General features: G+C 40.8%; 6 protein-coding genes across 8 annotated transcripts; 5 read left to right on the forward strand and 1 right to left on the reverse strand.

Moving 5' to 3' along the window:
• Positions 1 to 3812: 3812 nt before the first annotated feature.
• On the forward strand, positions 3813 to 4670 carry LOC120289162 (UPF0481 protein At3g47200-like). The gene is made up of 2 exons (XM_039303688.1): positions 3813 to 4211; positions 4368 to 4670. The coding sequence occupies exons 1-2, from the start codon at positions 3813 to 3815 to the stop codon at positions 4668 to 4670; spliced, it is 702 nt and encodes a 233-aa protein (XP_039159622.1).
• A 3755-nt stretch (positions 4671 to 8425) lies between these two features.
• LOC120289002 (UPF0481 protein At3g47200-like) lies at positions 8426 to 14262 on the forward strand. Of its 3 annotated transcripts, XM_039303388.1 has the most exons (4): positions 8426 to 8813; positions 8930 to 9075; positions 12645 to 13823; positions 13898 to 14262. In XM_039303388.1, the coding sequence occupies exons 3-4, from the start codon at positions 12649 to 12651 to the stop codon at positions 14214 to 14216; spliced, it is 1494 nt and encodes a 497-aa protein (XP_039159322.1). In that variant the 5' UTR covers positions 8426 to 8813; positions 8930 to 9075; positions 12645 to 12648; the 3' UTR covers positions 14217 to 14262. The 3 variants fall into 3 exon arrangements, 1 of the variants encoding a protein (XP_039159322.1); XR_005546938.1 differs by lacking the exons at positions 12645 to 13823; positions 13898 to 14262 and adding an exon at positions 12536 to 12638 and having other exon boundaries at positions 8429 to 8813; XR_005546937.1 differs by lacking the exons at positions 12645 to 13823; positions 13898 to 14262 and adding an exon at positions 10130 to 10398 and having other exon boundaries at positions 8431 to 8813.
• Positions 14263 to 28687: 14425 nt separating this feature from the next.
• On the forward strand, positions 28688 to 29530 carry LOC120289163. Its single transcript, XM_039303689.1, has one exon. The coding sequence runs from the start codon at positions 28688 to 28690 to the stop codon at positions 29528 to 29530; it is 843 nt and encodes a 280-aa protein (XP_039159623.1).
• Positions 29531 to 31678: 2148 nt separating this feature from the next.
• Positions 31679 to 36408, reverse strand: LOC104421269 (tRNA dimethylallyltransferase 2). The gene is made up of 10 exons (XM_010033165.3): positions 36127 to 36408; positions 35966 to 36045; positions 35804 to 35872; positions 35308 to 35380; positions 35117 to 35238; positions 34219 to 34293; positions 33007 to 33396; positions 32493 to 32568; positions 32242 to 32405; positions 31679 to 32121 (listed from the first exon to the last, which is right to left on the reverse strand). The coding sequence occupies exons 1-10, from the start codon at positions 36269 to 36271 to the stop codon at positions 31981 to 31983; spliced, it is 1335 nt and encodes a 444-aa protein (XP_010031467.2). The 5' UTR covers positions 36272 to 36408; the 3' UTR covers positions 31679 to 31980.
• Positions 36409 to 36744: 336 nt separating this feature from the next.
• On the forward strand, positions 36745 to 38470 carry LOC120289014 (UDP-glucosyltransferase 29-like). The gene is made up of 2 exons (XM_039303421.1): positions 36745 to 37278; positions 37603 to 38470. The coding sequence occupies exons 1-2, from the start codon at positions 36855 to 36857 to the stop codon at positions 37950 to 37952; spliced, it is 774 nt and encodes a 257-aa protein (XP_039159355.1). The 5' UTR covers positions 36745 to 36854; the 3' UTR covers positions 37953 to 38470.
• A 5030-nt stretch (positions 38471 to 43500) lies between these two features.
• LOC120289164 (flavanone 7-O-glucoside 2''-O-beta-L-rhamnosyltransferase-like) lies at positions 43501 to 44832 on the forward strand. The gene is made up of 2 exons (XM_039303691.1): positions 43501 to 44220; positions 44497 to 44832. The coding sequence occupies exons 1-2, from the start codon at positions 43501 to 43503 to the stop codon at positions 44830 to 44832; spliced, it is 1056 nt and encodes a 351-aa protein (XP_039159625.1).
• Positions 44833 to 71019: the final 26187 nt, after the last annotated feature.

Here is a 71019-nt window from a genome sequence, read left to right on the forward strand (position 1 = left end):
TATTTCTCCAATACCCTTGGAAATGATAGGGTCTTTGGCTATTTAAAATAACAAGATATGGCAATATCAATTATAATCAATTAGGACCAATGAAAATTTTGTAAACTGCCCTTCTGCGAAATTTACTTGTTTATGGATGAGATTGAATGCCCACAGTTCGATGATGGTTGATCCCTGAATAAGATCTCTATATTTGCGGCACAATCACACAGTGCAATTTCTCCTCTCTTCTTTTGTGAGACTTAACGTGAGTCTGATTAGATTTTTGTCGTGTGATTGGTAATTTGGTGTAATTCGTCAGATCAGACCTATCCAATCACTTTTGGACAAATAAATTATTCCTCTAGCGGAATGCTGCTACTTTTTTCCAATAATTGCTCAATACGCAGGTTGAGGATTGGGTGAGTTAGAGACAAAATTGAGATGCCATGCATGAGCAAACTAGAGCTAACTACCCGGCCTTTGTCCGTTTCTCATGGAGATTTTTTCTTCACTTATTTTATGTTTTGAATAATTCAGAAAGGGTATATATAAATCAGTGGGCATAATGCCAAATGAAGATATATTTTTACTCTCTTTTCCTTTAGTCTTATGCTAGTATATAGATTCAGCAAATAAGAAAGACCTATGCCCACTAAATGATATTTTGATGGTTATAAAAACATGTACTAATCTACATTTATTTATATTTAATTAGAGTTGCACAGAAGTGGCATTCGTAACTTCAACCCACAAATCAAAGACACAATTGAAGGAGCGAGGAATGGAGGAATGTAACGCCTTTCTTGTGCATAACGAACTTTAACCCGTGAATATATTTCCCTTTTTGTGTCCTCCATTTCACAATAAGCAAAAATGAGTTCATATAGAGTGATGATGACTCGGTGATGCCCAAGGATGGATGAGTGCTCCAGGATCGAGTGCGTTCCTGAAGAAATTCCCATCAACGGCACCTTGCTCGTTGCCCCAAAATATAGTCTGCATACTTGAATGAAGCACGATCTCCTCGTCGATTTTTTATCTACTCGAACAACGACTCTTCAAGCAAAAACGAAAGCAACTTTCAACATCCTGTACTCTGATGAGAAGACTGCTAAATTTTTCAGTGGACAATAGATCATTTTTTGTGGAATTCGGAAGGACGAAGGTCCACGTTATAGTAATGGAAAGATGGGCGGCACGGTGGACTTTGGATAGATCTTATATCTTCAGTCAAGTGAGTGAAAAGAAGAAGGGTGGAGATTTAATGAAGAGTCGCATGATTTGAGTAGCTTATTTGGGTGTTCTTATACGGAATCTCTGCATCGATCCCAGGAAGATGGACATGGGATTGATCCATCCTCCCCGGAGTAGTGCTTTGCACAGATGGACGCACGTGGCAGAGTGAAAGAGTGATCGCCGGGATTTGACGTCTCTTTCTTTCTCTGTTTTTTTTTTTTTTTTTGGTCGAACGGGACTTGACGTTTCAATGGACGAAAAGTTGTGTCTACAAGCACACGGCCCTAGTCCCTCCATTGAGGTCACTAGCTGGGGCACAAGACAACTTGATTTACCAAAGAGGTAATCGAGAGGAACCGGAGAAAAAGAAGGAACCTTGGGAAACCAAAAGGCGACAATTTAGGCAATCGAAAGAACATAATTGAAAGAACCCGCTCGGACACCCTCCACCACACATATCCATGACCCAGCAAAGGAGGACACCTAGGATAAACCATGGCAATAAGTGTAAACAAAATTTTAAAACTTATTGTAAAAGTACCGTTGAATTATAAAACTTTCAAAAAGCATGATCAAGTCCAAAAACTCATCTAATATTATAGAATTCCTCCATTAATTCCATATAATTTGATTACAGAAAATTTTGGCGTGCCATCTTTTAATAATTTTTTTAATACACATGGTATAGGTTGCAACTAACAAGTGGATCAAATTAATGCTCGCCTTTGGCAAAAACAACAAATAAATAAATAAATGGTGATCGCCCTCTCCTAATGGATATAATACTGGAGTCGGGGGTGAATTACAAACAAAGTCATAAATCTATTACAATTTTATTAATTTAGTCATAAACCATTTTCACATTATACAAATTGAATTTTAAACATTTACATGTTTCACCAATTGAGTTCATCCGACCTATTTTGGCAAATGACATAAATGCCGATTATCCAACGTAACATAACCAGCTTTAATGTTGAGAATTTTTAATAATAATAATATTTTTACTTTTCTTTTTTTTTTTACTTTTTATATTGCAATTGGCCAGGACATCACGGCCCTTGCTAGCCATAGTTAAAAAAAAAAAAAAAAGGAAAAGAAAAAGGAAAATAAAAATAAAATTAAAAAAACATTAAAAAATTTTAAAAAATGTTCATGTTAGTGCTGATTGTGCTACTTACAATAGCTAGCATGGGCCAAAATTGGTTAGATGGATTTAATTGGTACAATATGAAAATATTTGAGATTGAATTGATAAAATGTAAAAGGTTTTAAATTTTTTTGATAATTTTCCTAGTGTGGACCATAACAAACAAGTTAATGAACCTAAGGTTTGTGATCAATTCTCAGTTCTTTATATTCTATTAGGGTGCGTTTCGTAACCTTTTTGTCCGAGAATGTTCAGAAATAGTTTTTTTCACATCTATTTCTAGGAACAAAAAAATAATTTTCTTGTACATTCTATTTACATTCTAAATCTATTCTCTAACCACTTTTTTATTTTGAGGAATAGAAAAATTAACTGAGGTTACCGGACGGATTTATGTTATTTTTATGTTTTCGGGAAAATAAAAGAATAGATAAAAGATTAATATGGTTATCAAATAAGCCTTTAAAGGTCCGGGCGTGGTGTCGTGTGGGTTTGCACAACCACCATTTTATCGAAGAAAAAAATAACAAACCGTCGGATAATTAACACCCGCTCTCACTATCGGCCGAAACATTTTCGAATGTCAGCGGTGTTGAATCCATAATTTCTCGTGGAGGCCCCCCGGCACATTCAGGCCACTTTCTTTTCAGCTGATATTCTCCCCAGATTTTAAGCCCATTCAAGGCCGGGCAGTGCCTTTGCTTTTCTTGCTTTCTTGGAAAGAGGAGTGTCCTGTTGCACGAGGTGACATACGACGTCGTTTTCGGCTTTCCGCTGAAGCAAACGTTCCGGACCGGAATGGAGGTGCAAACGACCGGAGGAGGAAGCCAAGACCAGAGCAGTGGAGGAACGGACCGCCATGTGTTCAGCGGGGCACGCGAGTGATCATCGTCAATGGAGGTGTGGTTCAAGGAACCACCCACTTTTTTTTTTTTTTTTTTTGGTGACCGGGAATCGCCATATAGCCGGCAGCCAGCGACGTAAACCCGGGGCAGTACCACAAGGGCCCACCTCTCATGACGTCACAGGTAAGGCGCGCAATGCGCATGTCGGGACTCGAACCTCCCTCCTTTCGCAATTAGAGGGGGAAAGGCCCAAGCGCGCCCACAAGTGGTCAGATCAACGAGAAGGCTTACGAGCTGCTGATCGTCTCCATCGGTCCGTACCACCACGGCAAGGAACGGCTGGATATGGTCGAGCAGCACGAACCTCGATTCTTTTCCGCTCTCCTCGAACGAACCAAGGATATTGGCGTAGCCCTCGACCAATATTTCAATGTCATTGCGTCAAAGGAGAACAAAATTCGAGGTTGCTACTCGTCAGAGCTTTCTTGGGGAAGCTCGGCTCTAGTCAAGATGATGGTCCTCGATGCCTGTTTCATCGTCGAGATGTTCCGCATCTTTGGTCCGTAGTCGAGCATGATCACAACGATCCTTTCTTCAGGATGCAATGGATCTTCACCTTCATGATAAGGGACGTTCTTCAGATCGAAAGCCAGATCCCTTTCTTTGTCCTTCAAGAGGTCTTCGACTTAGCGAAGGGCAACACGGCGGAAGAAGCTGCCAAGGGCTCCCTCAGTGAGCTTGCGCTAAGATTCTTCAATTTTACTGCTGATAGGCCAGAGGAACATTTGAAGAAGTTCAATGGTCTTCCCAATGTCAAACACTTGCTGGACTTCTTCCGATTGAGTTTCATCGGCCAGAAGATGGAACAAACTAGACATGTCGATGACGAACACTTTCAGTTGATCCCCTCAGCCAAGCAACTTCTTCTTTCTGGGATTAAATTCAAGCAGAGGGAAGGCAGCAAGTCGAACTTAATCGAAATCCAATTCGATCATGGAGTAAATGAAATCCCTACTTTGACTCTAGACCATATCATAAGCTGCTTCTTACTCAACTGCGTTGCCTTCAAGCAGTGTCACCGCTCCACTCCCAACCACATCACCAGTTTCATTACCTTCATGAGATGTCTCGTGAGCACAGAAATGGATGCATAGCTCTTATCTGAGAAGCGAATAATAGCGAACTATTTGGGATCGAGTGCAGAGGTCGCAAATTTCTTCAATGATCTGAATAAGGACATTGCCTTTGATAGCAGTACAAGCTATTTGGCCGAGCTATTTGGGCAAGTGAACGGATACCACAAAAAGAAATGGCACGTGCGTTGGGCGGGGATCAAGCACGAGTACTTTGGGAGTCCTTGGACCTTCATTTCGGCTGTTGCTGCCTTTGTTCTGTTGGTTCTTACAATCCTTCAAGTATTCTACGCGGTCTACAGGTACCACCGTCCCCGAAAGTAACCGATGCTCTGGGACGCATTTTTGGGAAGATATGAACTTATGGCAACATGTGATCTATGTTCCTTGTCAATAATGCGCTTATTTCCCCTTGGTTTTGTAGCTCATTTGTCGGTCATCAGCCTTCCATCATCTAAGTAATTTATATGTCCTGAAGAGAGATTGTGGTCACAGCACAGATCTCTCCCCCAGGCATGAGAGTTTATCCTGTCTACACAATGTCCTACAAAAGTTTATGTGGACTTAATCCATCGTAGCCGTTTATTACGTGGGTTTTGTAGTAGAGTCAATTTTATCAACTGTCTGTATAATTTGTTCTATATGATCTTTAGCTCATGACATAATTTTCCGTCAACCATCTATGTGAAAATCAGGCGTGGTTATGTCTCCCTCCAACGCTATGCCCAACTCTACATCAACCTCTTTCCGATTCCGATTTTTGATCGCAGCAACTATGGCTGTCTTGTGCTTCTCTTTGGCCAAGCAAAAGGGAAGGAAGAGATATATTTGTCCAAAGAAGAATAAGCTTTCTCACATGTAAAAGTGGACTTGATATATATTAAGGGAGATATTCTTTCATGAAGATTAGCAGCACTTAAGCGTGGAAGATCAAGAACAAAATAGCAAATCACGATTATTTCTCTGTGGTATAAAGACAAACGGGAAAGAGAACTCGGAGAATCTTTCTGAATATTTACGCTTCTGTTTTGACGTGCAGGAGTGAACAATATAAAAGGAGACAGAGAAAAGATTCTGGAGGAGGCCACGCAAGTCAATAAGAGGCCACAATGAAAGAGAAAACTGAGAGGAAAAGACGGGAGATGCTTGAAAGCTTTTGCTGGAAAAACAACACGAGAGAGAGAGGGCTGTCTTCCTCCTGGTGTGTGCGTCCTCTGCCACATACGGTGCCACTCTTTCCTTGCGCCTTCGCACCTGAACCATCAAGTTCAGCCTTCCCCGCCGTGCAGCACTTCACCTAGATGCTTGTCGACGAATTCTAATTGGCGATTTAAAGCCCTTCTCGACCAGCCAACAGTCGCCCAGACGAATTCTAGTGACCTCCGTGGCATCCCCACATCGGAGACCCTTCACTGCTGTAGCTGTCCTCTGCTGATTCCGAGCTTGGGTTGTCATTCACTGTTGGTCCTCCTGCCGATTGCTGTTTGCTACAACAGATCACGACACCTGCAACATCGACAAACTCCCGGTTTGAAGGACCGCTCACAGACCTTCACGAATTCCCTCTCTCTTATGATCCTCATTTATCCAAATTTCTTGACGAGATTAATAGAAGTGAGGCCTTGAAGGGATCGGTCCACCATCTGGAGAGCAGCCCGCGACTTGCCTCATCTCCACGCCTCCAAGGCCTTGGTGTTATTGGTGTTAGGTGTCCATTGAAGGATCACTCAATCCAGTAGCGAGCCAGTAAGCTACCTTGTTGTTACGCACTTGTTCTGACAAGCTTTGCCTTGTCGGGATTTTTAGACGATTTCAACGACTCGCTTATGTGCCGCCTGCTAAGCCACCCGTGATGACGTCCAAGCGAGCCTTCGCCGGACACACACCAAGCCGAAGTGCTGGGTTTTCTATTTTGTAGGTAGTTTAGAATATTCGAGTCAGGACGTGTGAGTTCCGTGAACAGCCATCGCAAGTCATCGCCGGTCATCCTCACTGTGATTCTCATGATTTGTCGTCTGTCCGAATTTAGAAACAACATCCAGGCAATATCACAAATTAGGTAAGAATCTTAATTAATTCAGTTTCATCTATCTTATGCCTAATTCGTAGATTACAATAATGTTTGAATGTTTAGTTAATATTGTCATGTCCGAAAGAAATCTTTTTGAATTCTCGTGAATTAGGAAATTTTCCTAATGTCACAATGTGCATACAATCGACAATCCGATATCATGTTTGGGATACGATTCGCGATTGCAAGGAAAAATGTTCAATCCAATCTCACGCTTAAGATATGATTCGCGATTACATGAAAATTGGCCAATTTGATCTCATGCACGAAATACGATTTGTCAATTTATTTCCAAAATTAAACGAACATAGACAATATATTGCTCGATTTGTTGCCATGCTATTCTCGATGCCTTTGTTTAAATTGATTTTGCTTTCATAAAAGAAAACCCGAAAAATATATTTGAGTTTGATTTGATACATGCTAAAACATTGCCTCTTTTAGGATAGTTTGCATGTTTAGATTAGGAAATTCATTTTTTTAGAATTTTTGAAATTAAAAAAAAAAAAAAAAAAAAAACAAAAACATTAATTTAGGATGTTATATTTTCTTTTCATTAATTTAAAATGCATGTTTAATTACTAGGTAATTTCAATTTCTGAATTTTACTTAAAAGTGAAAAACATAAAAATATCATGCATGTGTCATGTAAAAAACATCATCTAATCATTGCATGTTTAGGATCATTTAAATGTGTGACATATTAGGATAGTTGCATTTAATATTTTCTTGTCATTAGATCATGTTAAATAATTAATGACGTTTGACATATAGTTTGCATGATAACTTACATGTTACATGTCATTTTAGTTAGGCATTTTGGTAGACTAAGTTTCATTTAGATAAGAGAAAACCTAAAAGAAAACTTTTGAGTGAAATTGCGTGGTAATTACAAATCACATCTAGGACTATTGATGTGACATCCAGATTTTTTAACTTATTTTCTATTGAATTAATCGGGCATTTCATTGACACGTTTATAGGGATATTCTTAGAATTGATTAGTCTTAAGATAACTAGACTGTCTGGGTAAGTAATTAAGGAATTTTAAGGCAATAAACTTGAGAATTCGACTAGGAATCGACTCATCAATCGTGCTCATCTTTAGAGGCAATTGCGGCACAGTTAAAAATCAATTTAAGATCGAGATGGTCATTCGACTGAGATGTGTGGCCGATCGTGGGTGACTCCACTAAATTAGAAAATTCTCATTGACCGACACTAATTTAATTTTACTGTCGTTTTGGTACCTTGTGTTCGTAATTAAATTCTCGAGATTTTCATGATAATCGAGAGTTGCCATTGAGTTGAGTGGGTTTATAGTGGTTTGAAGAAAATCAACCACGGGTTGTTTACCTTAAAAAGTTCTGAAAATTACCTGGTAGTCTAAGTTACGCTAAAAATGCGCCAAATGAAAATTAACCATTGATTCAAGTCTGATTTCAGAAATTAAAAGGTTCTATCATGTCACAATAAATTCTAGGATCCATGACTCGGTCTGGAAGATTTTTTCGACAACCGAAATTTTTTGGGAAAAAGTTAGTTTAGGGCCATTTTCGTTCAGCGTTGAAGCCGGTGATTAATTCGATTGTGAAATTGAGAAGCATGATGAATTCTTAGATGAGGAAAATAATTAAGTTGATATTTGAGACATCAATTAATTTTTGCGGGAGTTAATTGGGAGAAAATCAAGAGGGAATTTGGATGCATAACCGCATTTGGGGACCAAGTACTCTAATTTGAAATTTCCTTGGAAATCTATGAGCTTATTAAAAAAAAAATGGGATGACTAGGAAATTTTTTTTTGTTTAGTTTTCTTTCCATTTTAATTTTTCCTTTTTGGGCCAAACACTTCCCCCCTTTTCTTTTTGGCCGTGACTTCTCTCTCTCTCTCTTTCATTTCCCTCGTGCGAATTTGCTCTACCGAATGCCCCTTGCCGGTTCCAACTTTGCTTCTCCTTTTTCCTTTTTACTTTTTGACTTTTCACACTCTCTTATCTCTTCTCTATCTTATCTCTTCTTCTCTCTCTCGACACACTCTCTCTCTCTCTCTCTCCCTCCACTCGTTCGAACGAACCAGCGAAGCAAAAGCAGAGACAGTGGTCATCGAGAGAAGAAGACTGGAGCAGCTCGCCGTCGCCGCTGCTGCTCCGCCCTGCTCGTGCCTCACCGCTCGCCCTCCGCCTCTCCCTCACCCTGCTCAACCGCCACCAACACCTTCTTTCTCCCCTCCGCTTGTTGCTCGATGTCCCAGCAGATCTGGGAGGACGCTGGAGCAGAAGCAGCAGTCGACGTCGCTGGTCGCCCTTCCCTGCGCGCGCACGAGTGCAGCCTTGCTTGGCCGCGCCTCTCACCGCTCCGCCGTGCGTCCCCAGCCTCCAGTCGCTTCTGTCCAGGTCTGTTCGACCATCACAGACCACGTTTAAGCCGCCGCTCAGCCTCGCCGGACCACCGTTTACCTCTCCCAACCCTTCACCGCCCCCAACCATCTCATTTCCCCTCTGTTTTGCAGCTTCAACAGCAACCCAGCGCGTGGGTTTTCCAGCGGGTTCGTGGGCTGTTTTGGGCCATTTCCGGGCCCCAAACCCGAGACTTGCTTTAGGAAGAATCGGTCCTCGTGTCGTCCCGTCGGATTGATACGTTTTGCGCTAAATTCTGGTGGGTAATTTCACTAATCCATGCTTAGTTTGTTAATTATGTTTAGGGATTGATTAGTGTTAATTAAATAAGATTATGTGGTTAGATTATAATTGATTAGTGATTATTAGTAAATTATATTGCATATTAGATAGGTGGTTAGCGTAATTAGCTAGAGAATTGCCTATACTATTTATTGAATGCATCTCGGGATTTTTCTTGACCCTTATTGGGCTTCAATTAGGCAATACATGTATAAATTGGATTTTTAATATTTATTTATTAATTTTCGAAATTAATTAATTATTTATTTATTTTTCGGAAATTAAAGGCTGAGATAGGCTGATGGCCGAAATTTTGTGTTGATCGTCGTGGTGCAGTCCGTTTATTTAATTGAGCTTCGAATCATGCTGAATTGATTTAATTATGAAATTTTAGGATATATTTCTATTGGGTTAATTTTGATTATTTTGTTGAGGAATTTAATTTCAAAGTGCAATATCGTTTATCATGATTGAATGGTCGAGTGAGACCGTAAGTTATTAAATATTGAAAATGGTCGAGTGGAACCGCAAAACTATTAAATATTGAAAATGGTCGGGTGGGACCATAAAAAGCCATTAAATATGGAAAGTGTCAAATGGGACCATAAAGCCATTAAATATTGAAAGTGTCGAGTGGGATCGTAAAGCCACTAAATGTTGAAAGTTGTCGAGTGGGACCGTGTTTTCCACCTATACTTAAGTTGTGTCTTAAGGACCGTGATTCGTAATTGAGAATTGAGTTGGAATAATTGAATGATCTAGAAATGGTTCGATTGACATGTAATCGACTAGTTCGATTGATCAATAATTTCATCCGATTGTTGTGAATTGATTGATTGTTTGATGCAATATATATACATACATGAAGCATCTGTATATGACATCGAATTGCAGGTTAGAACTGAGGCCAAGGTAAGCCCTATGACTTTTGTGTGTTTAGGCAGCCCATAGTGTATTGGTTTACTAATCCGGTCTTAGTGGGTAGAACTTGCTAAGACGTAGTCTCAATGGTTATTGTATAACCATTTCAGGCCCTTAAGTTGAAGATTTCGAAGAGGAGGAACTCAGAAAGAGCCTAGCGAAGAGTTAGAGGAGGGTCTAGAGGATGATCCTAAGTACGGCCTGAAGAAGGATTGAGACCTCCCTCAAATTTTGAAAACCCTCTAAATATTTGGATATTTGTTAAATCATACTTTGGCGAATAGTACAGTGAAGTACAATGAAAGCTTGTTGTGATATGTATAAAAGTGTGGTTATAAATTTTCAATATAAAAAATATGGCCTTACTTTTCTATTACATTATTTTATTGTTTGGATATTTATAACTGCTTCCGCATGTGCTTAATAAATTAAAGGGTCGGCGATACATAATCTTGGGATATCACATTGTAAAATCGACAAAGTATAAGGATGTGTGCGTGCCTGAGGATCGGGGTGTGACAATTGATGTGAATTTTGAGCTAATATTGCAGATGTTTTAATTGTTATGAAATAATTCATGCAATTTATTCATCATTTTATTGGATATTAAATTGATGGATTGCGTACACGCATGATCATCCCATATGTTATCTCATATGTTAGAGAGTAATAAAATGAATTCAAGCTGTCTGATAAATATTTTTTCATGAACAGAATGGTACTAAAATGGCATTAAAGAAATTTAGTGTAATCAAATCATCATACCCAAATTCTCGTATTTGTATAAATAAAATAACTCTCAAATTATTTTACTTAAGTATCTAATCAACTTACTATAAACTAATTAATGGCGATTTCTAAATAAAAATTTGAACCTAAGTAGCGAATTAGTATGGGCTTAAGAGAACTTGAGCTAAATCTAAGTTTAGTAATCCATTTAATAACTTATTAATTTAAGTGGTTCATCCGAAGTTAGGTCTCGATAACCGTCTTGCTTTGTGCGGTTGAAGCAAAGAAGTCTTCAAGAGTTACTGAAAAGAAGGAAAAAAGGCCCTCACCTTCTTTTTTTCCATTCTTTGATGCACGAAGACCCTCTCTCATGCAATTTATTCATCATTTTATTGGATATTAAATTGATGGATTGTGCACATGTATCGTCATCTCATATGTTATCTCATATGTTAGGGAGTAATAAAATGAATTCAAAATTTGCCCGATAAATGTTTTTTCATGAAAAGAACAGTACAAAAAAGACATTAGAGAAATTTAATGTAATCAAGTTCTCATACCCAAATTCTCTTATTTGTATAAGTAAAATAACTCTCAAGTTATTTTATTTAAGTATCTAGTTGATCTACTATAAACTGATTAGGAGCAATTTCTAAATAAAAATTTGAACTTAAGTAGCGAATTAATATAGGCTTAAGAGAACTCGAGCTAAATCTAGGTTTAGTAATCCATTTAATAATTTATTAATTTAAGTGGTTCATCCGAAGTTAGGTCTCAATAACCGTCTTGCTTTGTGCGGCTGAAGCAAATAAGTCTTCGAGAGTTACTGAAAAGAAGGAAAAATAGGCCCCCACCTTTTTTTTTCCTTTCTTTGATGCACGAAGAGCCCTCTTTCGCTCTTCATTTCTTCTCTTTTTCTTCTTTCTTGTTGTACAATCACATGGCCTTTGAGAAAGAAGACAAAAGGCAAGAAGGGGATGCAAAGTAGGCTGCCGTCTTCTTTCCATGGGCGCATGGCTTTGGAGACGGCCATCACATGCATTCTTTTAATGCATGAACATAACGCTTGAAGAAATCCTTTGGCTACCATCGGAAGATTAAATAAGCATAAATGCTTGAAGCGTGCTTTTGTTTTCAATGTATTTACCTCCATGCGGAAGTGCTATCAAATCATAAAATTTTAAAAAATACAATCAAATTTAAAAATTGTCTTGTGCAATAGAATTTATCTATTATTTTCATCTAATATGATTACAAAATATCCTAACATGTCATTTTTATTTAAGTTTTCACAATTGACAAATTAGTCATTTTAATGCTCCTTGTTTTTTTTTTTTTTTTTTTTTTTGGTGGTCCCTACTCTATTCTACATTATACTCACTCTGGACTTTTGCAAAGAATTTGCCCTGCTTCTTGCGCGGGCGTGGCGATCAAAACCCACTCACGAAACTTACGTGTCCCATCCCATCCAGGAGAGTGTGGGATTTGAACCCATCACCTCTCCCTTCCATGTTGGAAGAGTGGCCACTGAGGCGAATCCCAGCTCCCTTGTTTAGTAAATAATAAATGGTGATTGCCCTATCCAATGGATAGAGGTCATAACTAACAAGTCAATACTGATCAATTATCGATTTTTATATTCTTTTGCCGGCCTTGGCACGGTGACGAGCAAACGACCATTTTATCAAAGAGGAAAAAATCACAAACCGTTGGATGATGAACACCCTCTTACTGTTGGCTTAAACATTTTCGTATGTCAGCAGTTGAACCAACGACTTCTTGTGCAGGCCCTCGCGGCACATTCAGGCGACTTTCTTTTCAGCCGAATTTTCCCTAGATTTTAAGCCTGACTTCTTGATCGGCCCGTCTCTTTGCTTTCCTTGCTTTCTTGAAAAGAGAAATGAGCACATGGTCATCTTCCATGGAGCAGCGGTTCAAGGAACAGCCGACTCTTCTGACACCCTCCGCCGGTAACCAATCATGCTGCATTTGCAGAGCCCCACGAAGCCTAGTTCAGTTCAACGAGAAGGCTTTCCAGCCCCAGATCGTCTCTATCGGTCCATACCACCATGGCAAGGAACGGCTGAATATGGTCGAGCAGCATAAACCTCGATTTTTCTCGGCTCTCATCGAACGAACAAAGGATGGTGGCGTGGGCCTTGACCACTATTTTACTGCTGTCGCGTCGAAGGAGAACGAGATTCGGGATTGCTACTCAGAGTTTCTTCCTTGCGAAAGCAAAGCTCTAATCGAGATGATGGTCCTCGATGCCTGTTTCATTGTCGAGGTGTTCCGCATCTTCGGTCGTGTAATTTGGTCCAATTGGGATGATCCTATCTTCACAACACAATGGATCTTCCCCTTCCTCATAAAGGACCTTCTTCAGATCGAAAACCAGATCCCTTTCTCTGTCCTTCAAGTGGTCTTCGACTTATCGAAGGGCGACATAGCGGACAAAGCCACTACTCCCTCCCTCAACGAGCTTGCGCTAGGATTCTTCAACTCTGCGTTTCAAAGGCCACAGGAACAATTGGAGAAGTTCTTCAGGGTTTTCAATGTCAAACACTTGCTTGACCTGTTCCGACTGAGTTTTATTGGCCATACGGAGGTGGAACAACCTGCAAATGTCTATGTTGACTACCAACAATTAATACCCTCAGCGACGCAACTTCTTCTCTCCGGGATTAATTGCATGCCTAGGAATGACTGTAACTTGAACTTACTTGACGTCCAATTCAATCATGGAATACTTCAAATTCCTCCTTTGACTCTCGACGATTGCATGAGCTCCTTCTTACTCAACTGCGTTGCCTTCGAGCAGTCTTTCAACTACAGCTCCAGGCACCTCAGCAGTTACATCATCTTCATGAGATGTCTCGTGAGCACAGAAAAGGGTGCAGAGCTCTTATCTGAGAACCGAATACTTTTGAACTATCTGGGATCAAATGCAGAGGTCGCGACTTTCTTCAATGATCTGAGTATGGGCATTACCATCGATATCAGCACAAGCTATTTGGCGGCGATATTTGGGCAAGTGAACAGATACCACGAGATGTTTTTGCCGCGAACCAGACGGTACTTTGCTGCTTCTTGGTCCACTATTGTTTCTGTTGCTAGCTTTGTTGTGTCAGTTTTTACTTTCGTTTCAGCATTCTATACGATTTACGCGTATTATTCTCCCCGGAAGTAACTGACCCTCGGGCGACGCAATTCTGGGAAGACATGAACTGTGGCGCAGGGGGATCTACACTCAAGGTTCTAGAAGACTTGAGTACAGCTACGAGTTTTCTTGTCAATAATGCAAATGCCCTTGTTTTTCACTTTGGTTTTGTGTATCATCTGTCAGTGAGTAATTTTATGTCCTTAAAAGAGATTGTGATCACAGCACAGATCTATTGGCTAGGTACGGGCTTCGGACCTATGGATACCGTGAAAAGTTACGTAGACCAAGTCCAAATTAGCCATTGATTATGTAAGTTCCATCTTGGATTCACATGATCAAGGTCCTTATATTTTTTCCGTCAATTATTTATGTGAAAATCATGTATAGTTACATCCTCCTCCGACGCTATCTCCTACTCTTCATCATCCTCCTTTCCAAAACCGATTTTTGATAGCAACATGGTTGTCTACTACCATTGGAGGAGCTATTTCGACCTAAGACTGATCTGGCAAATAGGGGATTGGGAAAACAAACTAAAGCTTGTTCTTCTGATTGGACCACGAAGTGATCAGATTCTCCACGATCAAATATGGATAGAATGACGATTGTATTAAAAAAAGACGTGCCACCGCCTCAGAGCCAAGTGTGAAGTAAAAGTTGCTAGATTGATCTAAATGACAATAGGTGAATTGCTTGAATTTTTTTTTTCAAGGATCGGAAATTAAAGAAAACTAAAGAACAGTGTTGAAATTGGAAGAAATCAAAGATGAAGCAACGAAATCAAAGAGGCAAATTGTCCAATAAGTTCTAAATCTATTACACTTTTGCCAATTTAATTATAAATTGTTTTGCATTTTGTTAATTGAGTCTATCCGACCGATTTCGGCTAGAAACTGCTAATGTGGACCCCAACAGCCCTATTTGAGGAAAAGTGTCAAAAAGTCTTAAACTTTTTGTTTTTGTGTCAATTTAGTCATAAACCTTTTTTTTGTGCCAATTTAATTCTAAACATTTTTTTGTGCCAATTTAGTCTTAAACATTTTTATGTTGTGCCAATTCAATCATTTCCAGCCAATTTGGTTAGATTTTGTTAAGCGGACGTGGCCTAGTGACATGACCCGATCGGTCCGACGTGGACAAATTTTAATTATATTTTAATATTTTTGGATTTTTGGATTTTGGATTGTTGGATTTTTTTTTTCTTTTCCTCTTCTTCCTCTAGCCAGTTGCCGGACCTCGACGATCAGCCAGAGGCAACGATCGGCGAGGTCGAGGTCGACCTCAGCCACTGCACTTGCCAACCGAGGCACGATTCCATAGCAACACGAATGCGTAGGGGAGGAAAAAAAGCCGACTTGCGCGAGAACCATCGAAGGCGGCGCGCTTGAGGGCCTTCTTCTTGAGGATGAAGCTCGTGCCGATGAATGCGCTTGAGGCCATGGCCAGTACAAGCCCCCTGGCGTTGTCAAACATCGCCATCGGCAACTCGGCCCTTGCGGACGGTGCGCTCATGCGAATTGCCTCGAGAGCGCGTGAAGGCGCACTACTCGCTGAACTTGGAATCGCGTGAACTACACAGGTTCCTCCAATCGGGGAAGGATCGCTCCGCAGTCGATCGAGATGAAGCATCTTGCATCGTCGGAGACGTGAGGGATGCGGAGAACGAGAGGATCGCAAAGTAGAGGGAATCTCGATGGTCGTGCTAGAGAGAGAGAGAGAGAGAGAGAGAGAGAGAGAGAGAGAGAGAGAGAGAGAGAGAGAGAGAGAGAGATCTTTGACGGAACGCGGAGCTCATCGTCTTGTCAGAAGCTTCCGGCGGCCCGGCGCGAGGCCAGTTCAAGGCCGTCTCCTCGCGCTGAGCTAGCGGGGCTCACCCTCGCCGGCCATGGGTGAGGCTCGACCCTCACTAGATCCAACGAGGGCGAGCCTTGCCGCCTAGGCCTCAAGGGCGGCCTTGTGCATGGGTGGGCGAGGCTCGCCTCGGCAGATCTGGCGAGGTCAAGCCTCACCGGCCATGGGCGAGGCTTGACCTTCGCTAGATCCGTAAAGGGTGAGCCTTGTCATCCCGGCGAGGCAGCCCTCACGGCCACTAGTGAGGTGGCCGGTCATCCAACGACCTCGCCGGTCATCGCCTGCGGCCAGGTTCTTGCCGAGATCCGACAATCGCCTAGAGGAAGAAGAGGAGAAGAAAAAAAGAAAAGAAAAAGAAAAAATTTAAAAATTTAAAATTTAAAAATTTAAAAATTTAAAAATTTAAAAATTTAAAAATTTAAAAATTAAAAAATTAAAAAATTAAAAAATTAAAAAATTAAAAAATTAAAAATTTAAAAAATTTAAAAATTTAAAAAATTAAAAAAAATAAGAAAAATTAAAAAAATTAAAATATTTAAAAAAATTGTCTATGTCGCTTCAACGTTGATCGACCATGTCGGTCGGTCGGCGTTCGTAAACAAAATCCAGTCAAAATTGGCCGAAAGGATTGAATTACGCAATGTAAAAAGGTTTAGGACTAAATCGGCATAAAAAATATTTATGACTTTTTGGCACTTTTCCGTCTTATATGGCATGGCTGTATGCTAACATGGACAATACTTAAATAATATTTTAATATATTTTGAATTCTTTTATTCATTTTTTTCTTTTATTCTCTTTTCCTTCATAAATTTTTTTTTCCTTTTTTCCCCTTTTCTCTTCTTTTCTTTTTCTTTTATATTTCTTCATTCCTTTTCCCTTTTTGCCTCCACTGGCCACTGCCCCTAGCCTTAGCCTCAACTAGGCCCTTAGCTGTCAATGCCGAGCTTAACAGATGGTAGATTTATTATAACTATGTGAATTGGAGTTTTTTAATAACACAAAAATAAATTTGGGATAAGTATGACACGGGTGTACTATTTTGAAATATTTGTAGCATGAAAAATAATTTGAGGTCAATGTGATATTGGTGTACAATTTTGAGAATTTTTGTGATATAAGCCCCAAGTGAATTACTTTCCACCAATCATACATGGCAGGGGCCTTGACGATTGTGGAGCATTGAAATGAGGCATTTTTCGTAGCCCAAGATCAATGGGGACATTGTCCATTACAGAATCCTCTCAGAGCCCAGGATTAACTACTTCACCAAACCAAGAGCCATCATCCATCACCAAGCTCGAATAAATGTGCAAGAACTTGCTTTAGGGGCCCTCGAAAACGAAAGAAAGATGCACCCCAAACTCATGTTTTCAATCTTGTAGCTTAAAAGCACATTCCCACGTGCAGCTTTCATTACTGTTTCTCTTTTCTGTTGTTGATCTAGCGTCGATGGTTACACGAAAGCAATGTCCTTGTCCAGGCCCATATCAGGTCTCATCCACTCCAAATTGAGTCATCTATCTATTAATTTTAGCTTGGATTGAGCTTGCAATATGACTAGAGAGCGAAGAGCAGTCTTACGTTCAGGCACTCGACCGAAACAAATCTTGGTCAAGGTATCATAACAGGAAAGTTGCGGGCGTCCAGACAGACAGCAAATCTGCAATTTATTGTCAGTCACAGCACGATCGAAGTTATGGATGTCTTAAATCAACAGATCCATTTATTAAGCGAATGACGAGCAAAAGGGACTAGTCGATGTACAGGGACTGATTGTCGTCTGAATAGAGCGGAGCAAACGAAATAAGAACAAGCCTTGTTGAATTGAAAGGCGAAAAAAAATAAAGAATGGCAGCACAAAGAGCCATAGCTGTGGAATGAAAGGGGCGGTCCTTGCCCGGACAAGGGCCGTTCGTGCGATAAGAACACACCTTGTTGCTACAAACGTTGCATGCACGGCAGACCACAGTCGTGGCCTCGGGTTCCTTGGCGAGTCTTCCACACGGAGGGATTGCCGCAAGGGCGGGGCTTAGCAACTTCCAGCACCCACGATGCAGGAGTCAATCCATAATACTGTTAGGTGGGTTCACTCCGATATGGATAATGCCTAATGAAAAGCAAGCCCAAAATGAATTGAGTCTATATAATAAGTCATATGGAGAACTACTCATTATAGCAGTCAAGAAGTTCTTAAAGACGTAGTAATAAGAGACAAAGAGAAAACGGAAAATTTGGGTTTGGGGATTAGTCTGATTTATATCAAGCTGGCATTGAAGGTCGATTCATGGTTCGATTGAGCTGAAATTTTGTCAGCGTGTCGTGGCGCACTCTTCTTGAATCTGGATAGTTTGATTTTCATTTGAAGCTCCCTACACCAAGTTTTTTGTGAATTGATCAAAACTTGCATTTTTGGTCAAATTTATCCTTAATCTCTTGTAAAATTTAAGCGTATTGTTAAGAATGATGTTATTGAGGTCTTTGCTACTATATATGTCTAGTACATACTAGAGAAAAACTTTGTTCACCCAATTTTGTTGATAATGAAGATTTTTGGATGGACTCTGGTTCTGTGGTTTTTTGTCTCCTCACACCAATAAGATTTTCCACAAAAAAAATTGTCTTGTGTTTATGTGCTTGATATTTATTTTGCTCTACTATATCGGTTCATATTAGGTTTACACAATAGAGGAGATTATTTTATTCCGCTGCGTTAATTCAGTATTGTTGAGGTTGTTACTATTCTCCCATCAAGGACTGCATAGGCACAAAAGTGCGTTGAGGGGGAGGGCCACCTTTGAAGATCAATTTGAAAATAGCAAGGAAAAATATAGAGATGGATTTGAACGGGGATGGCACTGGTATTTTCATTGTATCTTGTGTCGCTGCACTTGGGTGAACGCAGGCTTTATATATCGTCTTCACGACTTTCCTCTTCCTCATTTTTTTTCCCTTTTCATTTCAATTAAGGCGGCTGGTATTGGCATTGACATCCATCCCTACCGTGTTTCAAAACGTGCATCGCAAGTTTAGTTGAATCAAATCAATGCTCGCCTTTGGCAAAAAAAAAAAAACAAGAAGTAAGCAAATAAATATGTTGACGGTTCACGCCTTGTCCTAGTGGGTACAAACAATACCGGTGCTGGTTACTAATAACATGTCGGTCAAACTAATGCTCGGCTTAGGCAAAAACAATAAATAAATACACAAATAAATGGTGCTCGCTCTGTCCTGTCAGATGGAGACCGGATCAGAGGTACAAATGATCAGAGGAGGAAACCAAGACCGGATCAACGAAGGAACGGACCGCCATGTGGTCATGGTGGGGGAGCAAATGGTCACATCGAAGGTAAAGACAGTGCATAATCATAAATTTAGTGATTGTCAGATAAATAAAAATTTAATGATATTAATTCAATTGGTTCCAATTATTTTGTTAATCACTACCAAACTAGTTTCTGAATTAGTAATGAAGCTAAATATAGTGTCCAAATTATTACTTTAGAACTTTATAAAAAGAATTGAGTTGATACAAGGGAAAATCTCAAACAGGTGTGCTTTGGCTATATTTAGGGAAAATCCTAAATAAAGATTTGAAGTATCTTCATTTACTCAAATAAAAACTTAAAGTGGACTTTGTTTCAAATAAGAATCTAAAGTGCTTATATTAGTATCAAAGAAGGGTTTAAAGTGATAATAACCGTTTCAAATAAGAGTCTAGCCTTACCACTGGCAAAAAATTCTGAACGATCAGGGGTTATTTTCGTCCAAATACAAATACAAATTAAATTAAATTAAATTTGATTATAAATTAAAAATTTTAAAATTTTAAAATTAAAAAGAAAAGAAAGAAAAAGAAAATTTTGAAAAATTAAAAAAACAAAATTGCCCTTCGCATTTGGTGAGTTCATGCCTTTTTTAAAATTGATATATGCACTCTATGCCCTTATTTAAAAAAATAATGACACTTCAGATTCTTATTTGAAATAATGTCAACTTCATACCTTATTTGAAAAAATGAGAATACTTCAGATCTTTGTTTGAAATTTTCCTCTATATTTATCCAAACTAATTTTCAAGTCATAAAAATATCAACATAGTACACTAGTGACAAATTTACTAAAATCTTAAGGTAAAAGTGGGGAGGATTTAAGCATACATTTGAAACATGAGGGAGCTCTTAAGGTAGAATTAGTAAGTTTACAATCTTAGTTTATTTTCTTTAGATCTGGCTTCCCCAAAATGACGTCATTTAGGAGATCCATTTATGTTGAATTTTCTCGTCAGAACCACATCACACGCCAATCATCTAACTTGTTTGTCATATGTGTTTCTAGGTCAACCTTTTAACAGGGATATGAAATGGAGGCTCACTTGGGATGAATTTGTTATGTCTATTCCAAGTCTAGGATTTTTTGTGACATGGAAATTAACATTGGTTAAATGTAGAATTGTCAAACGTATGGATCGAGTCATAAATAAACCAAAATAAATTGACCCATTTAACCCTTTTATGACCCACTTATTGTAACACAATTTTCCCAACTCATACCCGACCTTACTTGACTCATTTAATCAAATCCATTAAAGCTTGTTTCTTATGTTAAAAAAAAAAATTGATATTGCTAAAATACTTTCATGCAATACAAAAACTTAATGGAAATTTTTTTATTATTTTTTTAAATCAAGGCTCCTTATTTTTTTGAAAATGTTTTTCAATAAGTCATTTCCTAGGAAAAATAACAATATATTTTAGCGTTTTCTTGAAATCTGAATATAAGTTAGAAAATATTTTCCATTGTTTAGTATGAAAAATCTAATTTGATTTTTGTTTGTGCACTCCTTTTAATATTTTGTTTTTTTACAAAAATAAAAATGTTAATTATTTTTATTTTTAATTGAATTTTTATTTTTATTTTTTCTTTTCCTTCTTCTTTGGCTAATTGCTTGCTAGTGACCAGCCACAAGAGCTCAAGCCTCACCATAGGCCAATGAGTCCCTTGCTTGGTTGGTTGTCAGTCGTCGCCGTGGTTGGCCATCGACTAAAGATGATAGAAGAAGAATTCAAAAAAAAAAAAATTATAATTTTGATTTTTTAAAATATTTTTATAAGGCTAAAGAGGGAGAGAGAGTGTGAGCCTAGTGGATTGGAAATTTGTTATAAACTCAACCTATTTATATCCATTTATTTTAGCCTACAAATTTAAAATTCATTTTAAAAAGCTCTTCAAATTTGAAATGATTCATATATGACCCATTCATGTTTTGAATGGGTCATATATGGGTTTAAAACCCATTTTGACAAGTCTAGTTAAATGTAGCAAAAGTGTATCATGTTGAGATTTTTTAAGTTATCAACCCTACAAAGAATTACTTTCCTGCGACTCGTGGCTTGAGCCTCGATGATCGTAGGGCATCAAAATGAGGCAATTTTCGTAGCCCATGATCCAGGGGACATTGCCCATCTAAGAATTTTCTCAGAGCCCCGGAATCAACTGCTTCACCGGACCAAGAGGCATCGCCAAGCTCGAATGAATGTCAACAGGAACTTGCTTTTGGGGCCCACATAATCGCAAGAAAGACATACCCCAAACTCGAGCTTCATTTGAACTTATTTCGCTTTGAAACTATTTGTGATTTGTATTGATTTGTAGTTAGACTATGTTATTTTTCTCTTATTTATTATGGAAATGAATGGAATATTACTTTCAACCGAAAAAAAAAAACTCAAAGTTTCGTTCTTGCAGGTTGCAACTTGTGGCTAATAGATTAAAAGCGCATTCCCATGTTCAGCTTTCAATACTTATCTTATTTCCGTTGATGTAGTCGTCCATGAATACATGAGGTCTCATCCACTCCCAAATTGAGTCAGCCATCTGTTAGTTGTAGCTTGGATCGAGCTTGAAATTCGTCTTAGCGAATGACTACCGAGTGAACAGCAGTACTTACAACGACAAGGATAGTGACGTTCAGGCACTCGATCGAAACAAATCTAGATCAAGTTATCAAAACAGGAAAGGTGCAATGTCCAGATGGATCACATCAGTCACGACGTGATCAAAGATAAAGATGGGCTTTTAATCAGCAGACCCATGTGAGCCAATAACAACAGTAAACAGACATGGGAACGTACAAGGACTGGATGTCCGAATATAGAGCGAAAACAAACAACATAAAGAACACAACTTGTTGAATCGAAATGCGGAAAAAGAAGAAGAATGATGGCGCGAAATTCCATTGCCGTGGAAGGAAGGAGGCTGTCTTTCCCCGGACAAGGATTCGACCGGTACGAACACACACCTTGTTGCTATTAACCTCGCAAGCACGGCAGGCAATAATTACTCAATTTCGGTCTGGGAATTCTTTGTACTATACCATCCGCTGCAAGGTTAAGTTCGGCCCCGTGTGCCTGAGACATTCCCTTCCAGCATGAGGCTATGGCGGCGACTGGCTTCATGGCTGCCGTGGCTTTGGCGACGATGGGCTTCATGGCTTCGGCGGCTTTGGCAATGATTGGCTTCACAGCTTCGGTGATGATTGGTGGAGACTTCACGGCTTCGGTGATGACTGGATTCATTGCTTCGGTAGCTTTGGCGACAATTGGATTCACGGCTTCGGTGGCAATTGGCGGAGACTCCACGGCTTCGGTGACGACTGGATTCATGGCTTCAGCGATGATTGGTGGAGACTTCACGGCTTGGGCGACTACTGGATTCATGGCTTCGGCATCGACTGGATTCATGGCTTCGGTAGCTTTGGCGACGATTGGATTCATGGCTTCGGTGGCAATTGGCGGAGACTCCACGGTTGCGGTGACGGCTGGCTTCATGGCTTCGGCGACGATTGGCTTCTTGGCTTCCGCGTCCATTGGCGGAGACTTCACAGCTTTGGCAACGGATGGCTTCATGGCTTCAGCGGCTTTGGCGAAGGCTCTTCCTTTATCTCGTGGTATCTTCTCCCTCTCCTCCTACGTGACTCTTCTCTTTCTGAAGATCAATTTAAACAGGGTTGGCATTCTTATACTCATCGTCATAGAACGCAGGCTTTATGTATCGTCTTACGGCTTTCCTCTTCTTTCTTTATCCTTCTTACACTTGAAAATGTGCTTCTGCTCCTGACGTCAATTCGGAGTAGTTGGCATCGATGATCCTTTTAACAATAAGGATTAATTATACTTTGAAACTTGCGTTTTATTCATCACATGCTGAAATGATAACATATTTTGATGTTTTTTAACGTACATGAAAACTGGTTCTTTCTATCTTAAAATTCCATTGAGTGCCATTTGCGCGTTTGTTAATAAAACGCTTATTCTACATTCACATGTTTCAATTGGGGGCGGTTGGCAACGGCATCCGTCCATACCGCATTTCAAAGCATGTATTATAAGTTTAGTTGGTTCGAATTTATGCTTGTGTTTGGCAAACACCATAGATAAATTAGCGAACGGTGTTTGTCCTGTCCTCGTGGATACAAACAATATTGGTGTAGGTCACTACTAACAAGCCAATCAACCTAATGCTCGCCCGTTTAGTTGGTTCCTCTCTCTTCTGATTATGTCTCCGAATCGTGGATTAAAGCCGCGGACATCATCTCCATGCACATATTTGTGTTGAGGAAATATGTCAAATGAATTTGATAGAATAATAAAGTCAGATTTTGAAACGTGATATCATTTTTTTAAAGAAATTATTTGTCCCACAATATTGCTAATGATCACTAACAAATTTTCTTCAAGATACAATAAAGTCTCGATTAAGAATGCTAGATAATAATTCTCGTATTTCTCCATTGTCTTTCAATAGAAACAATTGGAAAAGGTGGCTGTATATCTTTTGAAAGAAAATGAAATTAGAATAGGAAGATCATCATTGAACAAAAACATTTAGTAATATATAGCAAAAAATGAGAAATTATATCTGAACAAGCATAACTTTCCAATGATTAAGAAATTATGTCTGAATAGGTACGAACTTTAAGATAATCATTTGAAGAGAAAATAAAATTAAGAATTAAATAAAAAAAAAAGAACTGTAACTCCTTCGTGAATAGTCGCAATGTTTCAATAAGATGCCATGGTTATTTTTATATAAAAATAAACCGAAATTTAATAATAAAAAAAATGATCATTGGTTAATATCAAATTTCGTCCACATGTGCACTCACATCTTTTCGATGTGAGATAATGCACCTCTTAGTTTATTTTTATAAACAAACTACCACCAATTTGTATGTAATGTTTGAACTTGTAAATCATTATTATAATAATATACAGGCACAAGACTTCGTACATGCTAAATATATACTCATTAAGACTCAAAGGGAAAGACAACAGGAATGGGTCTTCATTGAGCATTATGCCCGCTCATTTATATATGTAGCTTTTCAATTAATCAACTCATGAAAAAAAGAAATTCGAACTTGCATGTCCATTTGAGCTAGCTTAGTGAGAAACAAACAAAAGCTAGGTAGTTCGCTAGTCAAGTTGAAAACAGACGAAGGCCGGGCAGTTCACTCTCGTTTGCTGACATGCATGGCATCTCCATTTCGTCTCTAACTCACCTAATCCTCGGCACCGGTATAGAAAAGAAGTAACAGAGCGCTCCAAGAGGAATGTGAGCACTGGTGCGGTCTCCTGTGCAACCTTGTCATTGAAAGTTAGTCTACAGATTAAATATAGTAAGTAATGTGAACATTGAACGGCGATTTGGATCTTCTTCGATTAATTTCTCTGTTGAATTCGAAAGTCTTTCAAGTCGACATGCTTACCCCTGCGCGGTCCGTTCATTTGCATCGACCATCAGATTACATCGCCCTTTACCTTCACTGAATTGCGATTCCACTGGCAATTTCTCAAAGATAATGTCCATGTCCGACTCCAAACGCTCCTTGGATCACTGTGGTATGTCAAAACTAATATGAATCCTTGGAGTGAAAAAAGAGTGCTTTGACCTCTCTTGTAGCTCTCGCTGATTACAAGGTTTGGAGATTGATGTAATGGTTTTCTATTAGTCTTAAAATGGAATTAAAACCTGCATATATCACTTGCTTACCTAGCAAAAAGAAAATTATACCTATCTCGCATGATCGATGTTCTCGCCTATGTGTTTATATTGGATTTTTTTTTTTTTGGGTAAAGTGTTTATATTAGAAATTTGATTTTCATTAAAATCAACAAATGCTACTATGGAAAAAAATGAATAAAAAGCCAACCAAATTTAGCCAAACTAAAAAATCTCAAACTAGTACATAAGTGACGAATTTGCCAAAAGCTTAAGGCAAAATTGGGGGGAATTTAGGGATTTCAACATATATTTGAAACGTAAGAGAGCCCTTAGGGTAAAGTTAACAAATTTGCAATTTAGTTTATTTTCTTCAAATCCAACTCCCTAATACAACATCATTTAGGAGATCCATTTATGTTAAATTTCCATGTCAAAACCATGTCAAATGCCACTCATCTAACTTGTTTGTGACTATATCGAGGTCAACCCTTTGACGAGGATATGAGACAGAGGCTAATATAAGATGAATTTGTTACGTCTCTATCAAGTTTGAGATTTTTTATGATATAGAAATTTATTTTAGTTAAATGTAACGTAAGTGTATAGCATCGCTGTCGACCAAGATAGGAGTGTAGGATGTGAGGAATTGGGGTTGATGATTTAAAAAATTGCAATTTTTTGTAGATAAGTGATGCTAAATAACAAGAGCCACGCAAGGCATATTTAAATTTTTTTAGTGACCGTCGTATGTACTTGTCGATAAAAAGGGTATAAATACCCCAAGCGTGTTCTTTGTAAAGGCTTACCCAATCGATCGACAAACACGTATTGTTCTTATTTTTACTTCCAATACATTTACTTGATAATGATAAGGTTGATGGGGGTGCGAAAGACACTTATTGCCCGAACGAGGAAGAACTAAGAGGGTAACTATATTAAGACACCAGACCGTGCGCTCTTCCGAGTCGCCCTTTCTCTTATCCCCTCTTCAAGCAACACGGCCAGGGTGTCGCTGCCATCGACGGCCGTAGTTCACAGACATGCCGACTTGAACGAGGTCATCTTTGGGAAAATTACTCGGGAAGGCCAGGGAAGATTCCGGAGCGCTTTGTATCGCGGAAGCCTCTTGGGATTGGGGAGGTACGGCTATCATTCTGCACTTGATCACTCTCTGCGCCCCGCGGGAAAGCTTCGGGAACAGCCCGTTGAAACACCTCACCAGAAACGCTTCAATCCCGTCCTCAGGGAGGTTGTCCAACGTGTTCCCCAGGATCTCGCCGAGCACGTCCTTGCCTTCTACGGGCAATTTGTCGAACAATTCCCCTGCATTACCATCGCCCTCGTTCTCCGGTGGCTCCTGCTTGTCATCACCAACTTCGTTCGTCGCATCTTCATCGACAATGGCTCTGTGCTTAGGCTGAGGGCCTTGTCGGCAAAGTCCATGAGGAAGCCAAACAAGGAGTCGAAGACTTCAGAAGTCTCAGGGCTCCTCTTCCGTTTCTGGGTCTGGGAATCCAACAGAGACACAGTGGTGATCGAGAGGGAAGGGCTTAGTGGCGTTGGACGGATTTGGGAGTCGGATTCTGGCGCTTAAAAAGCGACCGAGAAATCAATTTTCGGGGAATTGGGAAGGACGAAAATCCACGTTTTAATAAAGAAAATAATTCATTGAACGCGCAAGGATAGTTACAGCAAAAAAATCGACCAGTTTCGAATTCATTGGATAAACTAATTAAAAAGATTCAGATAAATATCAATTTTGCAAATTAATTTTCTCGCGAAGTTTGAGAAAGACTGTACCAAACAAAATTTACTTATTTGTAATCGAGATTGAATATCCATAGTCTAATAGGAGTTTGACACTTGACTACGGACCAGCTGAATCAGGAACCGCTCGAATCAGACCAAACTAGCCAATTGTGTCCGATTCCTAAGAATGTTGGTCTGGTTCCCGATTTTAAGGAATGAGCCGGACAAATTACTTTTATCTTTTTCATTTTTTAAATGTCTTACACACATCTTCTCTCCTCTTTCGATCTTTCCTTTACGTCCCATGACCCTCATGACTACTCACCTTTCGGTCTTCCCCCTTTTTTGGGTCACCTTCACCTCTCATGGAAATTCGAGGTATTCTCTCATTTGAACTAGATCGGTTCTGCCGAAATGCCTGGAAACTGAACCAGATTGGAAACTTATCTCCCCTACTACAATCACATGATACTATTCTTTTTTATTCCTGTGACATCTAGCGGAAATCTCAATATTTTTTAAGAATGTCCACATCAATGTCGCCATGCTGTGTAGGACAGCCGAGATTCATGTCCGTGATTTCATGTCAAAATTGGTCAAATTGATTAAATGGGCACAATTGCAAAAGATTTATAACTTATTTGATAATTTTCCACAAATATTGTGGACTAAGACTAATGATTAATTCAAATTTACTTTGTATACAATGCAGTTGATTCTGTACATAAGTTCGTAAGTAAGCTAACTGGTATAATCTTGACATATATTGATTTCTTTACGTAACTGAGATACGAAATGTCCGGTAAAAATTAGCTAAAGGTTCGCCTTTTCATTTTTGTGCAATTTAGGAGGATGGCAAACCAAAGTAGAATTTAAGTATTATTCCTCAAACTCAAACTAAATCAAAGCAAAAAATTCGATTTTGTGAAAGGAGGCTCGTGTTTATACATAAAGAGAGAAAAGATGAGACATTCCTAGGTCATTTCCTATAAGATTGCGGGCGATTTCACAAACCTTGTGATCTATTGATACGTTTAGACGCTCCCATGTCAGACTAAATTAATCGCTCTCTCGTTCAAAATGAATGGTTTTTGAGATTTTAATGACTACATTCTGTTTTTACTGAAGATGCAACAACCCTTACGTCAATTATCGTTTGTTCATGACCACCTCCAGAGGCTATCAGAGGAAAGTTTCAAGTTGGGGTCTGGTGACTTCGGACAATGAAAGCGAAAGACATTATCGGCAACCCATTATTAGTTTGTCATTCAGTGAAGGAAAGAATCCGAAAAGTGAGCCCACACCTCTTGAGTAAGTTCGCCACTCATCTGGAAGAGGGAGAGACTTGGACAAGAAGTTGAATGCAAGTGGATTAATCCTGCTAATCATCTAATCCCCAAAGTTTGATCTGATCCAACGCTATGTCTCTAATTTGATAGATTATCCAAAGATGATGCGCTCTAAGTTAGGAGTGCGTTTATTTCACAGAAAATAAATAATTTTAAAAATATATTTTTCGTAAAATGATCACTTGCTTTCTAAAAAAATGAAGGAATGAAAAATATTTTTATCGTCTACGGAAATATTTAAGGCATAAATTATTGTCAATTATGTAAACATATTTAATTGATAAATGTTTTAAGAGATACAAATAATCCTTTTTAGAAAAATATTTTATAAATTATTTATTTTTCACGAAATAAAGAGAATTTTAACATTGGTTTGGATTCAAATCAAAATCGCATTCTCACATTTAAACTAACTCAAGCCAACCGACGGAATACTTAACCGTCAAGTTGTTGAACTAAACTGAGTTTTCTACCGTGGGACGCACCAAGTTCATGTAATGATTAGTTTCTCGGAGCAGACTGTCATCCGACGTTCAAAAGTCCGTTACTAACCTTCCAACATAAGTAGTTATTGTTTCGAAGCTGTTCAGGAGGCCCGGTTAAATCCGTGTTAATTAAGATATGATTGTCGGAAAAGATTTTGAAATCATTTGACTTCTTCAGCAGTCCCTCCCCTCTCTATAACATAGCTTCTCCTAGCTCCGATTGACCCATCTCTCTCTCCCTTCCAAAGTTTTTCCAAGAAAAACTTCGACATCGACCATGAAACTCCGTCTCTCTCTGCCTTTCAGAATTTTTCCAAGAAAAGCTTCGACATCGACCATGAAACGCAAGTTCTCTCGCTTCTGCAAGGACGTGAAAGCCATTGCCGCCTTCGTCTCTTCGCGTACTCGCAATTCGGCTTCGAGAAGCACCACCATCTCTCCTTTGCTTCCGAATGCGTCGGCTTCGTTTGTTCCTCCTTTACCGGCTTCACTCAAAAACGGTCATCATATTACTTCTCTTGCTCCTCCTACTTCACTTCCTAGTTCACTGCGAACTCGAACCAATTGGGTTTACGAAACCGCTCTTCCCAATCACCACCACCTCACCACCACCCTCTCCTGGTACACAACACCCACCGGTCTCCACGAACTTCTTGTTAGTCTTCACATCATTGGCGGCGATGACCCATGTACTCTCTTCAAGTACAAAGTCTGCATAAACCCCAGCGTCTCTGAGCGGAACAGAGGCCGGGAACTCACAAAGTACGAGAGCGCTGAAATAGCAGTCGTCTGGGATTTCTCCCAAGTTAAGTACGACACGGGACTGGACCCCGTCGAGGGGTTCTCTCTTCTGGTCCTTGTGGACTCACAAGTAGCTTTTCTTCTCGGGGATGTCCCGAAACAGTGTACCACGGTGTTGCAAGCGCTCGATTTCTTTCTTGTTTCGCGAGCAGAGTGTACATTGGCCTACAAAGGCGAAAGGCTCCATGGCATCGAGGCTCGGCTCACCAGAAATGGGCCATTCGACGATGTTCTGATACAATGCAGTGGAGTGGAGACGGAGGGTCTGGAGGAGAATCCAGCGCTGTCTGTTCATATAGGGAAGCAGCCTGCATTGAAGGTGAGGAAGTTGCATTGGAACTTCAGGGAATGCAAACGAAGATTTTGGCGGATGGCTTGAAGGTCGAGATTGCGTGGGATGTACAGGCTTGGTTGTTCAGAGAAGAACAATCCAATGCGAAAAAAAAGAAGAATCCACCAGAATTTGCGACGTTCACTTTCACGACACGACATGGATCCACCTTTTTTCATTGTTGATTCGCATGGACAGATGATACTTGTTCCGAGCTCGTGGTGTGTTTTTCGGGGTTTCTCTTGTACCGTCTTGTGATTGCCAACAGTCACATAGTCTATGATGCTCTCTCTCTGTTACTATTTGAAGATGTAAATACTTATCATTATAAGATTTGTATCCTTCTTTTGATCTTGTTTGGCTGGTGGAGAAGGTGGTGATAAGTTTTCATGGGTAAGAATTGCATTGGTGTTGTCTTTGTTGCGTGAATGTTTGCTTGGATTATAACGATTCAATCTTTCAGATAATTTAAAGAAAGAAAGAGAGGAGGAGAAATGTAAGTCATGAAGTAGAAGGACTTTATTTTCCTTCATTATGTAATGGTACAACAGCAGATTTCCGGGGAAATAAACAGCTATACATTACCACAATATCACCGAAACAAAAATCGAGGAATCAAGCCAAGCAAAATTACAGAGGAAAAAAGAATTATGCTTCCACAAAACAAACAGAGCTCTTAAATTACTCACTCTTACTGAATTTTTATTTTTTTAAAATTCAAATCCAAACGGATATTGTTTTTCCTTTTCTTTTCTTTTTTTAAATTTCTTATAGATAAGAAGTAGGATCCATTATATTTAGGACGTGGCACCAAATTCACACGTACTTTTATATACTAGCATAGACCATGTGCATTTTTGAGAAATTTCATTAACACGAATAATAAGAGGCTTTGTGATAGGGTCCATTGTTGATAATTTCAAAATGAACCATTAATTACTTGCAGCTAATAAAACTTGACGTACGAAAATATGTAGTAAAAGTTTAACAGAGCGACAGAAATTGAATGGACTCCAAATTTTTCGATTTAGCAAGTAGAATCCAAGTCTAGAGTTTAAAGAATTAGATAATGGAATAATCACGAATCTGTGACTGCTTCTACGGTGGTATGTATCATTAGTTGCGACATGAGTTATGCCATTTGAAAGAGGGAATGCTTCTTATTGTCTTTGGATTATCATCTCGTTTCCAACTTTATATCTTTTAGTAAGAAAATCCTCATTAGTCATCACCCCACCTGCCTCCGTTCCGTCAAGCTCTTCTCAGACACCGCAATGGCCATGGCCGTCCCCAACTCGCCGATCACCTTTCCTCCTCGGCAAATTATCCTCATGCTGCCTTAGCCAGCCCATGGTCACGTTTCTCGCTTCCTCGAGCTCGCGAGAAGCTGCTCTCTTCTTCATCTTCCTCATCTTCTTCTGCACTGCCACATCAACCTCCCCTCCCTCCCTCAGGCTCGTTTCAAAACTCCCAACAAGGTGTTTGGAGATTGTTTTTTGTGAGATTTAACGAATAAGGAAAACTTTCAATCACTAATACATTGATTTTTCTAAGCAATATGCGCTAGAAGTGGATTGAAAGTCAAGATTATGCTTATTTAATGTGTTTAAGGAGTGCTCTTTTTAGCTAGTTCCCTTGGCATTAACATACACAAATGCTAGAAGTTTGTGTCATTGTTAATAGGAGAAGTGCAATTGAAATTTTGTGAAATTACAACGAAGTCATGAAACTTTCAATTTGGACAATCAATTCCTAAAATTTATTTCAGTTTATGCAATCACATACCTCCATTAGCTCTGTCCAATTTGAGTGGTAGAAATGCTTACGTGATTTTGTTATTACTTGCACTTTTCCTACGTTGCCATTAAGTCAATGAAAAGTGCAAAACCAACTACTGACACTATCTCCCTCCTCACTTTGATTAAAATTAGATTGAAAAGTTTTTTAAAAAAAAATTGAGGGGAAGCGCTCGCTTACGTGCCGTGATGACGCCATCACCGTGCTAGGGTCGATTGACCCTCACAAGGCTGACCTCGTCGGTATTACTTCTTATTGTTTCACCCCTATTTCTCAAAAAATTAATTTTCACGTCAACATTTATACTATTTAGTCTCTAAAAACTAATAAAAAAAACGATGCATCAAAATAAATAAGATGGGGATTTTCATCGGAGGAGGAAATGAAACTGTGAAATCATGTCTGAAACGTGAATAATACATTGATACGCGAGCACTATTTCACGAGACTCTGCGTGAATGAATCCTCACCGTGCATATCAATAGAACAGTCAAACGTAAATGTAAAAGACAATAATAATGGACAAAAGGGAGCCTAAAGTTTAAGCTCAGCATGGTAGCTTACAACATATTAAGGTCGAAAATCTCGCTACATCGATGACCTGATGTGGACGATAAACATTCTCATCACTAATGATGAATAGCCATATGAAACGTTGCTATAAATTTTTAAACCAACCCCTAAAAGGACTCCTATTATTGCTACCGTTGTTGTTGTTCCGCTACAGTGACCAAGCCTTGATTTAGAGACTTTCTCAACCGTGCACTTCGTTTTCGATGAGCTCGGCCCTGCTTGTGTTGTTCCCATTCATGTGCTCCTCTTAGCACACGATCGCCACAGGCCTGTAAAAATTCGGCTCAAACATATCAGACAATGAAAAACAACTTTGCAGAACGAGTTGAAGGACAGGCCAAATTCAGGAAAAAGAAATACTCCACACAACATTCGAAGCTTTTGCTTACTTTGCAAATATATTGAGTCCACAAGTCTCTTTGCAGAAGATTAGTAGCAGAGCCTTTTGGGGCTTCATCATCAGGCACGATGCTCACTCTCTCTTCATAGAAAGATCTTATACACTGCACGGAAGGTTGAACTACTTGCTTGATCCAGGAGTCTTCTGACCGACCTAAAAAGGGATAACATTACAAGAAATGACGTGAGAATAGAAAAACTGACAGCAAAATGAAATCGTTTAGAAAGGAAATTTGTATACATGAGATAGCTTCTGTTGCATCCACATAATGGATGTTCCACCCAAACAATGTCTGTAGTCGACGGACCCTCCTTTTCTGTGAAACAACAGAAACTCGTCTCACTAGAAAGCACGGCCATAATGACATCAAGCTAGAAAATGGGAGTTGAAAGATCTGAATCTTTGCATGCTTCGGTTCTCAAGCAACCGAATATACATCGGCACCTCAAGAAAGATATGAAAAAAGGGATCCTGGTCTGAAAAAGAAGTGAGAACAACCTTCACTACTTGAACATCACATAAACATTGTTGAGAAACCAAAAAGCATCTGGCTTCAAGCTATTAGACAAACTGAAGGTATTACACGTAACAGATTTTCATAGTATGTACTGAATGAATATCATGAGATGTGTTCCTAGAAGAAGGATTTAGGCTTTGGCACCACTCGGTAGAAGAGATAGATTGACAGAAAAATATACCAAACTTGATGGAATATGAATCATATTACTTACATGCTTCACCACACTATACTCACCTGTCGACGCACAAGTCTTCGAGTGTTTAGTTTAAACTTGTCAACGGCTTCTTGTAATAACACTTTTAGTTTATTTGTCGGCAGGGATGCCAAGATCAACCCAATGTTTTCTTTCAACATACTCTTATCATGAAAACTGCTTGTTTCAGAGTCGCCAGCGTCACCAATGTAAACCTGCAGAAAATCCTCAAATTCTCGAACCCCAATTGCTTGGCGCAGACCTTGAGTGTAATTTGAGTTAGGGCAGTAGATGTCGCAGACTTCATTAAGCAATCCAGCTTCCATCATGCAGTCAACTCTTTGCTCCACATATTGATCGAGAAAAGGAAGACATGCATCCACACATATAAAACAGCAATCGTACTTTGAATTCTCAACACGCCCCCAGTTCTGCCCTGCCACAATGAAAGGAAAGGGTATCCCTCTCTACGTCAGTGCTATGATGTAAGGGGATAAAATTTCATTAACCACTTCTCTAGAGTATGTCTGGAGTGACTTTTACTTTTGATCTTCTATGCTCTTTCAAAAACTGGGGCACATGCATATTGATTTTTCTAATCTTGAGTACCATTATACATATGTTGGCACAAATTCACATCCTTACTTTCATAAATTTTGAAACTTGAATTTTGCTTTAAATTTTGGCAGCAAAATCAAAATAATTACTTTTTACTTTCAAGAAGTCAATAAACAAACCCTATATTTGAATATGAAGGATTATTTCAAAATATTAAAACCTCCAGAATCCAGAGACCGTGTTCATATCAGAAGCTATTTATGCATGAAGTGCAAGAATGTTTACTTGCACTTAAATAAATCCATTCCTAGGATAGCAATAAAACTTTATAAAAAGTTACAGGATAAATGTAGACTGAGGTAATGGCAGCTTTGATAAGTCCTATCACTCATGCCTATACGAGGTCAATTACCAAGTTTTTCAAACACTGTAGATACACCAATCATTCATAGATACAGACAAATATTTTCGATAAAAAAGTTGGAAATAAAATACCCAGAAAAACAACTACAGATTCACAAAACTTACCAATAAAGTTTGTTACTCTGGTGCTTCAAGTTAATGCCACTACAAATATGTCATGTTTAAAAAGGCACAAATGAAACCTAAAGACCAACTGATTAAGCTACTTAAGTACATATCAAGACAAAATTTGTAGATGCACCTAATCATAAACAATTAGCAAGTTGACCAACCTCTAAAGTTCTGCTCTGAAATAGTTCACTGGGAAGGAGCCCTGATTGAGCATACAAATTAAGATATTGATTGACCTGCAAAGGATCCAGCACAATAGCTTCAGTCAAACAATATCTCTCTGCCTATGTGATACAATTTATAGTTACAGAAAAACCAGGAATTCTAAAAAGTAGGAGTATAATAATTTCACCTTATAAAAACTAAGAGGAAAAGGCATAAACAGATAATACAGAGACATGATCCAGCAATACTAATCATTCGCGACTACAGTGGGATTCAGAAAACGCTACAAATCCTTGCCAAAAGTCTGATTTGACATCAGAATTTCCCTATCATGCCCTGCCTTAGGAAGATCTGTGGCAAGGCATGCTTGCATTGTCATTTGGGACTGATTTTGAGTTCATTTCCTATTGAAATGCATAGGTGCTTTGAAAGTCATCAAAATATTGCTCAGTTTCAAGTTCTATGCAGGCAATCACCATGAAGAAAATAATTGCTTTTCCACAGCGGTATCTATAAGTTGCTAAATCCTACGAACTATTTGCTCTCCTGAATTGGCAGAAATTATGAAATTCCATGACCATGAGTCTGCTAATGTGCATAGACCTAAATGTATATGGAAATATAACCTGCTGAACAGGAAAATGTGCAATTGAAGTAGGTGCAAATCAATTCATTGACAAACCCTGTTTTTGTACATTATTGAGTAGAAATTGAATCTTCCGCTTCATTTAACAGCCTAAAATATGTGCATTTTTTTCAAGTACCCTAAATTACATCAATATAAGTTCACAATTGAAACTGAAGCCATACAAATCAATATATTCACCCAATTCTTAAATTCCATATTTTGATTTACGATTGTGTGTTGAATGACAACTACACTAACATCCATACTTTTCTCTGGTTATTCGGATGAATTCTTTGTGCAGCAACTGGATCAATGTCTTTCAAGCGATCGAAGGTGGGAGCCTCCCTGTCTCTATTGAAGTCAACTTCGCAATCGTCATGCTCATCACCTGAGATTCAACGAAGCAATCGTTAATGTACAATAACCGCAGGGGCACAAGCAAGAGAGTAACAATTACCAGGAGTTTCATCTAAATGGCCGTTATTCATGTGATCCTTTGAATCATCCAGAAGAAACGGAGTCACGAGAGCCTAGTTAGCAACAAAGAGATAAAGAAAATTAACCAAACACCTAAAGTGAACAAATTTCTCCAGGGATATACCCATCAAAATCCATCTCCTGAACTACCAATTGCTATAGATCCAAATTGAGTGAAAAGAAGATCAAAAGTTCCGTTTTCCAGCCACAGATACATCGCTGAGATTCACACGGTAGAATCAGGTAGAGCATCATAAGTGCAAAAACTACACAGGACACGTAGAGACATTAAAAAGTCATCCCCATCAGGTATTGGCAACTAAATAATCTCATAGTCCAGAAGCTGAGCACTCACATTCAGTCAGGAAACTAAGTTCAAAAATTGACCTTGACGAGGGATGGACTTAAAGCGACAAAATTTATGCGAACCCATCTTTACAATCTCGCGTTAAGAGCATAAGGTCTGCACACTCTACCTGGATGTAGTAATTTGTACCCCCAACGATGACCGGCAACTTATTTCGAGACAAGATCTCATCAATGAGCTGAAATTCGGGGAAAAAATCTAAGTTCTCAATCTCACCAAAACACAAAAATGAGATTCACATGTAATCGTCGGTCAAAGGAGGCGAACTCACAGGAACAGCAGCGTCCCTAAACGCCTTGGCCGTGAACTCCACGTTCGGGCTCACGGTGCCCAAAAGATGATGCGGCACGCCTGCACAACAACAAAATTCGTGAAAAGCTCCGAAACGACGACAATCAAGGTCGGAAATCAAGAGGGGTTTCGCGGGAATACCTTGCTGTTGATCGAGGGGGACCTTGTTGGTGAGCACGTCGAGGCCGCGGTAGACCTGCATGGAGTCGGCGTTGACGACCTCGACGGGGAAGTGGGACGCCAGGTCGATGGCCAGGCGCGACTTGCCGGAGCCTGTGGGGCCCATTACGACCACCACCTTCGGCTTCCGCCCGCCTGAGGCGGGGCTCCGTCGCCGGGGTTCGAGGTTCGCTCCGGTGCAGCGCCGCCGTCCATCTTCCGGGGTGCGTTCGACTCCTCTCCAGCCTCCAGCCCGGGTAAAAAGGAGGAAATCGGGTCCGCCGACTCCGGGTCGGGCCAAGTATGGACTGGGCCAGGAGTTCATATGCCTTTTGGGCCTATACAGACAAAGCCCTTACATTACTCACTCTTTCTTCTGAATTTTTTATTATTTAAATTCAAAAATAAAATGGATATATTTTTTTCTTTTTTTATAATTTATTCAATTTAAAGTTAAAATCAAAATGGCCTAATTAGCTTAAAATTTCAGCAATTGTTTCTGTGGCCTCAATTATGCCATTTGAAAATATGAGGGAGGGAATAGATTCTTTTTTGAAGAATGTATTTGTTTGGTCTTGCATTTCTAAAGTTTCTTGTTGTCATACGATTTTCATCTCTTTTCCCAACTATATAACATATATCTGTTAATAAGGAGATTTTCATCATTCCTCACCCACTGCTCATACATCACCAAATTCACCACGACGGCCATGGCTGCACCCAACTCGCGGATCACCAGTCCACAACAGCGAAGCATCCTCGCCAAGCTCATCGGTAAGGAGGTTGTTGCCGTCACGCCTCTGAATCGAGAACTGGCCGGAGGCGATGCTAGAGATGATGAGGGGGAGATAATGGGGTGGCTGGAGGGGAGGGAGAGGGGCTCGGTGGTGTTCGTGTCGTTCGGGAGCGAGTACTTCCTATCGAAGGAGGAGATGGAGGAGATGGCGCGCGGGCTGGAGCTTGCGAGCGAAGAAGTGGGGTTCGTGTGGGTGGTGAGGTTTCCTGGAGGAGACGGGGAGACGGTGAGCCTCGTTGAAGCTTTGCCTGAAGGGTTCTTGGAGAGGACAGAGGATAGAGGCATGGTGGTCCAAGGATGGGCTCCTCAGGCCAAGATCCTCATGCACCCGAGCATAGGTATTTCATGCCAACAAAGCTAATATCAGAGTTTAAAATATCAATATCGTCATTATCCTCAATACTGATATCATCAATAAGAAAATCTTTAAGCTTGTTATTCAGGAACTTGTTTAGAAATACTTTAATGAAAGGAACATAGGAGTTTGTTGCTAGGTATTTAATCAAATAGGATCATCCGATTCCTACAAAAACCATCAATAAATTACCTAGAATGGGGCTAAGTGGAGGGAAAAGGCTTTTCCATGATTTGTGAAATGAAAACTATTAGCCCCACACTATATTTTATTCGATGTCGTGAAACCATAACCGGTGATATAACAGGTGGGTTTGTGAGTCACTGCGGTTGGAGCTCAGCATTGGAAGCAATTGTCTTCGGCGTACCCATCATAGCCATGTCAATGCACCTTGATCAGCCCTTGAACAGCAAACTGGTGGCAGATCTTGGGATTGGCGTGGAGGTCCAGAGAGAAGACGGCAGGTTCCGGGGGGAGGATGTGGCGAAAGCGATCAAGCAAGTGGTGGTTCAAGAAGAAGGCGAGCAAGTCCGGAGAAGGGCCAAGGAACTGAGTGCGAGGATCAGGGAGAGGCGAGAGGAGGAGACGAGCGTAGTGATGAAGAAGCTGGAACGACTTTTTGGAGAAGAACAACTTTTGATCTTGGCGAGACTGTGACTTGACATGATTGGTGGACCAAGATTCGGATTTGCTGGTTGATGGCATAATTTATAGAGTTGGCGGCATAAATAAGAGGAGGAATCTGATGCGGGAGCATCCAACAGAATCGATGCGTTTCGGATGATGCTTCACGAATCTGATCTGGTTCTTGATCTTTTCCAAACTCTTCAATTTCCCCGGTTAAAGCAAAAAAGACATAAAAATAAGAAGGCTGTCCAGAGATTTGGACAAGTCGAATACATAGATGTAACCTAATTAGCCACATACTATATATAAGCACTGACTCTTCTTATCAAGGAGACAAGTTTCTTCCTTTCAAGTCTTTATCTGTTATGAACTCAATAATGTTTTCAACCTTGTAGAGACATTCAAATGGACATCCGCACAAATTTTTTGTGGGGGAGACAGATATCGTGGACCTTAACCATTGTTTGATTCAGATCCATTTTGTATGTGATGTAGTTCGTTCAGTACCAAGGTCTGTAAATAGGCTCACTAGTATAGTTTTTGACATATATTGAATTCTCTACTTTACTGCAATACGAAGTGTCTGGTTAAAAATAGCTAAAGGTTCGCCATTTAATTTTTGTGCAGTTGAGGAGTCTGGCAAACCAAAAATCAAACTTAAGTTTTCTATCTCAAACTCAAACTAACACGACAGGACAGGAAAAAAAGCGGCTCAATTTCGTAAAAAGACCTGTATCTATAAATAAAGAGAGAAAAGATCAGAAATGCTTAGGACTTTCCGGGATAACAACAAACGAGTGGTATAATTTTGGTACCGCACCCATTTGGCTGCCATATTATTTCTTTCTCTCACTTGCTGCAAATATGAAAAATCATCACTTAATTGATATCGGCAATTTGCTTCACTGAAATTTCCGACATGGTGTGCCGATAAGCTGAAATCAATAATTGAGATGCTAAATTCGGAGACAAACAAGAGGAAGAGAGCGCGAGGGAAACGACGTTGTTGTTCTAGGAAGAGAGATAGAAAGAAAAGCCATCGTTTCCGTGGAAGGTGGGGTTTGCATGAAAACGACGTCGTTTCTCTTGGAGCAGCAAAAAGCTTCCACGTTGGGCTTGTTTCAGCTTCACATGACTTTGACTTTAGGATCCGTTCGTTTGCAAAAATAACTTCCGCGAAAATATTTTTCAGATTTTCCGATATTCATTTCACCAAAATGATCTAATCCAAGGAAAAAAGTCTTCTTAAAGAGAGAAAATGTTTTTCACTTTTCAAATTAGGGAAAACATTATCCTTACTCACTCTCTCTTATCTCATAGCCTACTAGCCCCCTTCTTTCTTGTTATCTTTTTTAATAATTTGAATTTTAAATTTTTCTTTTTTTTCTTTTTTTTTCTTTTCTATTTCCTTTTTTTTTTTCCACCTTCTTCTTTGGCCAATCATCGGCCGCATGGCTACAAGTGACAATCGACCATAGGCAAGCGTTGAGCTTGCTAAGCTCTTAGGCAAGCTCGCCAAGCTCTCAGGCGAGCTCAAGGCTCACTATTGCCAGCATTCTGCCTTGCCTAGCTTGCCACTTGTCAACCTCTAGCAAGGTCGAGCTCACCACTCGCCAGATCAACAAATTAGTAATGAGCGCAAGGCATGAGGGAGAGCCTATCTCTAGTGAGCAACTCAAGGCTCACTATTGACAGCATTCCGCCTTGCCTGGCTTGCCACTTGTCGACCTCTAGCAAGGTCAAGCTCACCACTCGCCAGATCAGCAAATTAGTAATGAGCACAAGGCATGAGGGAGAGCCTATCTCTAGTGAGCAGTGAGCTCCTCGCCACTAGCTAGATTGGCGAGCCAGCGACAAGCATGAGCCTTTGGCTCACCGATCTAGTGTGGCCAAAGGTCGATGAGCTCGAGCTTGCTGTTCGTCATATCAGCAACCTAGAGGAAGCTAGCCTTTGGCTGATTGTCGACCATTGCTGTGGTCAGCGACCGACCAAAGAAGAAGAAGATAAAAAGAAAGAAAAGAAAATTAAAAGTAAAAAATAATTAAAAATCGATTTTTAAAAATAAAAATTGATTTTTTTAAAAATAAAATAATAAAAATTTTATTGAAAAAAAGTACATAGAAAAAAATCCTTATTGAATAGAAAAAAAATACTTTCCACTTCATTTATAAGTTTTAGACGAACACTAATAAATAATAATATTTTCCTGAAAATGAATTTTCTGAAAATATTTTTTAGAAATACTATATTTTTCGCGAAACGAATGGAGCTTTATGTTCAACTACAACGCGGAGATGCATGTTTCCTTTTTCTGCTTAAGCCACATAGACGCACCATTTCACTAAGAAGGTCCTCTTTTTGCCTGCACATTTTCAATCAAATGTCATCTCTACCGTCGTCTCATGCCGCCGAATCTGCCTACTCAATTTAGTCACAATCGGACCGCCGCAGCCACATATAAGAAACTCGCAAGAACTTGTTCCTCCTAAAGTCTCTTAAGTAATTAGAAGCCAGACGTAACCAAACCCCCTACCTGATCTAGTCACCTAAGCACCTGGGTCAGAATCCCCTTCTGCATCCAGTCGTAGGTCGGCAACTGCTTGATGGCGGCCCACTGGAGCTCCTCCTCCTCGTCCGCCACCTGCCGGACGCTCCACCGGAACACGTCCGACACCTTCCACATCTCCCTCATGCTCGACAGCGACCACCAACTGTGGCGGCTGCTCATCTGCCGCATGAAGTCGTCCCCGGCCAATGCCACCGCCATATTCGAACCCCACCTCTGTCTCTCCGGATCCCACGTAAAACTGAATCGAATACTCTTTAGTAGTTCTTGGACCAGAGTTCGGACAAGAACTTGAAGAAGAGGAAGAAGATCAATCCCGAGCAAGAACATGAATGTGTGTGTGTTTTGATCGTCGGTCAGAATGAGAAAAGCTAACTTGCGAAAGTCGTCGAAGATTCAACGTCCCGAATCTGGTGTCTCGCGCTTCATTCGCGTTGTTCCAGAAGGAAATCTTCTGGCCTTTGGATTTCGGGGACGAGGGTTGACATGTCAAGGAGAGGATCGATCCTGCGGACGATATTGAGCAAGCGCATAATATACAATTGTGAGCATGGAATGGTTTTTTGGTAATCTTCTTTAAGGGAGGGATGAGATCGAGGAAACCGAGCCAAATGATGCAAGTTTAATATCCCCTAATCGTTATTGTAAAAATTCCGAATTTTTCATCTTAATTTTTTTAAAAAAATAATTGGACTCATGGTCCAGATTTCCAGCTAATAGTAAATGAAAAATCCTTGTTATGAAAAATTAGGAATAGTTCTTGACTTTGATTATGGTTTATGGATACTTCTATGTTTGATGAATTGAATCATGAAAAGAAATATGATTTGGTTAGTGAATCTAAGTTTTGAAACTGATTGTGAATTATTGGAGAATTTTGTTAGTGAATTATATTCATATTGTTATGGTTAGAACCACTGAGGATGAAGTATACGTACTAGATCTTTTTTGCCAAACCACCGACTGATATAGGTGGAGAAACAAGCCAATGAGGTAAACTTAGTCACCTTTATCATGAGCATTAAACGTGATCATAGCTAAACATTCAGCATTAGATCAATAGATAAAATGGACCATTGCCGTTTAATTTGATAGAGACTGAACAATAATATAAACTAGATTATTGATTTGTTATTATTGATTGGATATTGTTATTTGATCTAACATGCAAAAAAAATTGTTGAAAAGATATGACGCACTTTTTATATCTTACATATATAGTACTGGATTTGTTGATGAGTTATGATATTGTTTTATAAAAATATATAATGAAGGTTTGATCTACTTAGAATAAATGTAACACTCATTGGGTTGTGGCTGCTCATAGTGTTCATTCCAAATGTTTTTCCAAATTCTTCAATTAATGGAGATAGAGCAATAGCATTTTTGATGGAGACTGTTCATAATTGGATTTTGGGCATGGTCTGAGATAGTTATATCTATGTCTAATAATATTTGTTGGGTTCAGTTGGGTTTGGAGTTAAGAATTTTCTTACATGGATTTTAGAACTTTAATTGTGTAACAAACTCCTGTTTTATCATATATATTTTGATATCATGTTTGTATTTAAGACCGTGTCCTTTAGGTGGAAGGACAACTGTGTGAAGCCTCTATTCTTGTAGATTTGGAGTGCAATATTAGCTTATGTTATGATCTTTTGGGTATAGATCTTATAGGATGTTGTGAGATTGTACATTAGTTTGTAACGTGTTCATTCCTTTTGTTTGGTTTTAAGGTGTAAGTCTAATTTCAAGTCCAAGTGATAATGAGTTCTAACTCAGAGATGATTTTTCATCTCAAAGAATAATATGAGTTAATAAGTCCTTACTTGAAACATTAGAAATGTGTCTCAAGGTTCTTGTGGTGCCAAAGTGTATTAGATTGAGTTGTTTGGTCTTAGTTATCTTGTATGCTTAAAAGGTGATTAATGCTTTGAGTTTTTTTTTTTTGTCGATCATACTCTAATCCTACACTAACACTCAATCTCAGACTTTTGCCATGTCTCTTTGCAGGGCGTGGGAGTCGAAACTTACTCCTGAAATGAAATCGTCTACATCCCAATTTCCCTGAAAATGTGGAAATTTGAACCCTAGAAAGTCTCTTTAAGGATAAAATCAGAGTGTGTAGTGAAAGTAAAGATATATTTTCTAATTTGAGAGTTATTATGTACACAAGTTGAGGCTAAATACGTGAAAGTGACAAAATTCAATGTTTACATGATAAGGCAAATTTAGGTTGTGACAAAACTGATTTGACTAGAGTTTGTGAAGCAATGGTTTCTCGATTGTTGACCTAGTATGCAAGAAATATGTGTTGTGGATTATAATGAATGAAAAAAAAAATATTATCTCCAAAAATATTTAAACATTAATTGTTATCGTCGATGAAAACATTCTTCATTGACTAATTAATTCAAGCGGTAAATGCTATTATTTTTTAAAAATGATTTTTAAACCATTGATTTTCCATCAAACACTGCCTAAGTAGCTTAAGAATCTGCGATTGTTCCTGTAGCCATATGTGAGTTGGGACCACAATTACGCCATTTAAAAATGAGGGAACTGATTATTTTTTAAGGAATTTCTATATGTTTGATCTAGCATATCCACTATATGCCTGGAGATCTTCATTATTCCTCGCCGGCTGCTCCCTCATGGACACACCCAACTCTCCGATCACCGGTCCACGACGGCGAAGTATACTCATGTTGCCCTGGTTAGCCCCCGGCCACACATGTTGCCCTGGTTAGCCCCCGGCCACACATGTTGCCCTGGTTAGCCCCCGGCCACATCTCTCCCTTCCTGGAGCTCGCTAAGAAGCTGCTCTCTTCATCTTCTTCTTGCCAAAACCCCTTCCTCATCTTCTTCTGCTCCACCCCCGTCAACCTCTCCTCCCTCCCCATCTCTCCCCTTCGATCCGGCTTGTTGAGCTCCACCTCCCGCCGCCGCCCCCTCCACTTGATGCCCTCCCTCCCTGCTTCCACACCACCCGCCACCTCCCTCCCCACCTCATGCCCTCCCTCAAATCTGCCTTTGACACTGCTGGCCCGGCCTTCTCCGACCTCATCGATGCTCTCAAACCCGACTCGGTCATCTACGACTTCCTCCAGCCCTGGGCCCTGAAAGCAGCTCGCGAATGGGGGCTCCCCGGGGTGGCGTCCCTCTTCTTGCCCTGCAGTGCAGCGGCGGTGTCATTCCTAACCCTCCACAGCATGGACCCAGACGGAGAGTACCCCTTCTCACCGCTGAGGGTCGAGAGGAGCGAGAGCGATAAGATCATGCAGTTCGTACACAACAAGGCCAATGGCACGAAGGACATGGACCGGCTCTTAGAGAGTATCAGGAGGTCTGAGGGCGCGATCCTGATCAAGACATGCAGAGAGATCGAGGGCAAGTACGTGGACTACCTCGCCAAGCTTGTTGGCAAGGAGGTCATCGCTGTCGGGCCTCTGATTCAAGAACCGGCAGCAGGCGATGCCAGAGATGATGAAGGGGAGATAATGAGGTGGCTGGAGGAGAGAGAGAGCGGCTCGGTGGTGTTCGTGTCGTTCAGGAGCGAGTGCTTCCTTTCGAAGGAGGAGATGGAGGAGGTGGCACATGGGCTGGAGCTGGCGAGCGAAGAAGCGGGGTTCGTGTGGGTGGTGAGGTTATCAGGAGGAGACGGGGAGAGGGTGAGTGTTGAAGCTTTGCCTGAAGGGTTCCAGGAGAGGACCAAGGACAGAGGCATGGTGGTCCGCGGATGAACTCCTCAGGCCAAGATCCTCATGCACCCGAGCAGAGGTGTGTTCGTGCCAACAAAGCTAATGCTAGAGCTTTCCAAAACCTACTTGTTAAATTGCAAGTCGGTACTTAGAAAAAGGAGGTCTTACTCAAACGTCCAAACAAGAGGTGTCAGTGTCACGCATTTTGTATAATGATTCGATATTGTTTGTGCTGTCATCCACGTTTATTTTCCTTTTTTTTGACATTTATTCAATATTTTGACACCATACTTGGTGATACAACAGGTGGGTTTTGTAAGTCACTGCCGTTGGGGCTCAACATTGGAGGCAATAGTCTTTGGCATACCCATCATAGCCATGCCGATGCACCTCGATCAGCCCTTAAACGCCAAACTGGTGGCAGATCTTGGGGTTGGCATGGAGGTCCGGAGAGAAGACAGCAGGTTCAAGAGGGAGGAGGTGGCAAAAGTGATCAAGCAAGTGGTGATTCAAGAAGAAGGGGAGCAAGTCCGGAAAAGGGCCAAGGAACTGAGTGCGAGGATAAGGGAGAGGCAAGAGGAAGAGACGAGCGCGGTGATGAAGAAACTGGAACAACTTTTTGGAAAACAGAACGACTTTTAATCTTGGCAAAACTGTGACTTGACATGGTGGACCAAGATTTGGAATTGCTAATTGCTGGCATAATTCATGCAGTTGGAGGCATAAATAAAAGGAGGAATCGATGCATTTCGGATGAGGTTTCACGAATCTGATCTGGTTCTTGATCTTTCCAAACTCATTGATTTCCATGGTCAAAACAAAAAACAAAGAAGCTGTCGAATACATAGATGTGAGCTAACTAGCTACATACTATAAAAGCATTGAATCTCCTTATCAAGGAGACAAGTTTCATCCTTTCTAATCTTAATCTACCACGAACTCAATAAGGTTTTCAAACTTACAGAGACATTCAAATGAACATCCTCACCATCATTTTAACGGGGAGACACATATTTTGGACTGGGACCATTGCTTGATTTAGTCTTTGTATATGATGTAGTTGGTTATGTACAAAGGTTTGTAAATAGGCTCACTGGTATAGTCTTGACATATATTGAGTTATTTATTTAACTGAGACATAAAATGTATGGTTTTTTTTTTTTTTGTCAGTCCTACTCTATTCCTACTTTACATTCACTCTCAAACTTTTGCCCTGCCATCATTTTAACGGGGAGACACATATTTTGGACTAGGACCATTACTTGATTTAGTCTTTGTATATGATGTAGTTGATTATGTACAAAGGTTTGTAAATAGGCTCACTGGTATAGTCTTGACATATATTGAGTTATTTATTTAACTGAGACATGAAATGTATGGTTTTTTTTTTGTCAGTCCTACTCTATTCCTACTCTACACTTACTCTCAGACTTTTGCCCTGCTATCATTTTAACGGGAAGACACATATTTTGGACTGGGACCATTACTTGATTTAGTCTTTGTATATGATGTAGTTGATTATGTACAAAAGGTTTGTAAATAGGCTCACTGGTATAGTCTTGACATATATTGAGTTATTTATTTAACTGAGACATGAAATGTATGGTTTTTTTTTTTTTGTCAATCCTACTCTATTCCTACTCTACACTCACTCTCGGACTTTTGCCATGCCTCTTGCAGGCATGGAAATCGAAGCCTCACTCCCGAAACTTATGCGTCCCCACCCCCATCCCCCATGAGAATGTGGGGATTTGCCCTCACCTCCCCCTTCCATGTTGGAAGGTTGGCCACTGGGGCGAATCCCGGTGGTTATGAAATGTATGGTTAAAAATAGCTAAAGTTCACCTTTTCATTTTTGTGCAATGGTAGTGCCAAACCAAAATCGAATTTAAGTACCATTTCTCAAAGGAAAAATTATCTAAAAAGTCTTAAAACTTATTGCACTTTTACTAATTCAATCATAAACCTTTCAATTTTGCCAACTAATCCTAAACATTTTCTCATTTTGCCAATTGAGTTAATACAGTCAACATGTTTAATTAGAATTGCATGTGATATAGGTTAGTTTTAATTTCAAGATAAAAGAAAACCTCCAAAATAATTGAATGCTTTGGTGTGTTTAATTTCTTTTCTTGCAACTTGATTGCTTTATTAATTGATTATTGTTTTTAATGGTTGTGAACGTGCATGTTCATTTCCTGCATAGTATAAGAAACTCGCAAGAGCTTGTTCCTCCTAAAGTCTCTAAGACAATTAAAAGCCAGACGAACCAAATACATTTCCCTGACTAGCTACAACCCTTTTGAGTTTGCCACTGATACTTCAATAAACAACACTCAAGATCAACTGAACATGAAAAGAAACATCACAGAAAGTAAACAAATTCTCGTGAAAACCAACCTCAATAGCATCCAAGGTAGCGTTGAGCAGAGTTGGGAGTGCCCTTGTCCCCACGTAAGCGTCACCTTCAATGTACAGGTTCTGGAGCCTCACTTCGATCTTCGGGATCTCAATACCGACCCGGTCAGTCCTGTCCCGCAGCCTCCTTAGGAACTTCTCGTTGTCCTCCTCCACCGTTTTGAGTATGCTCTCCATCAGGACCTTCTTGTCTTGCGTCCCAAGCTTCGTCACGTCCACCTCGTCGTGCACCACCCTCCCGTTGCTCCGCACCTGGGTCAGTATCCCCTTCCGCAGCCGGTCGTAGGTCGGCAGCCGCTTGATGGCAGCCCACCGGAGCTCCTCCTCGTCATCTGCCACCTGCCGGACGCTCCACTGGAACACGTCCGGCGCGTTCCACATCTCCCTCATGCTGGCCGACTGCCAGCTCCTGCAGCTGCGCGTCTGCCGCATGAGGTCATCCCCGGCCAATGCCGCCGCCATTGCAAAACCCGCCTTCTGTCTCTCCGGATCACACTCAAAACCCAACTCGAACACTCCTCAAAACTGAACTACCAAAGAAAGAATCTATATGCACATGGTGAAGCAGGAGCACACTTCTTTTCTTCTCTGTGCGTGTGCTTATGAGAAAACTTGGAGGACACAAAGAAGGGGGGAGAGAGAGAGAGAGAAATATTTTGAGGAGGTGTTTCTGGAGGAGCTTTATATAGAGAGTGAGAGGTGCAGAAGAAGAAGAAGATCCATCCCGAGAGAGAGACACAGATATTATCAGAAAACGTGTGTGTGTGTGTGTGTGTGTGTGTGTTGGTCGTCGGTCAAATCGAGACGATAAGTCGTTCCTGTGGCTTTGAGCCAACTTGCGAGAGGCTTTGAAGATTCACCGACCGCATCCGCTGTCTCGTGCTCCGTTCCCGTTCGGGCTTTGCCAGAAGGAAATCTTCTGGCCGTCGGATACGGGGCGACGAGGGTTGACATGTCAAGGAGAGATCCGATCCTGCGGACGAGATCGGACGAGCACACGATGTCAAATTGTGAGCGCGGGATCGTCTTTTGTTTTCGGTAGTTAGGCATGACACGTAGGAGTAAATATTGGCTCAGCCAAAAACGAGTCCATTTATTTTGCGACACGTGTCATGTAGCACAAGTAAGTTTCTGTCTCCACTTCTCTTCTCCCTCCCTCGCCCTCTCTTCTCTCTCCCCCCGCGTCTTCCTCTTTTCCTCTCTCTGCTCCGCCTGACCCCTTTTCACTTCTCCGACCTTAGACACACCACCGCTACTTCCGGCACGTTGCCTCCATCTATCCCTCCATCTTCGCCTGCTTCTTCTCCGACCTCCAGCGTCGCCGCCTCCTGTTCAACTCCTCCCGCGTCCTCTGCATTCGCACCCGTGTCGACCAGGAGGTTGAGGTCCTACGCACGTCTATGAACCACGCCATTGCCTAAGCCAACCTTGGTCGACCTTGAACCAAACCCAGATTTGAGGTCGAGCTAAGCTTTAGATCACAAATCTAGGGCTCGCTCAACCTTAGATCCAAAATCTAAGGCTCAAGTTTGCCAGCCAAGCTCGAGCTCGACAACGGTGGACTGAGACGGTGATGAGGTTGTCGTGGTTACATCTGTGCTTGCCCCATTCATTCAGAACCTATAGCAGAGGAAGCCGAGATGAGCCGAGAGGTGAATTTTGAAGAAGAACTCGAGGACGAATTAGAAGAAGATGAGGAGCTAGAAGAAAACGAGCTTAGTGAAGAGGAGTCGGAGAAGGATGACCTTGAAGAGGATTCTGAGTACGACCCGGATGAGGACTGAGATCCCATCCTGTTTTGCAAACTTTGGGTTTTGATCGGATATATAGTAGATCAGACTTGTGAATAGTATTGTATTATACTATAATTTTCCTTGTATAAAAGTGTGGTTATGTGTTTTCATGTTATGAAAATTATGGCCTACTTTTCTATCCCAATGTTTTATTATCTAGGGATTATTGTCTGCTTCCGCATGCATATTAAAATGAAAGGGGTCGGCGATGTGTCTTGGGACGTCACTATTAATCCACCAGGTGAGGGATGAGCACGCGATCAAAGATCGGGGCGTGACAACACTATCACAGGGACTTTTGAGAGTTGATTTTGGATATGATTTGGGACTATGTCTTTCAGGTGGAAGTCATTTGGTTAGAAGGACAGCTATGTCTTTCCCATTTTTGTTGGTTTTGGGGTGCGACGGTCGATAAGGAGGTCATCACTATCGGGCCTTTGATTCAAGAACCAGCCGGAGGCAATGCTAGAGATGACGAAGTGGAGATAATAAGGTGGCTGGAGGAGAGAAAGAGAGGGGCTCGGTGGTGTTTGTGTCGTTCGGGAGCGAGTGCTTCCTATTGAAGGAGGAGATGGAGGAGGTGGCACGTGGGCTAGGGCACGCAGTGGGGTTTGTGTGGGTGGTGAGGTTTCCTAGATGAGACGGGGAGAGTATGGATATTGTTGAAGCTTTGCCTGAAGGGTTCTTGGAGAAGACGTAGGACAAAGGCATAGTGGTCCAAGGATGGGCTCCTCAGGCCAAGATCCTTATGCATTCGAGCACCGATATTTCGTGTCACGCCTTGATCCTCGAGCACGTACCTATCTCTCAGTGGTCGATAAAATTTGCGATTTTCCAGAACAAGTCGCCGACCCTTTTCATTTTATTACACATGGGGAAACAAATAAATATCCCTTGACAGTAAACAACTTGGGATAGAAAGGCAGGAAACAGATTAACAAACAAACTACGCTTTTATAAACATACTGAGTCATGTACAAAGTCTTTGACCAAAAGACTACAAAAGGCGGTTCTTCAAAAAGAAGCTGACCTAACTGACCTACTTCTCAGGTCCCCGTAGCTAGGCTCCAGATCCACCACTTTGCGATCCTAAAAATTAAGCCCACGACGGAGTGAGATATAAATCTCAGCGAGTTCACGCTTTAAATCCCGATTATGAGGGAAATTCACTCAGGAGCGTCCTAACCATACAATTATATAACCACAGAAACTTACCTTGTCTTAGATATACCCTGCAAGTCAGTACAATTCATATCACAGACAGCACGAAAAGCATGAGCAGCAATTAAGTTTCAACAACTGGAATGCCACACTCAATTCTCAAACCAACACAAGGGTCCTGATTATAGGGCCAAATCGTTATGACACGTCCCATACCGTGTCATACAATTTTGTCCCATAATCCGACACATTCAACTCAATTCATCATGCGTTCCTAGTTTTGATCTCAACATATAGCACGGTCTACTATCTGTTTGGCGGTCTTCTAGCATTGCCAAGCTTCGTCTCACACCATTGAGCACAGCACTTCTCCATCAGACGACTTTCCCAAATGAGCACGTATCCAGAATATGCTGCAACCGGCTTCCTGTTGTGTAGGGGCGTCCCATATAGGGGTTACCGTCAGCTTAACAGCCTAAAACGGGTTCTCTTAACCAACACACGATCACTCAAATATGGCCTAAGGCACCATGCATTGCACTCAAATGCCTTAATTGAAATGATGAACTTGGCATTTTTCTTCGTATTAAAAATATGCCGTAAAATAGTCATGTGTGGGTACACGGTCAACTCGAACAAAAAAATTGATATCTTCCTATTTAAAATCCCACTGTTTTTATATAGTATATAAAACAATTTTTGGTTTTAAAATCAGACACCTGGGATTTTCTGAATAAATATTGGAAATTCATAAATTCTGAAATTAAACATTCAAATTTTCAATCAACACTCAATTAGCACAATTTAACACTCAATTGCAGAAATTAACCACACCATTACAATCGCACGAAATTCCGATCACCAACTATTCCGGTCTAATTTTCGAAAAATAATTAATAATTAAATAATTACCGCAATTAATTAAATAGATCAATTTAAATAGCAAAAATGCTATCTTAGGCCGTAATCGCTAAATTAAATATCGAAGCGGGCCTGAAAAATTACCGAACCCATCTAGATAAATAATCCGATATATCTAGTCCCTAATCTAACCATTCTAACCACCTAACATACATCATTAACTAATTAAATCACTAATCTAATCTAACTAACCACATAATCCTTAATTAACCTAAACTAAACACCCATTAAACGTCATTAGCCTACTAAGAAGAGTTTAGTGCATAAACTCACCAATTTATTACGAGAACCGGTACACCACGACGGTGGCCAAAACTCGAGTTTGCATCAGCGTCAATGGGTTTGGACCGGGCCTAAAACTGGCCCAACAAATCTCAACCCAAGCCGAGACTTGTTGCTGAATTAGGCTAGGCTTGAAGCGAGCCGAGCAAAGCTTCAAATCTGGGCTAGTCTTGCGGGCTTGCTTCACGGGCCCCAAGTGGGTTGGACCAAAAACTGAAATTGCGAACTAGGCTTGCGACACTTGCTGGGCTTGACTAAAGATGGGCTGCTATGCGGGCTCAAAGGAGTTGTTGGTTTGAGAAGCCTAGCCAATTCATGACCACAGTTGGGCTGAGCTTAGGCCGAAGATGCTGGATGGAGGCCCGCTAGACTGCTGGCTCAGTTGATTTGATGGCCCAAAGGAAGAGACCTGGACGCTGCTGGAGTTGATTGAGGAAACGGAAGCAGGCTGGTGGCACTGGCAGTTGCTTCGGTTGGCTGCATAGACATGCGAAATAGTGAAGATGATGTCGAAGAGGAGTCAACGACGAGGGCTTCTACTGGTTTTGCTAACTCAACGTGGCAGCGGCTAGGAAGAGGATTTGGTGAGGGTGGAAGATGTGTGGGCTGAAGCTTGCTCGGTTAATGGGCCACTGCAGAGAATCGAAGCAAAGAGAGAGAGAGAGAGAGAGCAACCGAGGGCTGGTTGTTGGACGCGTGTGGTCAACCGACCAACTGGGGAAAACATAAAGTTGACTGGGTCGATTGAAGGCTCGAACATGGCATCTGAAGGCCGTAAGGCATGAGAGGTAGAGGGCACAAAGATGGAGCGGCTTCGGACATGTGGCGTTGCAAGGGCATCGATGGAGGAAAAGAAAATAGCAAAGAGTGAAAGTGAAACAAAACCGAAGGAGCTGTTTGCGTATTCGAAGAAAGAGAGAGAGATCAAGGCGGTGGGGAAGACAGATAGCGACGGGAGGGCCAACAGTTTTGCTTAATCAAAGAGATTGGATCAAGGGGCAAAGTCCACAATTTTATCCCTTCCATTGATTACTTTGTGTTGGAGAAATCCTCTTGAAGTGTTCAAGTTGACAAAACGTTTCCATCAGCCTAGTCTCGAAGGCTTGCAGACCCGCTATTTAAAGTCCGAAGACCTCAGGACAGCCGGACTCAAAACTCAAAGTCTATCCTCACACGTTTCTAATCCGTTGAAGAAAGGCCATCCGTAATCGGTCGTTTCATTAAGGATGTGACCTTATCGACTCGGAGAAGATCTCTTGGCTGGATATGACATAACGGAATCCTTTGTTTGATCATAATTGATTCAAGATTAAGGATCCGATGATTGGCAAAGTATACTTGGAAGGTTCTACTTATGAAAACCGAGATCCTAATTGTATGGGCAAACATGATTGATGAGCTATCAACATGTTCCTTTAATAGCTCGAATGATCTTCCTAATTGATTCCGTCCAACGGGTAGATTGGAGGAATTCCTTTGGTAAGTGCCAACGGGTATGATGGCATGAAGGATTATATAAGGAAGATGTTCCAGTTGTTCGAGTGTGTGCACGATAAAAGAATTCCAAAATCTAAAGCTCCTTGTTCTTAGTCAATTCATTTGTTGCGCAAAATCGTGTAAACAAAAGAGAGTCTATATTCGTGAGAAACCTTGAGGAAGTGTGGTAGATCATCTACACCGTTGAATCAAGGAAAAGCTGTGGCTGTAACTCTCTTTTGTTCATAGTGAAATCCAGCCGGTGGGCCGCCGGTGCGGAAGAGTGGACGTAGGCTTGGAATAAGCCGAACCACTATGGGTGCGTTTGGTTGTGTTTCGTTTAAAAATTGTTCCGAAGAAAATAAAAAAAAAAGTGTTTCGTTCTCGGGAACAATTTATGAACAAAAAAACGTGTTTGGTAAACTTGTTCCGGGAACAAAAATAAATAGAAACACGTTTGGTAAATTTGTATAATTTTTTTATTTCTTTTATTTTTTTAATATTTTTATTTTATTTTTCTATTTTCTTTCTTATTTTTCTTATTTATTTTTCCTTTTTTTTTTTTTTCTTCTTTGGCCGGTCGCCGGCCTCGCCATGGCTCGGCGACCGGCCGGCGAGGCTCGTCGGCCTCGGCGAGGCCGAGCTTGGCCGTGGCCGGGCGAGGCTCGGCCTCGCCGGCCACCGCCAGCTACGCCGACCTAGCGGTGGCTGTGCAAGGCCGAGCCTCGCCGGCCGCCCCAGGCGGGCGAAGCCGGCCTCGCGGCCACCGCAGCGACGCGACGGCGGTGGCCGGCAAGGCCGAGCCTCGCCGGCCGCGGGCGAGCTCGGCCTCGCCGCCCTGGTGAGGCCGAGCTCGGCCGTGGCCGGGCGAGGCTCGGGCCTCGCTTGGCCGGGCGAGCTCGAGCTCACCTGCATCCGGCAAGGCAAGCTCGCCCGGCGGCCGGCGAGGCTCGGCTCGCCGGGCCACCGCCAGCGACGCCGACCGGCCGTGGCCGGCAAGGGGCGAGCTCGGCCTCACCCGGCCACCGCAGCTCGGCCTCGTGGGGCCGGCGAGCCTCGCTCGTGGCCGGGCGAGGCCGCGCCCTCGTCACGGTCGCCGGCGGTCGCCGGCCATGGCCAAGGCCGGCGACCGGCCAAAGAAAAATAAAGAAAAAGAAGAAGAAAAGAAAAAAAAAGAAAAAGAGAAGTATTTCTAGATTTTGTTCCGTAAAACAAGAAACAACTTTTTTGTGTTTCTTGTTTTTGTTTTTTTGTTCCTCGGAACAAAAAGAACAAAAAAAGGAACAGTAAATGCACACAAACGCGTTTTTGTTCCTTTTTTGTTCCCGTGAACAAAAACAGAAATTTCTGTTCTGAATAAAACAGGTGCAGCCAAACGCACCCTATAAATCTTGTGTTCAATTTTCTTCCCTAACCTTTACTTTACTTTGATCGTATTTTCCTTTCTATCGTTTGCCTAGAATCGCTTCGTATCTCGAGAATTTGTTTGTGCACCTATTCACCCCCTCTAGGTGCTTATACTAGCTGTCTCACTTTGTCCCATAATTCTTTCTAGAGTAAATTGAATTCATAAATAGCACAAATAGATGCCGAAAACACAGCCCCCAAACCATGCTCCGAATTCTTCCAATTGAACTTCAATTTCTCCATGAAACTTCCCAATTCAACGTTCAATTTGATGAAGAAGAAAGCCCATAAAATTTCTATAAGTTCCCAACACCCAAAGGCTTGGTAAAGAGGCCAAAATTTAATCAATTTGGCCAATCCAAATTTCCGTTAATTTCTGCATTATCTAAATCGATTTTGCGTAAAAATTTTGAAATCTCCGAAAATTCATCAGAGGATGAGTCGACATTCCTAAAATGAATCGTGACATGACAGAACTTTCAATTTCTGAAATTGGGTTCAAATTCGCGGTTAATTTCAATCCGATGTGATTTTGGCGTGACATAGTCTACCGGGTAACTTTTAGAAATTTTTAGTGCAATTAACCCGTGATTGATTTATCTCGAGTCACAATGTACATCTTCAACACATTGGCGATCCTCAATTGTTGTGAAAATCTCAAGATTTCAATTTGTGCACCGGTACCAAAACGATAGAAAAATCAATCTAATGCCGATTGACGAGTATTTTGCAATCGGTGAAATCACCCACACTCTGATCACATATCTCTGTCAAATTGACCTATCTCCGGTCTCCGATCGATTTCGACAATGCCGTAATGACCGTTGCAGATCAACACGATCGAGTAATCAATTCATGGTCGAATTCTCAAATCTATTGCATTAAAATCTCTTAATGGTTTCCCTAGATAATCTAATTATCTCATAAGTGATCAGATCAGCTCAGAGAATAGCACTATAGGCGCATCGACGAAAGACCCAATTTATTTAATCGAAAACAAATTCTGAAAATTCAAGCTATCACATTTCATGCCAACAAAGCTAATGCTATAGTTTAAAATCAATTCATTCGATGTTGTGACATCATAAGTGGTGATATAACAGGTGGGTTCGTGGGTCACTGTGGTTGGAGCTCGTCGTTGAAGGCAATTTTCTTCAGTGTACCTATCATAGCCATGCCAATGCACTTGGATCAGCCCTTAAACGCCAAACTGGTGGCGGATCTTGGGGTCGGTGTGGAGGTCTGGAGAGAAGACGGCAGTTGCAAGAGGGAGGAGGTGGCGAAAGCGATCAAGCTAGTGGTGGTTTAAGAAGGAGACGAGCAAGTCCGAAAAGGGCCAAGGAACTAAGTGCGAGGATTTGGGAGAGGCAAGAGGAGAAAGATATGAGCACAGCATTGAAGAAGTTGGAACAACTTTTTGAAGATCAAACAACTCTTAATCTTGCGAAACCGTGACTTGACATGGTGGACCTAGATTTGGATTTACTAGTTGCTGGGATAATTCATGGAGTTGGAGGCATAAATAAGAGGAGGAAAATGTCATTTTGCATGATGTTTCACGAATTTGATCTCATTATCGATCTTTTCCGAACTCTTCAATTTTCATGGTAAAAAAAAAAAAATAAGAAAGCTGTCGGAAAATTCATGACGAGTTGAATACATATATGTTAGCTGACTAGCTACAAACTATAGCATTGACTCTCCTTGTCAAGGAGACAAGTTTCAACCTTTCTAGTCTTTATATGTTATGAACTCTATAAGATTTTCATAAAGCCCAACCAAATACTATTCATGTTTGCTCTATTTTCTGGAGATTTTGCTATTGTTCCCGTGCTACTGATTTTGCTCGATTCTAGAGCTGTGACCGACAGTTGGAGCTGTTTTTTGGAGGCTGGGCTCGCCTTCCCCTCCTATTCCTTCCCACCAAACCGATTGGACTGGTACGCCCTCCTTCTAGAGTTATGCTCGTTCGTGCTTGGGTTCCGGTTACTCTCGTGTTTGTCATCCGGTATGGCTTCTTCTGCCCGCAATGATAACTCGGAGAAGTGGCCTTGGCCCAACTTGGTGCAGATGGTTCTGGTGGGCGGATTCCCTCCTTAGGTCCTCAAGCTCAGCCCTCTTCAGTTGCTGCTGAACTTACAGTAGCACCTCAGGCTAATGCGACTCCCTCGAGCAGAGGCCCTTGAGTGTCCTGTAAGGCCCCGCAAGGCCCTAATGCTTCTCATGGTCGTTCCCGCGCTAGGTCCGCCTATAAACATCCTCAGCCCCAACAACCTACAAGGAAATGATCCTCCCGCCCCGCTCGTGGGCCAACATAGCTAAAATAACGACTAAGGGGTATAATCTTTCGTTTATTCCCCCTACCTATGTTCGTGCTTGGGTTCCAGGTTACTCTCAGGTTTGTCATCTGGTATGGCTTCTTCGTCCGCAATGATAATCGGAGAAGTGGCCTTGGCCCAACTTGTTGCGATGGTTCCGTGGGCGGATTCCCTCCTTGAGTCCTCAAGCTCAGCCCCCTCTTCGCCTGTGAACTTACGGTAGCACCTCAGCTAATGCGACTCCCTCGAGCAGAGGCCCTCGAGTGTCCTGTAAGGCCCCGTAAGGCCCTGATGCTTCTCATGGTCGTTCCCGCGCTAGGTCCGCCTATAAACATCCTCAGCCCAACAACCTACAAGGAAATGATCCCCCTCCCGCTTGCTCGTGGGCCAACATAGCTAAAATAACGACTAAGGGATATAATCTTTTGTTTATTCCCCCTACCTATGTTGATGATAAGCCTATTATTAAATTATCTGCTAAAATTCTGGAGGCTACCGACTCTAAATGACATGAATGCCTAGTTGGGTACTACATTGGGAAGAAACTCCCATTCAAATTAATCGAGACAACTTTGAAGCATGCTTAGGGGCAAAAATTGGTTGAAGTCTTGGCTAATAACTAGGGGTTCTACTTTTTTCACATCCCGGATAGTGAGTTTCGTAAAAAGATCTTAGATGGTGGCTCGCTAACGGTCGCGAGTTCCTTTGGTCTTACAACAATGGCAACTAAGATTGAAGCTTAAAAAAGACAGCCACTCTTTGGTCCCTATTTGGATTAGGTTGAAGAATCTTCCCTTTGCGCTTTGGTCTGTGATGGGGATAAGTACAGTGGCCAATGCGGTGGGCAAACCACTGTATGTTGATCTCCGTACCGAGCAAATGAAATTGATCTCATTTGCAAGAGTTTGTGTGGAGATATCAGCAACACAACCTAGGTGTAACTCAATGGACAGAGACCTTGATGGGGAATCTTGTTCCATGAAGATTAAGTACGAATGGCGACCAATTGCGTGCCTGAGTTGTGGCACTTTTGGCCACAAGTGTGCCCCGCCTCCTACCCCCTCAGACCCAAAAGGAGAAGCCCAACAAGACTCAATTGTTGAACTCCCCGCTCCTGCTATCCAGCCCTTGACCCCTGTTTCAGAAGCGGTTGCGACATCTAATGGTCTTGGGCTTGAATGAAACCAAGTTGGTGGTAGGAGGAAAAATCATTCCCTCACACCCAAGGAGTGGTTGTCCTCTCTTCCAGATGTGCCTTTGAAATGGACCAACCCTTAAATTTGAAGGGCGTCTCTTCAAGATCAAGGAAGCCTTCCACTTTTGCTCGGAGGAACCAAAGGCGCCTAAAGGAGCTAAGGTAGGTTTGCATTCCCCTTGAGGCTCCCGTTAGCATTCCTAAGGACAACTCGGCGACTGCCACGAACTATATTGCTCCGTCCTCCTCTGATGAAGAATCGGATGAGCATGCTAGTCAGGTTAGTAGTTCGAACGATGATGATTTGTTGGACCCTTCCTCTCCTAAGGTCACCTCCACTTGTAAAGAGCTTGACCCCGGATAGAAAAAGACTTGGATACACCCAGCCCCTTCTCCTGCTGTTCAGCCCAGGCCGACGTCTAATCGGCGGAGATCAAGCAAGTGAAGGTAGGCATTGTTCTCTTATACTATACTACTTATGTATATAGGTTTTTGGAATATTAGAGACTTAGTTAACCTTATTAGGCAAGCAGAAGTTAGGAATCTAGTTACTTCTAGTGGGCTATGTTTTGTTGGTTCGCTGGAGACTAAAGTCTAAGAATCTCTTTTTGGTTCTATCTCTACAAACCTCTTGTCTAGTTGGTGTTAGGTAGCCAATTACGAGTTCTCCCGAGGGGTAGGATTTAGGTCGGCTGGAACCCTTCGCTGGTTAGTTTTAAGGTGTCCTCTTCTAATGCTCAAGTGGTCTATGGGAGTCTTAAGATTCTTTTGTCGGGGCTGGTTTGTTGTATCTCAGTGATCTATGCAAAGCATACCTTTTTAGCTAGGCAGCCTTTGTGGACGGACATTGTCCAAAAGAATTTTATCTTACAAGACATGGCTTGGATGGTAGCTGTGGATTTTAATGCCATCGGGGATCCATCTGATCAGATTGGGCATTCGAACTCTTGGATTCCTTACTTTGATGAATTTAATTAGTGTCTTTCTCAAACAGAGTTGGAAGATCTGAGGTATGTTGGCATTCGCTTCACCTGGTTTACTTCATCTGGAGCTAGCCAGAAACTAAGGAAGATAGATCATGTGCTTGTCAATACAAAATGGAGCCAAGAATTCTCCTATTCAGAAGCCTCCTTCCCGGACCCTGACATTTCTGACCATACTCCTATGATAGTAAAGGTGTTGCAACCAGTTCATCGGAGGAAACCCTTTAAGTTCTTTGATTTATGGACAAAGCACTCGAACTTCCATGCTATTGTTACTCAAGTATGGAAGAGTCTCGGTGAAGGTTTTCCCATGTATAGGTTAGTGAGCAAGCTAAAAACCCTCAAAGGCCATTTAAAGCTACTCAATAGGGAGTCATTCTTTAATATCTCTAAAAGGGTAGATGTGGTAAGGAATGCTCTTCGGCTCACCCAGGTTGGCCTCTAACAGGACCCGACCAGCGAAGCTCTTATAGAGCTGGAGAAGACTCATTAGCGGAACTTTGTAGACTTATGGAGTCAGGAAGAGTCCTTCTTTAGACAGAAGTCCAAGATCAGGTGGCTCAAAGAGGGTGACCGAAATACTAAGTTCTTCCACCACTCTGTCAATAAGAGATATCCGAGGAACATAATCCTTTCTGTCATGGACACATCCGGTATTCTCTTCTCGGATCCAGCGGTGGTGCAACACACCTTTGTCTCCCACTTTCAAGAACTCGTAGCGTCGAGGACCTTGCCTTGGAGGCCGTTACTACTAGATGTACAGGAGGTCATACGGCATCCTTTAAGTGAGGAGCAGGTTAGTTCACTTACTCATCATGTTTTTGAGTCTTAGATCCGTAACACTCTTTTCTCCCTTGCTCCTGGGAAGGTGCCTGGACCGGACAGGTTTGGCGTGGAGTTTTTCAAGCATAACTGGGAGATTGTAGGGCCATTGGTCCTAGAAGCGATTAAAAATTTCTTTACCTTAGGGAGACTTCTTCGGGAGCTTAATAACACCATCCTTGTCTTGGTGCCTAAAGTTCCTAATGCTTCTTCAGTCAATGATTATAGGCCCATTGTTTGCTGCAATACTATTTACAAATGTATCGCCAAGGTTTTGGCTAACCAGGTGGCTGCAGTTCTACTTGATGTTATCAGCTAGTCTCAAAATGTTTTCGTCAAAGGGCAAAGTGTATCGGGGACAGATTCTTTTAGCCTAGGAACGTTTTACTAGATTCCACTGACCCTTATTCCCTAAATGTGCAGTCAAGGTGGACTTCCAAAAGGCCTATGATACGGTGGATTAAGACTTTCTCGAGTTGGTTCTCCGTGCTTTTGGATTTCCCAACCAGCTGATTCGGCTCATTATGGTTTGTGTATGTACACCAAAGTATTATATTTCTCTAAATGGGGAATTACATGGCTTTTTCTCGAGTGGCCGCAACTTGCATCAGGGGGATCCCATCTCCCTTTATCTTTTTACCTTGGTCATGGAGGTGTTCTCGGGGATTCCGAGCTTGCGTGCTAGGCAATCGGGATTCTTATACTTTTGGAGGTGCAAAGCATTGGAGTTTTTACACTTATTCTTTTCGGATGATGTCTTCCTTTTTTGCGAAGTTGATATGGCCTCGATTTCTCTCTTGAATGAAGACCTTGATACCTTCTCAGCTTGGAGTGGACTAAGGCCAAATACAAACAAGAGTGAGGTATTCCTTGCTGGAGAGTTGGCTCCTTTTCGGAGTCAAATTCTCCATGCATTCGGTTTCCATGAAGGGAAGTTGTCGGTTCGCTATCTAAGGGTGCCCATTATCTCCTCAAGGCTTGGCAAGGCGGATTGTATTTTCCTGATTGATCGCATTACCGTAAGGGTACAATCTTGGACCTAGTGTTTCCTCTCTTTGCTGCACCGTCTTCGCTGATCAAGTCCGTCATTCATGCAATTCAAGCTTATTGGGCTAGTGCGTTTATTATCCCTATCGCAGTGTTGGATCGCATTGAACAAGTTTGTCGCGACCAAATTTTCGGGGGTGAACCACCTAGGGTTTGGCTAATGAATTGTTAAGCCTAGACTTAACTCGAGCTCTCCCAAACCCATACCAATTCACGACTTAGATTCAAGTTCTTAACATGCAATTGATTTTCAATTATGAGTCGTCACTAATCTATTTTTGGTGGGTCGATTAGAAACCCAAGTAAAGTAATTGAAGATTTACTTTACTCCTACGAACCAGAGATTATGAGTACGAGGACTTGGTTACACTAGGTTTCTTAATGCCATTTCGGTACCATTCTTTTAATTTCAAAAATGTTTTTGCAGGCAGTTTGGATTGATTTTAAGTCTATTTTTCTAACATGTAAGGTGATCATGCCGGTACACAAACCACCAATTTAACACCCAAATAAATAATAAATAAATTACAAAAACTTACCTCAAAGAAATGAAAGCATCTGCAATGTTAAATTAAAATCCACATCCACAACCTTAGATATGGTTTCTAATTAACACGCAATTTCTTCTTCTTTTTTTCATTTATTTAATGAGAGTCATGCAATGCATGTTACTAATTTAACATGAAATGATATGACATGGTAACATGACTTAGCTATATGACCTAAGCAATATGACATAACTAAGCATGTAATCTATCCCGAGCATGAGATGGATTTATTCTAAATAATTTTTGTATTTTCTATGAGATTCGAAATTAAAGAAATGCAACATTTAAATATGCAATCTAAATTAATCTAATGATTGACAATTTCTAATTAAATGAACCTAACAAAAATCACTAAATGACGTACATTGTATGAACCTAATTCTATATGACGTGCACATGGTTTTTATTCTAAATAAGCATGTAATTTATTCTAATATGCAATGACGTGCAAAGAATGCCATAATTCTAATTTTTTTCTTTTTTATTATGAAATTCGAAATTAAACTGCCAAATAATTAAACATGCATTCAAATGTTAAAAAAACTAACATCCTAAATGAATGCATTTTTTTTGGATTTTTCATTTTTTCAAAAATTCGAAATAAATAAATTTCCTATTTTAAACATGCAAGATAACCCTAAAATGATGAATATTCTAAGATGAACCTAATCTAACTCAGATTTTTTTGGAATTTTCCTTTCTTTTACAGGAGCAATCAAAATAAGACATCAAGAACAGCACGGCAACAAATCAGAAGCAAGATATTATCCATGTCCATTTTTAAATAAATTGACGAATGGTATCTCCCGCATAAGATTGGATTGACCAATTTCAAATAAAATCGTGAATCATATCTCGAGCGCGATTGGCGATTTTTCCGTGCGATTGCGAGTCATATTTCGAGCGTGAAATCGGACTATCAATCGTATGCACGTTGTGAAATTAGAAAAATTTCCTAATTCATGAGAGATCAAGAGATCTCTTGGATATGGCAATATCGATCAAACATTCAAAGAAATATTGCAATATTACGAATTAGGCAGCGACATATATGAAAATAAGATTATTCGAGAGTCTTACCTAATTCATGATGTCGCGCGAGTGACGCTTCCAAATTCGGACGGATGATGGTGGCATCAACGATGGCTTATTGCTCCATGATCTCGATGGAAACGGGTTAGAACGTCAACGGCGGTGGGCTCCGGAACTCGCTAGGATGCCAAGGAGCAATGGTGGTCGAAGACGAAGAACCAGGCTAGTGTGGAAAATCTGCAGAAAGTAATAAAATTACAGGGACAAGGCGCACAACATGACAGCGCCAATGAAGGGGTGGAGGCGGTGTCCCCGGACGTGTGAGCAAAAACCAGCGGGGAGTGAAAAATTTCCTCTCTCGTACATTGCCGCCTCCCTCTCTCTAGCCTTGTCTGTTTCGGCTTGTGGCTTTCAAGAATTTTTGCTTCGTTGCGTTTTGACCGTGAGTGGATGATTGACTAAATTGTCTAACTACTCGACGAACGACGCCACCGGATCACCATCTTCAACCTTCGAGGGCATTGCAATATTTATTTCTTCCGCTCGCACCCACGATCTCTCTTTGTTTCTTCTCATGTAACTCACAAATCATACCTGCAACAACCAAGACAACGTGGAGTAATTTTTGCCACGTAACAACAGGATCACGGGACAAAGATCAACGGAACAGCAATTCGTCACGGTGTTTGGTCAAGGGTGGCGCGTTTTGATGCACTCGGAACAAAGAACGAAGAAGTGCAACTGATAATGCTAGTACGAGTACCTAGAGGGGGGTGAATAGGTTTATGAAAATTTTCTTGAAGATTGCACAATACTTAGACAGATGAAGGATTAAAAATCAATCGTAAGACCGAGTAAAGGAAAGAGAGAATTAAACACGAGGTTTATAGTGGTTCGGCTTGATTCAAGCCTACGTCCACTCTTTCGCACCGACAGCCGATTGGCTGGATTCCACTATGAACAAAGAGATGTTACGGTGTTGATCTTCCTTGATTTCTCGATGTAGATGATCTACTACACTCGCTCAAGGTATCACCAAGTATAAACACTCTCGTGTATACAATTTCGCTCGAACCGTATCGACTAACAATCAAGGTCCTTCGACTGGAATTTTTCTATCGATCACACACTTAAAACAACTAAAACGTCTTCCTTTTATACTCCTTTATGCCATCATAGCCGTTGGCACTTACCAAAGGAATTCCTCCAATCTACCCGTTGGACGGAATCAATTAAGAAGATCATCCGAGCTATTTAAGGAATCTGATGATAGCCCATCAATCCTGTTCGCCCATACAATCAGGATTTTGGTTTCCAAGAATAGAACATTCCAAGAATGCTTCGTCAAACATCGGATCTTCAATTGTTCTTAGATAAGAATCAAAAAAATCCGAAGTGATTATCCAACCAAGGGATCTTTTCCAGAGGATTGGATCTAATCCCCAACCATATACTTCGGCTTCGGATATCCTTCGCCACTGGATTAGAAAGACTGTCAGTGAGAATAATCTTGAGTCTTGAGTCTTGAGTCTTGAGTCTTAAGTCTTGAGTCTTGAGTCTTGAGATTACAAAGTCTTGAGACTTTAAACTATCGATATCCAGACTATACTGATAGAAATGTTTTGTCAGCTTCAAAATATTCGGAAAGATTTCTCCAACAATCTCCCCCTTTTGATGGTGACAAAACTTTCTTGTAGATTTGAACAACTTTGACCTGCAAAAACATTTCTCAAGCAATATGGCTAACTCATAAAGATTAATAAACAACCAGACTCGCATCCACAGCAAATTGGTTAGTCTTTCATGAGTAATACCATATAACAATACTTGATATAAATGCAACCAACCAAGCATCAAAATCCACAGCCAATTCAGTCTCACACCCAAGTTCAAGTTCTCAAGTCATACTCAAAAATAAACATAACCACAAAAGTCAAAGTTTTAAAATAATATTTGTTCAAATTTGTTCTCCCCTTTTTGTCATCATTAAAAAAGAGGGTGAGAAAGGAGTCATGTCTCGCTGGGAATGCGCACGATCCGGAATTCTCCCATTGACTCGGACTACGCCTTCTAGCCTCTTCAAGTCCTCCCTTAGATGAGCTACTTCATCTCCTTTGGCATTGGCTTGAAGTTGCAGAGCGAGGTCTTTCATCTTGTCCTCCAGCTGATCAAGATGCTTGTCCAGCATTCTTCATGGCTTGAATTTCACATTCCGAGCATATATTTGGCCACGCATTTCAGAAGAATATCCATGATACGATGAAAATCTGCAGAATTGTCTGTCGTGTACCGGTATGAGCTTTTTCAGATGGAGTAAATGTATACGATGGCGCTTTCGTATAGTCTTGCAGATTTGGTGTCGATGTATCACCTTCTTCGTGCAATTGAGAAGCCTGAAATTCTTCCGGGTCTCGCTGGAGATTGTCTTGGACTTTCACTATCCGCAAAGCATGAAGTGTAGACCTTTCTTGCTCGCCAACTCCCCCCGTCTCTAGGACATCCAAAGGGGAAGAGTGATGATCATGCTCTAGATTTCCTTCTCTCCGCATTCAGCAGACTTTTCTTTCTCTTCTTCACTTCTTTCTCCTTCTCTCGCTTCTTCTTCTTCTCTTTGGTTCTTCCCGAAATTCTCTCTACCGAGACACGTAACGTCCGGGTTCTTGTCGGTGCTTGGATAGTAGGATCTTCATCCTCTTCATCTTCATCCTCCAAGATGAGAGATCTTTTCTTCTTTTTTTTTGATGGGGCTCCAATGGCCTCCTTTCCTTTTCTCTTTGAAGCGGCATCGAAGTGAGATTTTACTCGAATTTCTCCATTGCCTTGGAAAGTTCTTGCAGACGCATCTTTGTTAACATCTTCAAACCTACCACCATCTTATCACACGGTTGAACACAAAGAGATTGAGGTGGTTCAATATTCATGTGTCTCGAAGATCTTGGTCACTGCACTGTGATAAGGCAATTGTCCTTTGTCTTTCGACATTGCTCGTACATATGGAAGAGAATAGTGTGCGGTAGAGAGAACTTCCGTCCTGTGTTGATCGCGTACATCAACTTTGCTTCAGAAAGAGACACAGAAGTCTTTGACGTAGACTTTGGTCTAAGACAGTTGATTACAATCTTATGAAGCACAATATTGATGGCATTCATCCTGGAATAGGTGACTTTCTTCTCTGCGTCCCTATCTTTGACCAGTTCCAAAGTAGTGCGAGCAGGTGAGACTTTGATTGGTAGATAGCGTCCTCGTTCAACTCCAACTATATCAGCCAATATATTCACATCTACCACGTAGACTTTGTCTCGTACACTAAATGATATTCTATTCGCATCCGTAAAGCTAAGATTTGAATAGAAATAAGCGGTCGATGAGCATACCCGTCCGTAGAGTCGAGCAAAAATTCTCAAGTTGAAACAAATTCAACTTTTCTCTTAAGTTCCTTAACCAAAAAAAAAAACTTTTCTCTTAAGTTTATGTTGATGGCGTCCAGAAGTCAAAATCGACACTTCTAGGTTTATCACCCCTCTTTTCAACAGCCTCGGAATACACTTTTTCTTGATCCTTGGATTTGAACAAATCCATCCGATTTCCTTTCACCTTTGCCGCCACTCCCATTTTCGGTTGAAATTCAAGGAACATTCTGTCATCATCGTTCCCTTCAATTAAATTTTGTCTCGGCATACGAGGATCACTTGGAATGTTCGCAAGTGCTTCCTCTCGCTTTTCCTTTCGGGGCAATTCCCAATTCCTCCATTTTCTTTAAAACGATACTCATTCCCATAATTTTTGTCCTTAAGGAAGTCATCTATATAATTCAATGGAGTACCCGTGCTTTTCAACGCATGATAAAGTTTATACATAAAGGAGGGCTTTTGGACTCTTATGGGTCGGCATCCTCGATTATCTCTTCTTCAGATTATGACTTGCACCTTGTGGGGCAAGGAGGCATTGAATGACGTGGATGAGAGCGAATCGGACTTTGTCGCCGACTTGTTAAGTCTTCTTCCTCGGTGAGATCGAAGTGAGTCGGTCCCTTCTCCATTCTTTGTGGTCCCTTGCTTGCGATTCTTGATGATTTCCTCGAAGAAGACATCTTTCTTTGTCGATTGGAAGATTCCTTCACTTGCTTTCCCAAGAAAATGACCACTTTCTCGACGACGAACAAGCAAAGAGAAACAAAGACGGGAGGAGAGTGCCTTTTAGGGTTTTGAAGATTGGGGAAAAGAAAACTGTATATATATAATTCAGTTTTGAAAAGGGAAGTTCAATCGGTGCAAGGAAAGTGAACGATCACTTCTTTTCAAAATCAATAACCGCCAAAATTATTCTTTTAAAAAATCTTCAAATTTCATGCGGATTATAGAATAACCGAACAAAAGATCGTACCTTTTCGAGTTAAAATAACTAAATGAAAATTCGTACCTCTTAGATGAAATACAACTTACGCCTATAGCCACGAATGTTCGAGTCTCGAGAATTTAAAGTCCGAAAGATTAGAGTCTTAGAGTTGGTGAGTCTCTAGACTTTAACTTCTTCAGGCTTCAAAATGTTGAGTCTTGAACGGATAAAGTCGAATTGATTTTTCTCCAAAGGCTTTGTGAATATATCCGCTAGTTGACTCTTTGAATCAACAAATTGAATCGAGATTTCTCCATTTTGAATATGATCTCTAATGAAATGATGTCGAATCTCAATATGCTTTGCTCTTGAATGAAGGATTGGATTTTTGGTGAGATTGATCGCACCGTTGTTGTCACATCTCGATTTTCGTGCATGAGTATTCAATCCCAAAGTCTTGTAGCTGTTGTTTTATCCATAGAATTTGCGAACAGCAGCCTTCCAAGAGCTACATACTCGCTTCGTTGTTGAAAGAGCTACAAGTGCTTTGCTTCCTCGAAAACCAAGACACCGTTCGTTTCCAAGTAGTTGACATGTTCCAGAGGTGCTTTTTCTATCGACTCGCAGAACCGCCAGATCCGCATCCGAGTATCCTAGAAGATTAAAGTCTCCTTCTTGGGATACCAGAGACCGATGCTTGATGATGAGGCAACGTATTTGATAACACGTTTTACAGCACCGAGATAGGATTCTCTCGGGATCCGATTGAAACCTAGCACAAATGCAAACACTCAACAAAATATCGGTCTAGAAGCGCAAGATAAAGAAGTGAGCCGATCATGCCCTGTACATGTGGCTTTTGATCTACTTTCTTCCCTTCTTCATCCTTGTCTATCTTCCGAGAACATGACATTGGTATGTCGGTCTTTTTGCACTTTTCCAATCCAAACCTTTTGACAAGGTCATTCGCATATTTTTCTTGATGAATAAAAGTTCCTTCCTTCATTTGTTTCACTTGGAGTCCAAGAAAGAATGTTAACTCTCCCATCATACTCATTTCAAACTCATCATGCATAGACTTAGAAAATTTCTTGCATAGACTTTCATTAGATGATCCAAAAATAATATCGTCCACGTATATTTGAACAAGTAAAAAGCTTTTGCTTTCCTTTTGATAAACAATGTAGTATCTACTTTACCTTTGACAAAACCATTCTCGTAATAAGAACTTACTTAGTCTGTCGTACCAAGCTCGAGGTGCTTGCTTTAAACCATACAAGGCCTTTTTCGCCTCCCAAGACCGAGTCCGGGCTTTTGGGTCTTCAAACCCAGGTGGTTGTTCCACATAAACTTCCTCATGGATGAATCCATTTAGGAATGCACTTTTGACATCCATTTGGAATAACCTGAAATTTTTATAACAAGCAAACGCAAGTAATAGACGAATAGCTTCTAACCTTGCTACTGGAGCGTAAGTCTCATCATAGTCTATTCCTTCTTCTTGCGTATATCCTTTGGCCACGAGTCTTGCTTTGTTTCGTACGACTTTTCCTTCTTCATTCATCTTGTTCCTGAATACCCATTTGGTTCCAATAATGTTTTACCTTTTGGTTTAGATGTCAATTCCCGTGACATCATTGATGTTGAATTGTCGAGTTCTTCTTGCATAGCTTCGATCCAACTTTCATCGATAAAGCTTCTTCTATGCTTTTTGGTTCGATTTCAGAAATGAGAGCCACAAAGACTAGATTCTTCACGCCTTTTTGATCTCGGTGCGGATTCCTTCATTGATTTCACCAATAATGAGATCTTTAGGATGACCGGATTTATGCTTCCGCATCGGTTGTTCCGCCCGGTTGATGATCTCTTTCTTTGTTTGAATCTTCATGTGCTTCTAGATGTTGGACTTCCAGAGACCGAGATGCTTCTTGAGTTGTAAGCATTGGAAGGTCTCAGAGTAGGTTCGACTCTTCATACCGAGTCCGGGCCGGATTCATCTTGCATTGAGTCTTGGAATTTAACATTCGTTGATTCCTCCACCGACCGGCTTTTCTTGTTATAGACTTTGTAGGCTTTGCTTGATGTAGAATATCCAAGGAAGATGCCTTCATCTGATCTTTCTTCAAACTTACCAACTCGATCATTTGCATTTTTCAAAACAAAGCATTTGCAACCAAACACATGAAAGTATGAAACAATAGGCTTTTTACCTTTGAACAATTCATAGGGGGTTTTCTCTAAAATAGGTCTTAAAAAGACTCTATTTATAATATAGCATGCTGTTGAGACAGCTTCAGCCCAAAATCGTGAAGAAATTTTGCTTTCAATTAAAAGTGTTCTAGCCATTTCTTGAAGAGATCTATTCTTTCTTTCCACAACTCCATTTTGCTCGAGTATATGGAGAGGAAAACATATGATTAAAACCAGATTTATCACAAAATTTCGTAAAATCTTGATTTTCAAATTCACTTCCATGATCTCGTTCTTATGCTTAAGATTGCACATCCTTTTTCATTTTGAACCTTTTTGGCAAATTTTTCAAAATACGAAAAGGTTTTCGACTTACTTGTAAGAAAATATACCCAAGTAAAGCGGGAGTAATCATCCACAATTACTAGGCAATATTTCTTACCTCCAATGCTCGGGTTCTGGTTGGTCCGAAGAGATCCATATGAAGCAACCGTAGTACATGATTAGTAGAAACATGGTTTATTTGCTTAAATGAATTTCTTACCGCTTTCCTGAATGCATGGAGTGCATGAATCAGACTTTGGTATGGCAATTTAGGTAGACCTCGAACAAGCTTCTTTGATGAGATTTTGGCTAATTGTTTCATGTTGACATGGCCAAGCTTTCGTGCCATAAGACTGCTTCATCTTGAATTGAGATTAGGCATTGTGCTTCATTTGGTTTTACATCAAGGAGGTAGATATTTCCATGCCTTCGACTCATGAAAGACCGAGTTGAGTCTTTGCTAATTCCGTAACATATGCCTTCTTGAAAGGAGATCTTGAAACCAAGATCACACAATTGGCTAATACTTAGAAGATTGTAGTTGAGTCCTTCCACTAGAGAGACATTGCTTATTGAGAGATTTCCAATTTTCACAGTTCCAAATCCCACAATGCTTCCTTTGCTGTTTCCTCCAAATGAAACTTTTCCACCATTCACTTGAACAAGCTTTATGAAGCAATTTGAGTCTCCCGTCATGTGTCTTGAACATCCGCCGTCAAGATACCACTTTACTTTCTTTTGACAGAGACCCGCATTCAAAAGAGAGTCTCAAGCTTTCTTTGGTACCCAAATTTTCTTGGGTCCTTTGGCGTTAGTAGAATAAGCATTACTAGACCATACTTTCTTAACAAAGCTTCCAAACCATAGGACACTCTTTTTCAAAATGATCCCGACTGTTACACTTTGAACACCTTAAAGAACTTCGACCTACGTACTTTACAAAGACTTTCTTGAAATGATTTTTGTAAGCCTCTTTTGACGGTCTTTTCTTAATTCTTTCTTTTACTTTTGGAAAATCAATCAAAGGAATTGTTTCTGTCATACCCAAACCGACTTGTTAAAGTAAGGTCTTTGACTGAAAGAACTTTTTCAAGTTTTTCAGACCCTATTGAAAATTTCTTTGAAATATTTGATAAGTCAGTTTTTAAGAAAGCATTTTCTTTTGAAAGTTTATCTTCATTCTCCTTAAGAGTAGAAACATTCAAGTCTAAACTTTTCACTTTTTCTTCTAAAATATTTTCCTTTTGTTTTAAAACTGAGTTTTCCTTTATAAGTTCAGAAATCCTTTTTAGAGAAGTCTTAAGACTAAAACATAGTTCATCAATGTATTTAGAGACTTTGACAAGGATTTTATAATCACTTACCTCAAATTCACCGTCCGAGTCCGATCCGAACCGAGTCCGATTGTGCCATTAGACACAAAGTTGGCATATTCCTCATCACTTTTTCACACTCGTATCGCTCCAAGTTTCGGCTTTGAGAGCTTTTTGAGACTTTTCAATTTTTCCTCTTTTCTTCTTTGGAGAGAGGACAATTTGGTCCGATGTGTCCCTTTTTCTTACATTCGAAGCAAACTACATCTTTGTTTGGTTCCTCATTATCAACAAACTTGGTTTGCTGTTTCAAGACTTTGTTTCCTTGAGTTGAACCTTCTTCCTTTTCTATTTAGCTTTCGAACCTTCTAATCATAAGAGCAAGCTCCTCATCGTCCGCATCTTCTTCGTAGTCCGTATCATCGTAATCATCGTTAGATTTTAATGCAATGGATTTCTTACCTCTTGGATCTTCGTCTTCATTAATTCGTTCCACTTCATAAGATCAAGAGTTCCAATCAGCTCGTCTACGATAATGGCATAATTCTTTGCGTCTCTCTTATTGAAGTCTTTATATGATTCCAATCCTTGGAGAGTCCACGCAAAGAGCTTATTCACCTTCATAGGATCAGAAATTTTCTGTCCTTGATTCTCAAGGCCATTGACAATATCTCGAAACGGCTAAACATGTCAGTTATAGATTCTCCTTGTTTCATTTTGAAGGCTTCATATTGACCAAGGAGAATGTTAATTCTGGTCTCCTTCACTCGCCCCGTCCCTTCATAAGTGATATGTAATCTCGGGTCCCACTTCTTTTGCCGTATCACAAGAAGATATTCTGTTATATTCAGTTGGTGATAAAGCACAATATAAAGAGTAAATTGCTTTTGCATCGAGTGCTTGTCTCTTGTTTATCTCTTCTTGAGACATTCCGCTGGTTTCAACAGCTTTCTTTCCTCTTTCGGATGCCGATGCGTAGTAGGAGTAATTCCTCTTTCCACCACATCCCATTCCGTGAGGATCCTTCGATCGTAGAAAAGCTTTCATCTTGTTTTTCCAGATGTTGTAATCATTTCCATCAAAGTAGGGTGGTCTGGTATTGCTTTGCCCTTCCACCAGCCCCGGTGCTAGCATACTAGCCATGGATCTTTTACTCAAGTAAAACACTTCAAATAAAGTAAGAACACGTGCTCGATACCAATTGATAATGCTAGTACGAGTACCTAGAGGGGGGTGAATAGGTTTATGAAAATTTTCTTGAAGA

The sequence above is a fragment of the Eucalyptus grandis genome, chromosome 10 (genome assembly GCF_016545825.1).
Source record: "Eucalyptus grandis isolate ANBG69807.140 chromosome 10, ASM1654582v1, whole genome shotgun sequence".
Taxonomy (NCBI): Eukaryota; Viridiplantae; Streptophyta; class Magnoliopsida; order Myrtales; family Myrtaceae; genus Eucalyptus; species Eucalyptus grandis.

Coding starts and splice junctions, on each gene's coding strand:
- LOC120289162 (XM_039303688.1), top strand. CDS start 3,813: ATGCAATGGATCTTCACCTTCATGATAAGGGACGTTCTTCAGATCGAA. Junction 4,212..4,367: donor AAATCCAATTCGATCATGGA/GTAAATGAAATC, acceptor ATGGATGCATAG/CTCTTATCTGAGAAGCGAAT.
- LOC120289002 (XM_039303388.1), top strand. CDS start 12,649: ATGAGCACATGGTCATCTTCCATGGAGCAGCGGTTCAAGGAACAGCCG. Junction 13,824..13,897: donor TTTTTGCCGCGAACCAGACG/GTACTTTGCTGC, acceptor CTTTCGTTTCAG/CATTCTATACGATTTACGCG.
- LOC120289163 (XM_039303689.1), top strand. CDS start 28,688: ATGAAACGCAAGTTCTCTCGCTTCTGCAAGGACGTGAAAGCCATTGCC.
- LOC104421269 (XM_010033165.3), bottom strand. CDS start 36,271: ATGGGCCCCACAGGCTCCGGCAAGTCGCGCCTGGCCATCGACCTGGCG. Junction 32,569..33,006: donor GAAGACTTGTGCGTCGACAG/GTGAGTATAGTG, acceptor GTTGTTTCACAG/AAAAGGAGGGTCCGTCGACT. Junction 32,406..32,492: donor TGCAACAGAAGCTATCTCAT/GTATACAAATTT, acceptor ATCCCTTTTTAG/GTCGGTCAGAAGACTCCTGG.
- LOC120289014 (XM_039303421.1), top strand. CDS start 36,855: ATGGCTGCACCCAACTCGCGGATCACCAGTCCACAACAGCGAAGCATC. Junction 37,279..37,602: donor CCTCATGCACCCGAGCATAG/GTATTTCATGCC, acceptor GTGATATAACAG/GTGGGTTTGTGAGTCACTGC.
- LOC120289164 (XM_039303691.1), top strand. CDS start 43,501: ATGCCCTCCCTCAAATCTGCCTTTGACACTGCTGGCCCGGCCTTCTCC. Junction 44,221..44,496: donor CCAAGGACAGAGGCATGGTG/GTCCGCGGATGA, acceptor GTGATACAACAG/GTGGGTTTTGTAAGTCACTG.